General features: G+C 38.9%; 1 protein-coding gene across 11 annotated transcripts; it reads right to left on the bottom strand.

Annotated features, from left to right (window-relative positions):
• Positions 1 to 28017: 28017 nt before the first annotated feature.
• On the bottom strand, positions 28018 to 59050 carry tle3b (TLE family member 3, transcriptional corepressor b). Of its 11 annotated transcripts, none has more exons than XM_051114301.1 (22): positions 58644 to 59050; positions 57977 to 58264; positions 57195 to 57295; positions 56373 to 56436; positions 54550 to 54594; positions 48357 to 48419; positions 48159 to 48263; positions 43295 to 43327; positions 40699 to 40903; positions 40538 to 40554; positions 35710 to 35829; positions 34661 to 34711; positions 34420 to 34572; positions 33867 to 33999; positions 33565 to 33740; positions 33053 to 33129; positions 32456 to 32705; positions 31435 to 31682; positions 31174 to 31321; positions 30492 to 30642; positions 30056 to 30132; positions 28018 to 28497 (listed from the first exon to the last, which is right to left on the bottom strand). In XM_051114301.1, the coding sequence occupies exons 2-22, from the start codon at positions 57998 to 58000 to the stop codon at positions 28390 to 28392; spliced, it is 2349 nt and encodes a 782-aa protein (XP_050970258.1). In that variant the 5' UTR covers positions 58001 to 58264; positions 58644 to 59050; the 3' UTR covers positions 28018 to 28389. The 11 variants fall into 11 exon arrangements, with proteins under 11 accessions (XP_050970258.1, XP_050970256.1, XP_050970259.1 ...); XM_051114299.1 differs by having other exon boundaries at positions 33565 to 33743; positions 58644 to 59049; XM_051114302.1 differs by having other exon boundaries at positions 33565 to 33743; positions 48189 to 48263; positions 58644 to 59049.
• Between the last annotated feature and the right edge of the window lie 13039 nt (positions 59051 to 72089).

Raw genomic sequence — 72089 nt, 5'->3', positions numbered from 1 at the left:
AATTAAGCCAGCGGTAATGAGCAGGATTACAGCTAATTATGACAAGATTTGTTTTGGCGTTCCGTCTGGGAAGAAGCAGTGGAGTGTGTACATCTACCTGGGAGTTCATTACTGCCATCACCGTGCACCTGAGTGCACAGAGTACGCCGCTGGGGGAGGAGGGAGAGCTCTGTGTGGATTTATGTAAACGAGGACGAAGGAAAAGAAAGCATAAAGGCGTGAACGGTTAGGGCGGCGGTGTCCTGGTCTATGATATACAGTACACGACAAACAATACAGTTGTGGTGTTCAGTATTCAGTTACTCAACTTTTGAGCATTTGAGCCATCTTATTATCGAGAGACGCGACTCTTCACTAAACTCCGCCCCCTTGGTTACTGTTACTACGACAGACGAGTCTTCATGAACATTCCAATTGGAATGAAGCGGAGATTTGCGCAAACTATGAAACTGCAACACGCAGTGTGGCGGAATATTCGCGCCTTCTAAATAAAAGAACACATCGCAGCCTACTGAAACCGCGCTGAGGACACATGCGCATTGGCCTAAAATCTTTTCGCTAACGCTATTTCAACATGAGAAACAAACTTTATGAGACAGTTGCTGTCACAGTTCCTTGATGATTTCAAATGTGAAATTTAATTGTAAACTTGGTGAACATCTTTGGACTGTTCTGCCTGGAGACTTCAAAGGGGGCGGAGCCTTCAGAAGGGCGGTCACAAGTGTTTGTTAGGTCACGCCCTTCCGTCGAGCCTCGATTTTCAGGAAAATGTCATCCAATTTAATTGGATATTAATCTTACATGAGCTGGAATTAGTTTTGACATTAAATGAATAAACTTGCAACTTCTTAAAGAAATTTTTAAAGTCACCATAAAATCAAAATTGCCAAAACAATTCTGTGTTTATTCTAAATTATTTATCTGTGCACACAGTTGGCGCGGTCCAAACTGTCTGCTAGATCCCAGAAGGCAACAGTGTGCTGTATTACTACCGAAAAATCATTGTCCTAACAGTTATCTCCATACTGAAATCTCAGTTGGCCAGTGATTAATTCTTTCTGAATCTTAAAATATTAGTATGCAGGACACCGTGATCTGGAGACAGTACACTGTGAGCTTTTAAAAGCGTAAAATTAATTGTGTGCTATAAATAGTGATCATAAACAGCTGTTGAGAGTATTCTCCTCTGAAATATAGGAGGCTTGTTCCCAGAAACAGTATTTGATATGTCTTACTTAAAGGATTACTCCACTTCCAGAATACAATTTTCCTGATAATTTACTCACCCCCATGTCATCCAAGATTGTCTTTCTTTTTTCAGTCACAAAGAAATTTTTTGAGGAAAACATTCCAGGATTTTTCTCCATATAGTGGACTTCAATCCACAATCGGTCATTTTCTTTTAAAAAAATAATATTTATACACTTTTTAACCACAAATGCTCATCTTGTCTAGCTCTGCGATGTGCATTCGTATTCTGTGTATTCCGGTTCAATACAGTTTAGGGTAGGTCGAAAAACTCCTGTCTCATTTTTTCCTCCAACTTCAAAATCTTCCTACATCACAGTTTTACCTTTTTTGTAAAGGGTGTTTAACCTTCTTTGCACGTTCATTTTGTAAATACTGGGTCGGGACTTCTGCAGCGATGTAGGACGATTTGAAGTTGGAAGAGAAAATGAGATGGGAGTTTTTCAAAATACCCTAACTGTCTTTAACTGGGGTGCACAGAGTACGCATGCACATCGCAGAGCTAAACAAGACAAGCATTTGAGGTTAAAAAGTATATAAATGTTTTTTTTTTAGGAAATAACTGATCGTTTCGCTAGATAAGATCCTTATTCTTCAGCTATTTTGGAAGTGGAGTAATCCTTTAAGAAGCGTAGGGGAGAAAAGGTGATCACATTTTTTTTATTTCATGCCAACTTTAAACTTCAGCAAGTTGCTAAGGTAGAATTAGTCAGTATCATTTTTAGAGCGAGGCTTAGCGAATGGCCAATACATTTCTGCATTTATCAGTAAACTGAAACTTTTGTAAATGCAAACACCAATGCTACAGTTTCTGTTCAGTTGCTTTTTGGCAAAAGTGCAATAATCTGAGAAACCAAATCCACATTTTATGTTTCAAATATATTTAAAAGCTTTTAATCCAAATTTTTGTAATACCCCATGAAAATATGTGCCAGCTGATGTTACGTGACTTTCAACAGACATGTAAAAAGACAGAGATGACGGGTTTGAATTAAATGCTTACAAAAAAATACATAACCACACACACATACATTTCTGTAGCTCAGGATAAGAAAACTGAGATTGGGATTTACAGCTAAGCTTTATATTTTCACCCTCGTCTCTCTAAGAACAGTCAACACCAACACAAATCCCTGCATCTCACATGCACAGAGAGGAAGAGAGAGAGAAGGGGAAAACAGAAATAAATATACTTCTTGCAAAAGCTCCTTTTGAACAGGTGGATTTATTTGCCTGGATCAAACATTAGGTCACATGTAGAACCTCAGCACTAGAAATGATTGCTCACATTGTTCCTAGCATTTAGAAAACATAAATCACACAAGCACACATATTTAACAAGCTTTCTAAATAGAGACTTTCCATCAACCTCTATTGTTCTTAAGTCAAGCTAATTACAACTGCTATAGACCAGACTTAACCCAAACACGGACCATAAAAATATTCTAAAAATGATTTTCTGTATGAAGTGTCTTTATGAACTTTTTTATTATTATTTTCTTTTGAAGACATTCAGACTTTTTTTTTTTTTTTTAGAAATTATGTCTCTAAAAATATAGATAGGCCATAAATAGACCACAAATGTCTCGTATATTTTCCATTTTATTTAAAAACAAGAAAGGGCATTTGCTGCTAAATTTGAACAACAGTTTCCCCAAATAAAACAGCTTTTATTCTTCTCAACATGTGTTCACGAAGATTAGGCCACTGTAATCTTGCAGGGTTTAATAATACACACACACAAACACAGAAAGAGAGAGAGAGAGAAAGTTAAAACAGAGAAATGAAACAAGGCTACACTGCTTCAACAGATGACTTTAATCCTGTTTATTAAATTATAAAGAATCCACGAGGATCAGGAATAGAGAGTCAAGGATTTAAGCGATTTGTGGATTTTTTTGCAGAGTTATTTGATGAAATGGGATTGTAGTGAAGTAGGGGAGCTTTGTGAGCGTGTGACAGCAGACGTGAACTGGGATAAATCGCTTGAGAAACAGAGCACAACCAACAGGATTAGACGCAGACGTTTATTTGTTCCAAATGCATGAAGTATTAAAGGGAATAATTCACTCATTCTCACACAGAGGGAGGCAGATCCTAGAACAGCATGTGATTGATGGAGTACTGACAGCCTATAAAACAAACAGAACAAAAAATATCAATAATCAAATCAGAAATCTGCAGGCTGTATTCATAATCGCACACAACAAACAGGAATCTGAGACTGATTAATGAAAGTCTATGTAAATAAACTCAGATTTCAAAGTCGAAGCGCAGGGATGTGCTGAATTACAAAGACTCATTTAAATGGCTAATTTTCTTGCCGCTGATTATAAGAGCTTTATATCTCATTGACACGCATTTAGGAACAATAGCGGAGGCAATTTGTGACCTCAGCATAATCTTCAGAGTGCCTTTTTGTGATGTCTTTTAAGAGATACTTGGAGGTTGCGATTTGGGAAGATTAGAGCGAATGAAAATTAGCTGGCTGGTTTTGGTTGGGTGGATTCGCTCGGCTCTTGGGGACCCCTATGTCACTGATAACTTTCACTGAGCTGTTTGCTAAGAGGATAGAATGTGCTAAAAGACATACCATGTGAATTACATCCCCAAACAGATTATTCCTCACAGATTAGGATGAAAGCCATAAATCTTGTCATGTCGTTCTTGATGCTGCTATACACAGAAATCAGAACTAGCAGATGATCTTGAAATAAGTTAACATGTATTAAAGTCAACACTAAGCAAAGAGCCATGAGAAAATTCATCACAGGTGTAAAAATGTGATTAGTAATCTGAAGTGCAGTGTAATGCTAGAGCAGGCGTCTCCATGCCTTCTTGGGTCCACTCTTAAATATAGTTTTAAGCAAATATCAGCATTTATTTTGCTAGATTTGCTGTGTGGATTTTGTCTAGTCCACAATGTCTTTGCATTTATATTGTATTTAGAGTGTGTTTGTGCTCCAGTGGCCTAGAGAAAGCGCTGTAAGAGAAAATGTGTTACCAGCAGCGATGGGAAAACGCCCTTAGTAATGGCGTTATTTTTTTTTCAGTAACGAGTAATCAAACAAATTACTATTTCCCCCGTTACAACGCCGTTACCGTTACTGACAATACAATGCGGCGTTACTATAATTTATTAATAATATAATTTTATTTTTCAGTTCATCTGAATGAATGTGCAGCGTACCTCTATTCTGACGAACCGTTAATTCTAGTGTGAAAGCACTAGAATTAACGCAGACAACATGATTAATATTCATGAATCCAGCAGTTCATTAATCCTTAGTGCGTTTTATATTGTTATTAGTAGTAGAATTCGTAGTTGTTTTGTCATCTAAATTATCATAATGTCTTATTATAATGCTTGACTTACTGATGCCAAGTGTACTCTCAGATATTAAAAAAAATGTGCCATTAAGCTTTATTCAGCATTTAAAGTGGATCAAAACATTTCATTAAAGTTGTCCTAAAACCAAAACAATACCCATTTCTGTCTTAGGACGACTTAGATTATCTTTTTTGATCCTTCAAATGTTGACTACCATATAATAGTATATCAGATATTTAATATTAGTCTGGTGAGTAAACTAAAAATTTCATTAATTTTTATTTACATTTCATTCATTTAGCATATTTAATATTTGAACATGTTTTAAGCAACACAATGTTTACTTTCCCTGCTGATTAGTTACTTTATTAATGAAGTAACTCAGTTACTAACTCAGTTACTATCAGTGACAAGTAACTAGTAACTATACCTAATTACTTTATTAAAGTAACATGCCCAACACTGGTTACAAGTTAGTGACAAGTTGGAAGAAGAAGAACATCGCCCTTCTGTCATTATTTAATCACCCTCACATTGTTACAAACCTGTCTTTCTTCTGTTAAATGTAAAAAAAATACTTTATTACAGGGAGACAGGCCCAAAACAGTGGGCATAGACATGGGGCTGAGCAAATAATAATTTTCTCTCTTGTGTTGTTAACAAGCAGTACTGTAACCTTGGTTCAGAAAGACCAGACATGAGCCATTCAAGCGTGGCATATTTTTAATGGAGAGCAGTAGCGTCATTATCAAGAGAAATTTAGAGTCTAAATTGGGGTGGACTGTAATTATCTGTCGTCTCACACCTCCACTCCCCTTGCACCTAGAGGGTGTGTTCGAATGAAGTGAGAAAGAAGAAAAAGGCAGACAGGTGTGGGGTATTGTCTGTCTTGAGCGTTTGAAACAGTGGCACCCAGGGAGTTCCCAGTGCACACACTGGCATAGATGCACATAACACATACCCACAATGCATCTGGTCATCTAACACCCCACCCAAAAAAATAGCTTCACTATTAGATAAACATTCTTTTTTTCCCACCTGTGAATGCGAAGGAAGACAAAAGGGCACGAACAAAGAGAAGAGTAAGAGGAGGTGTCAGATAGGCATGCTATAGGTCATCGAGATTCTCAAAGGCATTACATCTGACTCACACCTGGGTCACACTCGCTGGCATTCTGGGACTGCGGGGAGCAGGTGTGTGCGTATGTGTGCTTTTATGCGTGTTTGTGCAACCACATCGAGCAGATGGCGAGAGCAATAACTGACAAACCCTGAGAGGGAACTGAAAGCACCTAATAATTATCCCTGTGTTTTCTGCCACAAACACGCCAATTAGAATCCCAGCAACACCTTGCCAACACACACGTTTGTATGTCTGACACTGAGACCATGTGTACAAGGATATACTAAAACAACACGCTATTCTGAACAAAGGGCCATTGTTTACGCTGAGAATGACTCATAATAACATGTTCTTGCTTTCTTTTCTCCTCGCTGTGTTTCGGTCTCAGTCTTGCAGGTCTCCAGGGGGTAAAAGCAGAGATGTAGCTGTGGATCCCAACAGATGGAACGCTTGTTAGAACAAGAAGTGCACTTACAGGACCTACTGGGCTCCCTAGAGGACCCTCCTCTCAGACTCGAGATACATTCAGATTCAGCTAACGGCAAAGTTCACATTGCTTTGTCAAATTTTAAGCTGTCAGTATGTTTACACACACGCTTGAAATCGGGTTTTGTGCAGTCGGGGTGCAGTCTTCATCAGCCTGTCCGACATGACAATGAATAAATTGAATATCTGTGGTATTAAGAACTCATCATGCATCACCTCTGTCTTTCAGAGCCATATCAAGGCCAACTGTAGTCTGATTAACATGTAGTATAATTTCATTCAGCATACCAATTGTTTAGCCCAGCTAGAATCAAACTTTTAAAGTGCATGTAAATGTAGTTAAAAAAAAAAAGTTCACTGAAAAATGAAAACTCTGTCATCGTTACTCATTACTCATTTTGCATACATTTAAATATGAAAGCTCTAAAACTGACACATCTGACGTTTTTTAAGACTCATTTCCCTTGAAATTAGGATGTTCCACTTTCTGTGTCAGCGTATTTAGTTTATGGCATTCAAAGTACAAAAAGTCCTGCCAATTATCACATGAGTCAGATCCCTTGACTTCATCCACTTAAGATCTGCATTCTAACAAGGCGAAAAGGCACTTCAAACCTCTTAGCAATGTCCATTTGATAATATCAGAGACTGAAGCACTCTGGTAATCCAAAATTAGGCTTGGTTATAAATGCAAACAACAACTGTAAGATAGATAGACAGATAGACAGATAGATAGACAGATAGATAGATAGATAGATAGATAGATAGATAGATAAGCAATTGACAGTCTGATCTAGAATCAAAAGAAGTGACAGCAGCACTTACTGACCTGGGATCAGTATAGAGATTGAGAAGGCTAGGATCAACCGGATACCCCCTACGGTTCATCCTGAAATAAAATCAGAGATAGACACAAGAAATGATATCATTTCCACTCCTGTCTGGGAAGTGTTGTTGTTCTGTGTGAAATTTGCTAAACTTACTAATCACGTTTGCTCACATTTAGGCTGTTTTAGACCATTTTGTGGTTACCAACTTATCTGAAAAGCACATTTAAAGATATTTAAATATATGCCTTTACATTCATGTGTTTCAAACAATGTAGTGACCACAGCATGGAGAGTGATGGGCTAGCATGTGCTATTCTGCATGCTTTGCTGTACTCAGCTATATTAGAAATATAATGCCTTGGACATTTTTACATAAGCCATCATATGTTCTTTTTCTTTCTGTCTCCACCCACTCTTCTTTCTCACAGCACTAAAAATTAATCCCCCGAAACTGTCTTAAGGTAAACAGCAAATGTAAATTCAGAAGAGAGAGAGCTGCAAGTCTTTTGACGATCCAGCTGAGCTTCTGAAAAGTACTGTAGACTATTTTGCAGTGAAAAAATAACACATTTAAATGTAAAAACCTTGAGATTATGAACTGCTTTCTTGAGGTAATTTTATAACAGACATTTCAATTATGTAGCAAGCAACTGATCAATACTCTGTCAATTGAGACATATGGCAGGAAAAGGGGAATTGGATAACAAGACCGGGAACACAGCAATATGAAAAAAAGAAACTAATGCCGGTCACAGTGGTTAAAGATCTCGACTGGTGACCTGGAGAGTGAAACAAAATGTGTGATATATGAACTGGAGAGCTAAAAATGTCTAAAACAATTCCACTTGCTATGAATAAAATAAAATAAAATTAATAAAATAAGATAAAATAAAATAAAATAAAATAAATAAAATTAATTGACAGATTGATAATAGAACGCGTTCACGATTTGGTCAGTTATGCGGATACGCAACCATACTGGTGATAATCGGATGTAAACAACAGCATGGATTGCACGATTATTGTACTACTGAATGCGTTGTTCTGCTAATTTATGCTGTCTAAACCTCAGAAAAAAAAACGTGGAAGCTGTTAAATCATATAGAGAAGGACTCCGTAAGCAGGAAAGGGCGTAATAATAATAATAATAAAAATAATAATAATTTTGACAAACTAAAGTTAATAGGTGGTAAGATACGTACGAGCAGTATTAAGATACTAGCCAAATATTTCACCTACACTTATAAACAAAGGTGCTACACGATGCTATAGAAGAACATTTGTTGTTTAAATAGTTCCATAAAGAACCTTTCTGTTTTACAAAATGTTCTTTGTGGTGAAAGAAGTTTTTTCAGATTATAAAAAAGTTGGTTCTTTAAAGAACCTTTGACTGAATGGTTCTTTTTGAACCCAAAAATGGTTCTTCTATGGCATCACTGTGAAGAACCTTTCAAAGCACCTTTATTTTTAAGAGTGTACCTGACTGGAAATTATAAGAACAAACTTGTTGTTGTCAAGATTCTTGTCCTGGAAATCGTGGTTCAGTTTGGTCAACCACAAACACCTTTTGTTCCTCAGACAGTTTTTTGCACCCTTCTCATTGATTTGTTATAACTTTTGGCAGTCTATAGTACTTTAAATGTTTTTCCCGGTTTGACCAATTAGTACAGCCCAAAACATGACAGTAGTTGACCATTTTCAGCAGCAATAATCAGCAAAATATGTGATTTCAGTGGCATTGTTTACGTTTAGTGCAGCCAATATAATGTAATATAGTAATACACTGCTGTTAAGAAGGTCACCTCTTTATTTTATGTCACACACAGTCTTCACAGGCTCCTTACCACAACTTCCTAATTCCCCTTAAATAATTACAGCTGCTCTCAGACATTCAGACACCCACTTAAACAGATACAATCAGATTAAACATCCTTTCAGTATATTGACTCCTCATCAAACTGAGGCAGTTTAATTGTATAATGAAGTAAAAAAATGACACCCTCACATCTTAAAAAACAGAAATTGTGGGAAACATTTCCACAATTAAAAATGACGAAGACAAAAAAGAAGAAAAGGAAATCATCTGTGCCCTAAAACCCTCCATTCTCAGTGGATTTCACATGTACATGTCTTCTGAGAGGGATTGTTAGAGATTTAAGCTAGCATTAGACAAAATACTACTTGAGTCTGATCTGTAAGAATAGCTTCCCAGCACCTAATCAACCCGAGGCCTGTGCTGTCTGTCCGCCTGGGTGCCTTGCCTTTGTTGCACCCTGAATAGACGCTAAATATCCTTCCAATCTCCTTCCTGGCTCTGGCTGAGCTCTCAGGACCCAGTCTATTCACATGCTAATACAGACAGGCTTGATTCCTTAATCACAATCCTGCTGAAATCCAGGAACAAGGAGATGTAATAGGGAGCCATTTCCTCATTGTTATTTCATTTTTTCCTTTCCGTAATTCTCTTACCTTCTCGGTTTTGTCATGAATTGCAAAGCAGGGCGACGAGAGCGGAAAAAGTTGGAGCCTAAGATGAGCCGTTCTTTATTGTAGCACTGGATGGTTAGTGGCAGCGACTCTCCGCATCAATTCAGTGGAGGATTTGATTTGTTTCTGTTGACGAGCTCTGTTAATTTCCTCTCCCGCCTCATTAAGCTCTAACTGCCAATTAATGTCTTTTGTTCTCGGTAATGGCTGCCGCCCAAACAGAGCTGCGCACACACACACACACGGACACAGGCTTACACAACAATAGGGGAAAAGTATCAGTAGTACACCCCTACAGACGGGAAAAGAGAGCGAGAGAGGGAGTCGTTGATTAATTGGGAGCTCAGTGGAACAGCAGGCAGACAGGATCTCTCATTAGCTCCTCTCCAAACTCCACCAGCACTCAGACACCACTCATAGACCCTCAGGACATGAGGTCATGATCTCCCATGGCAACAGTTGGACAGACTAACAACGCCCTAATTGCGAAGACCTAAACATTGACAACATAACTTTACAAGTTTGCACACATAAACACACTTGGGGCTTCTAAAGCTTTGAGAATCGACAGTATTTATGACGTAGTTTAAAGAAGACATCAAACAGTCAAAAATGAAGGTTTCAGGCACTGTAGTTTGTTTATCTCTGGAGAACGGTTGTGTGTCACAGCACTCATCTCCGCTTTCAGAAATCCTCAACTACGGTCCCATTATTAGCAAAGAGTGGCTTTTTTGAAACACGAGGCTCTTAGATTGTCGAGTGTCGGGGAGAACCACGCTTCACCCTTCGGTCCATTAAGAAAGAATGGCTGTTTTTGTTCCGGCCAGGCAATAGAGATAGATACTTTCTGCGAGCGCTCCTATAGGGGCTTTTACGGGAAAATATGATTATGCTGTGATTCGGTTTTCAAAGAGATCCATCTGAAAGGTTTTTGAACCTTACATTTTCAAGATGACCTTAATGAACTTTGGTCAGCCCAACTTCTGAAGTGCGGGGAACAGTCATCAACTTTTCATTTGAGTCTGAGAGAGAGTGGGGGAGAAAAAGAGAACGAGAGAGATCAAAAGAGAGAGAGAGGGTTCATACATTTTAGAGCATTTTTATGGTCCTCAAAAAATAAAGGCAGTGGTGTGTGTGTTTGTGCATGCAAGTAGAGTGCAGAAAACTCATTCGCAATCTTCTCTCATCTAACACAACATTCTCAAACCATGCTCTCAACACTGTAAGAATATTGCATGTAGTTTTGTCATTTGATAGCTATATTCGTAACATTGCATATAGTCGTGTCAGTCTTCGGCGGAGGAGCTGGCGTTCTAACGTAGAAGCCGGATGTGCTGCGCCTTGTTTGCAAGCAGAAAGTGCATTGAAGACTGACATGGAAGAGAAAAAATTGTTGAATAAAGTCATTATTTTTGTTTTCTTTGCACGCAAGAATTTTTTCTCGTAACTAAGGTTGAACCACTCATTTCACATTAACTTGGCCTGGGCCTTTTCTGGTAGTTGCATTGCCATCTACGTAGGGTCAGAAAGCTCTCGGATTTCATCAAAAATATCTTAATTTGTGTTCCGAAAATGAACGTTATAGGTTTGGAATGATATCAAGGTGAGTAATTAATGACACTATTTTCATTTTTGGGTGAACCATCCTATAAATTGTACATACATTAAATAAGCCAGCCTGAAAAATACAGTTACTTTGAGCTACATTCTTGAAAATAAAGGTTCCAAATGAGGGATTTTACAGTGATGCCAAAGGTGGGACCTTTCTGTGATTTTGCTTAGTGTGAAGAACATTTTAATAATCTAAAGAACCTTTTCCACTATAAAGAACTTTTTGTGCAATGGAAAGATGAAATGGATATAATTTTTTTTTTTAAATATTATAAAATATTTATGATTCATACAGGTGATTTAGCAACATATAAAACCATGCAAATCCATTTAGCTAAATATTAGCCTGAACTTGTAATCTAACTAGTTTTTTTTTCCCCCAAAATCCCAGCTATAGGGCAAAGTGAGCCAAATGCTGTAGAGTAAGTTGAGCCAACACTTTAACTTACCCCACCATAAGGCACTGAAGTTAAGTTAAATCTCTGACTTATATTATGTAACTGGTTTAGTTTAATATATATATATATATATATATATATATATATATAAAGATGAAATGGGGACAGTGTACAAGTGCACCAAATCCTTCTTTACCCTAGAATCGACTTTACCCTAACCTGGGGCAAACTGAGCCACAGGAACACTTTTTTATAAAAAGCTATAATTTTAGAGCCCTTTGTCATAAATACATTCTGATAATTTGATTTAAATGATAGGAAACATCCTGAAATTACTAGATACTTTCATTGTACTTCTGCCTCGTTTTCTCTTATCTTGAGGACCGAGAGGAAGTAAAAATAGCTCATCTTACCCCACTCTCCCCTATGTGGTTTCAGACGCACCCCTTCAAGTAGATACAAGTGGCCGAGTTTTTCTTCCCAAGATGGCTATCAGGTAGATTGGCGTGGCTTAAAAAGACTTTGTACAGGTACAGAGTAAAGTACAGGTATGAGTAAATATGATCTGACACCCCATGTATTAAGTACAGTGTCAATGTATCTCCTCACTGGCCTCATTTGATTGTATAGTAGATATTAACGAGGCAGAAGTGAGGCTTCAACTTCCTGTCACTAAGCAGCTGTTGCTGTGTTTACATATCAAACTGCTGTATCATTAAACCCCTCCAAAACACTCCACAGAGAGACTTAATGTGAAAGAGGAAGCTTAAAAACAGAAACAGAACACGCTTATGCCAGTACAGAAGCTTGCATTAGAAATTAAATAAAGAGTTGAAATATAGAATAAAGATGCAGATGTATGTGGAAAGATGTGTGTGAGAAAGCAATCTCTATGTCAAAGTCTATGTTTATGAGGAAACTATTCCTTAAAGAAGAGAATATATTCATGAACAGACAAACACATACTGTACCACATTTAAACCAGGAGTCGTATTTTACTTCTTCTAAAAGTTTCATGGATTCTTATGGATGATGTGAAAATAAAATGACGCTAGCTGCTGAAAGCAAACCAAACCCGATACTAAATCATCTCCAGATCCAGCACAAGCATTTTCACATCCAGACACCCTCCTCTCTGATTCTCTATCCCCACCACTGATCAGTGGATTACACTGATCAAATGAGACAGACAATATGCCCAACATGGTGGCAAAGCAGCCATCCTGCTGTGCCAGGGACTGACAGAACCCACTCACTCGCCTCTGCCAACCCATAGAGGACATGCAGACAGGGGCTGGCACGGGTCCTGAGCCCTGACCACTGCAGCTTCACGCTCATTATCTCTTCCTGGGATTTCCTGTTAGCACACATGCATGAAACAAAAAGCACACACTTACACGCTGCAAGCATTAGCAAGAAACAGTTTTGGCCTGCTAACAGAGTGACAGAAAAAGAACAGAGACAGAAATATCCATCCCTCACTTTTTGGAACACACATTTCAAACTTGTCCTACATGGAAAGTTCATTCAATTTGAAACTTTAACATTATAACTGAACATAAAAATTATTAATATTATACCATGAAATCATTAAACATGTAAAACTGGCAGTATTTAACTTGACATTTGGCTTGGTTTAAATTGCGCCAAAGTTATCAAAACAGTTCTTTTATTTTCCACAGTTCTGTTTATGGTGGGATTAACTGCTGTCATCAGAGCTAAAGAACTCTCTCCCATCTGTTTTCCATTTCTCTTCTGATTCTCCTTCTGTTTCTCATTATTCAATTTAATAAAGCAATTAAACAATGCAATTAAAAATAAAAATATGTGGTTAATGAGTCGTTTTGTGGTCCATTAGAAATCAGTGCTCTGTCTCACCACTTAAATTAGACAGGTAAAACCATGAAACATTTGAGAGAGCATATTATTTCTTTTGTATTTGTGTCATTATTCCAGACTGTGTTCCCTGGTTTTTGTGTTTTAGGACTCTTGTTTCTGTTACTGGGTCATTCCATGAAATTGTTGCCTTTTGCGTCCCTAAGAAATAATCATACACTCTAAGAAATGCTGGGTTCAGCCCATTGGGTCATTTTATTGGTGATTTTTAATATTTCTTACCCAGGTGCTGGGTAGATTTTCTGTAACTAAGTTGCTGGGTCATTTTTAACGCTGGGTTATTTTTTTTCTACCCAACTTCTGGGTTAAGCCTGTCGAAACAACCCAGCTGCTGAGTTACAGTCAGTCAGAGCGCGGGCTGTTTGAGTCCTCTACAGGAGACAGCTGAGCGCCACCGATTTGCACTTCTTTAGCGAAATAAAGGTTTGTATACATTTTATGTCATTTACAAAGTCTTTACTACTGTAAATTGTATTATTTTACACAACATAAGGACAAAACATGCGTCAACTGCGGCTGTTTCGCATGATGGAAACGCCTTTTGCCTTGCATAAAATAAATGGATTTTATTTGAGTTTAATTTGAGTTTAATCTTAAAATATGTTCTCTAATGTGAGTACTGTTTGTTTATGGGCAGTTTTTGGAGTCAGTCATGGCATCTTTCAGCTACGAGTGAAACACGAACCAACGGTCTGAAGTTCGCAGTTAACCTGGCGAACAGCAGCCCTTTACCGGCTCAGATTTGGAGACATGAGAATTAACACTATTTCGGTAAAAAACGATTACAGAGAACGACTGAATACACTAAAACTGAAATTCTTAAATACTTTTAAATGTTACATTTTTTGACTAAAATGCTTGCTAAAGTGTTTAAATGTATGTAATGTAAACTATGCTGTATTCACCCAAATAAATTCAATTTGTCTTGTATTTTGTCCATGTGTTCTTGCTTAATAATAAATGTCCATCTTTTGATTATTGCTGTTGCCTCTAGTAATTCTGTGTGTTTTTATAAGTTCCAGTCAATTTTAAACCAGCAATTTAATAATTTTTAAACAATAGTTTAAACAATAGTTGACTTAAACAAAATAACACAGCATGTTATTTTAACCCAACCAGCTTTGTCAAAATAACCCAGCATGTGTTCTGTCCAATATTTACTCAGCGCTGGGTTGCCAAATAACCCAAGTTGGATTGTTTTTAACCCAGAAATTTTTTAGAGTGTAGATTAAATATAACAACAAATAAATGTGAAATTTAATGTATGTGCAACAATACTATGTATGCTATGTAATACTATGTATATTATTTTAAATTATTTAAAGGTAAGGGAAAGGTTTTTGGTCTGTCCCTCACTATGATTTTTCTTTTTCAGCAGGACTTTTAATTTGCAAAAGGAAGGCAAAATGATGTAAAAATCACATTTGCATATAGTTCTAAATACAGTCTCGTTGTTAAGCAAGTATGTAAGTATTTTTTTTTTTTCTATAAAATATAAATCATTTTATTGGTGTCCCCTGATTTCATGTCAGCCCTGTTACCCTCATCAAAAAACCCTTGTAAAATAATGTACATTCAAGTGACATAATTTCTAAGAGGTTACATCATCTCTCAACAAGGATTCCAGCATAAGCATGTTTCTCTTACTCCTCTAATGTTCTAATTTTGATTTATGAGGCTCGACTGAGGAGCGGCCATCATGCAATGTCAATCCTGTTACCGTTTTTAAAATATACATTTAAACAATTACATTTTAGTTACTTTTTAGAGTTTTAGAGTAGACTTTTTGATTAGGTTTGACCCTTGACTAGTGTCTAGTAACGATTGTGCCAGTAATAGGGTTGACAAAAATACCAAAACATGAGGTAGACAAATAAATTAATAAGTGACATAGTCTGAGATGGCACAATACAGTTTCTCGTCATTTTAAGGTGTCTTCATTTCATGGATATTTAAAAAAATATATTGATTAAACATTTTATTTAAGTGGAAAAGGCACATTGTTCATTGTCCATTTCCTGTCCCTAGCTGCGTCTCATTTCAGAATCTTCTTAAAAATCGCTAACTTTCCAAAGGTTACTTTTTTTAAATAAGACATCCTTGATGACATTAGCCTGTACTGACTGTACACCTCCAGTATATGAGAATATTACTATTGCTATACATACTATACTGTGCATAAATCTAAAGTGCTTGAAACACAAAAACAATTCTTCCTTGCAGCCAAATTTCAGATGTAAAACAGTAGTACTGAAGATAAGCAATTATCCAAGCATCAATTCTCCATTTGCATCCTCACCTGAGAGAGCAAAAGTTCAACTTCTCCAGTCACCCAGAAAAGAAGAGCATTTATCCCAGCAGGTTGCCAGTGATGAGTATTTTCTCTTCTTTCTGCCTTGTTCACTCTTTCAACCTCTCCCTCTGCCTTCTCCTCCCTGGTGGTAATGCTGTTAGGTAGGAATGGAAAGATGTCATACTATGCAATAGGCACTTCAAGTCAAGCAATGGGATATTAAAGCAGGACATGTTGTATGATGTGCTGATTTGCTTCACTTGTCTTACTATATATTAGGTGTCAAAGGGAGGAATCTCCAAGACTATTAGCATTGAGCACACAGGCTTTATGGTGACAGGTTTCATCCTATCCATATAGTTCCATTTAAATTACAGTGCAGGGTCTATATTCTAGAAATGAGTATAATTACTTAATGTACCAGTGACCCTGTTGGCCATCAAGATGCTAGTCAAATCAGCAGAAGAGGGATGCACCTTTTTTCTCTTTTACAGCTTTAATAGAAAAAATGATTAAGCCAAACTCTTTGAGAGAAGGCGAATGATATGTTTGGGAATTCTCTTGTAAAGACAGCGTTCTTCCACCTCCACACCATTGCACTTCCCCGCCCAATTTTAAGCCTTAGGGCTTCCAGCATCATAAACAACAGCCTCTTTTATTCTCTGTCTTTCTAGTATCCTCTCCTTCTCTTCTGTGATCCAGGGGTTTTCAACCATTTTTGATACCAACGACCCCCATAAATGACCATCCCCTCGGGAAGAATGTTTAAACGCCATGATACACTGCCGTTCAAAAGTTTGGGATCAGTATGATTTTTAATATTTTTTAAAGAAGTCTCTTATGCTCGTCAAGGCTGCATTTATTTGGTCAAAAATATAGAAAAAAATTGTAATATTGTGAAATATTATTACAATTTAAAATAACGGTGTTAAATTTTAATACACTTTAACATATAGTTTATTCCTGTGATCAAAGCTGAATTTTCATCAGCTGTTACTCCAGTGTTCAGTGTCACATGATCCTTCAGAAATCATTCTAACACACTGATTTATTATCAGTGTTAAAAACAGTTTTTGCTGCTTAAAGAAGTCCACTTCCAAAACAAAATCACAAAATCAAAATCACTTCCAAATCACCCCCTTGTCATCCAAGATGTTCATGTCTTTCTTTCTTCAGTCGTAAAGAAATTATGTTTTTGAGGAAAACATTTCAGCATTTTTTCTCCATATAATGGACTGAACTTCCAAAATGCAGTTTAAATGCGGCTTCAAACGATCCCAAATGCGGTTGTAAATGATCCCAGCCGAGGAATTGTATTAAATATAATACAATTTATATACTTTTTAATGTCATATGCTTGTCTTGTCTTACTCTGCCTGAACTGTTTTTTTCTGGTTCATGACAGTTATGTTCGACAGGGTATGTCAAAATCTCCCATCTCATGTTCTCCCTCAACTTCAAAATCATCCTATATTGCTGTTTTACCTGAGGGTGTTTGATCTTCTTTGCATGTTAACTTTGCAAAGACTCGGTCGGTACTTCTGCAGTGAGGTAGGATGATTTTCAACTGGAATACAACTGTTTTTCGACATACCCTAACTGCCTTGAGCCAGAATACACAGAGTTCAGGGAGAGAAAGGCAAGATGAGTGTTAGAGATTAAAAAATATTTAAATTGTATTTTTTAATGAAAATAACCGATTGTTTCGCTAGATAAGACCCTTCTTGCTCGGCTGGGATCGTTTTCAGCCGCATTTGGGATCGTTTGAAGCTGCATTTAAACTGCATTTTGGAAGTTCAAACTCGGGCACCATATCAGTCCATTATATGGAGAAAAATCATGAAATGTTTTCCTTAAAAAAACATAATTTCTTTACGACTGAAGACAGAAAGACATGAACATCTTGGATGACAAGGGGGTGAGTACATTATATGTGAATCTTTGTTTTGGAAGTGGACTACTTTAATATTTTTTTTGGAACCTGTGATACTTTTTTCAGGATATTTTGATAAATAAAAGCCCAAATTAACAGCATTTATTAAAAATAGAAATCCTTTGTAGCAATATACACAACCATTCAAAAGTCTGAGGTAAGTACATTTAAAAAAAAATACTTTTATTCAGCAAGGATGAGTTAAATTGATTTAAAAAAGTGATAATAAAGGCTTATATTGCTAGAAAAGATTGCTATTTTGAATAAATGCTGTTCTTTTTAACTTCTTATAAATATTGAGAAGCACAACTGTTTCCAGCATTGATAATAACTGAGTATCAAATCAGCATGTTAAAATAATTTCTGAAGTATCATGTGACATTGAGGACTAAAGCAATGGCTGATGAAAATGTAGCTTTGCATGAAAAGAACAAATTATATTTTAAAGAGTATTAAATTAGAAAAATGTTATTTTAATTTGTAATAATATTTCACAATATTAAACTGTATTTTTGATCAAGTAAATGCAGCCTTGGAAAGCATAAGACACATCTTTAAAAAACATTAAAAATCTTACTGATCTTAAACTTTAACAGCAGTGTGTGTGTAAATGCAAAGAGACTTTTTCAAAAATCCTAAAAAAGATCTTAATTATTCCATATATATATCGAACCTATATCAATGTCTTATTAACTTTTTTTTGAAAGAAATCTCTTATGTTCACTAAGACTGCATTTATTTGATCAAAAATACAATTATTACATTTTACATTTTATTACAATTTTTTACAAAAACATTTTATATAAACATTTTAAGACCCAAGTTTGAAATACCCTGCTCTAATCTATGCAGCATCTCATAATTCTAAACAATTTGCTCAACTTACTTGCAATTTAGGCATGTCATTTTGCTGGTTTGCTGGTACAGTGTTGTTAGTGAAGCAGGGTAATCCATTACTAAATTGTTCACAACAAAACCAGCTTTGCATTATGTTAAACAAAACAAAAAGCACTCATCTGTATGGAAACCTGGGGAATAAAAAGTAAAACGCAGTCGAGCGTATGAATGGCGTGAAGGTGGAGAGTATTTACTGACAGAAGCAGTTGTGCACAAACCACCAACTGTGTCTCTCAAACACACACAAAAATCACCATCTGCTCCTGTGTGCGCCGTTAGGCCGACGTGAGAACATATTAGCATTGTGAAACGTGTGTGTAGGTGGGTCAGCTCAGTCACGGCAGCGATCAGGGACAGAGGCGGAAAAAAAGTATCTCATCAGATTAGGAAGAAAACGCTTATGGTGTCAAGAGGTATGAATTACAGCCCCATCTGTTCCCACCCTCTCAATGTCATTATCATCAACTCTCTAATTATTCTCATTACGACTATTTATTTAGAGTCACAGTAGTCATTCTCACACAGCAGCGTCATTCACAACATACTTCCAGAGCACAGACACTGGCGCCTCGTCACGAGACAAACAGGTCACGCTTTACTTAGACTTCTAAGGTCTTCAAGAACAACACGGCATTTGAAAAGAACGAAAAGAAGATGCTCATGAATGTAAAAACATCATCCTTTAAGGATTTAATGACATTTCTGAGGCAGCAAGTTGACAACCACCCTCAGTGCACCAGTAACCACAGGAAATCATTAGCAGTAAGAGCTCATTTGAGCCCTGCTCCGTCTGATTGAGGAGCTAAAAGAGAACTTCATAATCATGTTAAATTAAAGGTCCTTTAGATTTAATCTTACCCTTTCCAATCTCTTAATTACTTATTTGTCCCAATTATTTGCTTTACTGAGCCCATTAACGGCCCTTTTCACCTCAGAATTAACCAGTCGCAGCTGTAATCATGCCAGTGTGAAGCCCTCTTCATTAGAGCGCGCACGCACACACACGCTGAAGAACATGTCAGAGGAAGCTCACACTCTTCTGACGAAAACCAGCGTTAAAGTCACTTCAGGTGGCGTTTCAGAGAAGAAACCCAACTGTGCTGAGATGATCTGTAGCTGTCACACTTTCCTACACAACTCATCACAGAATATGAATCATCATCCAATACTCATGTCCCACTCTTTGTGTGATGTATCACTGCATATGTAATGTAATTTATGTGCAAATAAAATATTTCCTCAAACAGTCACCTTCTCAGCATGGTGCAAATCTTTCATATCTGCTGTGAATCATCCTGAAGATGCCTGCTCGGCTCGCTCTGCCAAAACAGGATATTAACAATTAAAGCAGCGCCAATACATCATCATTTCTCAACACCCTAAAATGTTGGAACATGATGGACATTTATCATTGTAAGAATGAAGATGTGAACTGCATGTGCAGCAATAATAAATCATTGGAGAAATGTGCGATGATTGTGTAAGCTCTGCTGTGTTAAAAACCCAAGGAAAGACGATTAATGTCATAGCGTTGCTCAAAAGAGCTTCGGAAACATTGTCCGAATAAGGATTAAGGTGAAAGCTTCCCAACTTTATCGGTCCATCTGTGCGGAACAGCGTGCACCCGGCTCCTGCGGTTATTACATCTGATTTTTGTCAGAGAGACGGGCCACAAAACTGTTCGGGGCAGGCCGTTCAAAAAATGGACGGTTTGTTGGCACTGCTGCTAAATGACCTGAGCGGAGAGATTGAGCTGTTACACTTTTAATGACCAGTGCAGGAAATGTTCCTTTAATCCTGTCTGATTGCTACAGTTATAAATTTCCACTTCCAACAGGTTTAAAGTTAATGACCATTATGGACATACCTAATGATTAACTTCATAATAATCACATCCTGCCGCTGTTTCCTCTTCCGCCCAGTCTGTCAGAGCACCATGATGGATGGAACTGTAAGGTACAATAGCATTTGTACACGTGATCAAAACAATCAAATGGGCAGAAACAACACATACACATTTAATGTGTATATTAACTTTAACATTGATTATACTGAGATGTGATTAACTTTGTCACCTCCTAAATCTGTGTACATAATGCACACTATTTAATGTTTTGATCAAAATACAGGACAATATTGTAAATATTATTGCCATTTAAAATAACTGTTTTAATTTTAATATATTTTAAAAAGTATTTTATTCCTTTCATAGCAAAGATGGATTTATCATCATTATTACTCCAGTCTCAATGTCAATAATTCTAATATACTGATTTGCTGCTCAAGAAAAAAAGAGATTTTTCAATACATTTCTCCATGCCCCTGGGATCACAAAAATATTATGGAGCACATTTTTCAGCATTAATAAAAATAACATTTCTTGAGCAGCAAATCAGCATATCAGAATTAGATTTCTGAAGGATCATATGACACTGAAGACTGAAGTAATGGCTGCTGAAAATTCAGCTTTGCCATCACAGGTATACATTACATTTTAAAATATATTAAAATAGGAAACAGTTCATTTAAATTGTAATATTTCACAATATTACTACTTTTACTTTTAATCAAATAAGCAGGCATTAGTATGGAAGCCCGTTTCCACCACTAGTTTAAAAAAAAAGGTAATTGAAACTTTTTACCTCACAATTCAGATTTTTTTCCCGCAATTGTTTACAAACTCATAATTCTGACTTTTTCTCACGAATGTGATTTTGTATCTCACAATTCTGACTTTCTCACAATTGCAAGTTCATATCTCACAATTCAGTTTTTTTGTAAAAACATAAATTCTCAGTTTTGAGTTATAAAGGACAATTATGAGGGGGAAAAGACTGATATGTTCTCAGCATTGCAACTTTTTATCTCAATTATGACTTAATATCTTGCAAATTGCGTGTTATGAAGTCAGAATTTATACAGTATCTGGCAATACTTTATTTCTCAGAATTGTGACTATTTTTCGCAACTGAGAGTTTATATCATGTTATTCTAAAATTAAGTATTGCAAGTTTATATCACGCAATTCTACAGGGAAAAAATGGAAGATACGTCAAAATTACCTTTTTTTTTTTTTTTTTTTTTAATTCAGTGGCAGAAATGGACTCCAATATTTCATATTATTAGATTTTTTTTTAGCCCCTTCTACACATACAGTGTTTACTGGTAAATGAAAGGTAAATTATCATTGAGAGATCATGCATGAACAAGACCTTTTCAGAAATACTGGTAAATTCATTCCGTCAATTTACTGGTATGAGAAGCTGTAACAATACCAGTAAACTGCCAGTAATATGCTCTGTGTGAACACAGAACAAGATTACCGGTAGGGTTGCAAAAAAGTGGAAAAATTTGGAAATTTTGGAAACTTTCTAGGATTTTTTAGAATCTTCCAGGGATTTTTGGAAAGTTTCTGGAAAATTACCAGAAATTTTTCACTCTTTGCAACACTTTACCAGTATGAGCATGTACAAGTTCAGAACGCGCTGACGCAAGACGTTTACTCTGGGCCAATATTATTAGAGATTTTCAAAAACACACACACAAAAACTTTTTCTGACAAATGTATTAGTGAACACAAAATGTGCAAAATGTACATCGCTGCAGAAGTACCGACCCAGTGTTTACAAAGTGAATGTGCAAAGAAGATCAAACGGCCCTTACAAAAAGAGGTAAAACAGCAATGTATTTTGAAATTGGAGAAGAAAATGAGATAGGAGTTTTTCGACATACCCTAACTGTCATGAACCAAAATACACAGAGTTCTTGCAGAGCTAGACAAGATGAGCCTTTGGGGTTAAAAAGTATATACATTGTAAAAAAAAAATATATATATATATATTTTTTGAAAATAACCAATAGTTTCGCCAGATAAGACCTTTATTCTTCAGCTGGGATCAATTAGAGCCCTTTGAAGCTGCATTTAAACTGCATTTTGGAAGTTTAAACTTGGGGCACCATAGAAGTCCACTACATGAAGAGAAATCCTGAAATGTTTTCCTCAAAAACATATTTTCTTTACGACTGAAGAAAGAAAGACATGAACATCTTGGATGACAAAGGGGTGAGTAATTTATCTGTACATTTTTGTTGTGGAAGTGAACTTCTTAACGCAAAAATGTTACCTCAGCCTCCACCTGCAGATGCTGCTAGAAACTCATGAACATTACATACACACCAAACTGCCCTCTCAGTGTCTAATCAGACGAATGAAACTAATCTTCTCACACCGACTTCTCCTCCAGTTCAGTAGGAGTCTCCTCAAGAGCCGCAGGAAAGATTCCTGAGCACGCTCGTCACGCAGGAGGAGAGAGACGGCAGCGGAGGATGAGTGAAGTTACTGTTTCATCTGGCTCAGTAAGCCTGGACTAATTTGAGGCCTGAGTGGAGAGGGCACTTGTGTGCAGGCCTGATGAAAGCTCTTCAGAGGAGAGAAAAGAGTGGAGGATTGTATCAAATCGCTGGTCGCTCTCATAGAGAAGCCCTTCTCTATCTCCCTCTCTCGACAGAGCCTCTTCTCTCTCTCTCTCTTCAGCGGTGCCACTCAACAGGATAGCCCTTTAATCTCCACCTATTCAGCTGCTCCCTTATTAAGAGTGAAACTAGGAAGAAACAAAAAGAAAAAGAGAAAATAAAAACACACCTTGTCTATGTACAGCTTTTTCACATCAGAGCAACAGAAATGAAAGCGATGAGAGCGAGCGAGAGCAGAACGAGAGCCTGCAGGAAAATCAGTATGTTGGGATTTGGAGTGTATCTCTCCCTCTCCTTCATCCTCTCGGCACTCTTCCTGAGGAGAACATCAAACTCAGGGCTGCCAGCTAAGAAAGGTAAGCTTCAGAGAAACTGAAAGAAAAAACAGAAAGCAACCAAAGGAGGAAAAAAAAAAAAAAAAAGAACTGGTTTCACAAATGCTAAAAGGCACTTCGTCAGTGGAGTTTAAACAGCATTTGCAGGAACTGAATCAGCTCTGGGTTTGAGATTCTAAAAGGGCTTCTGGACAGGGAGGATAATGCAGACGCTTGATTCGCTGAGCAGGGAAAAAGAGCAGGTCAGTTCGTCATCATCTGAGCGAGACAATCGAAATCTGCAGAGATTAGTGAAAATCAATAACTTTCATTTGATCTATCTACTGCCATAATGTACAAAGCCAGCGGCTCATTTAACAGGCTGGTACATCAGTCCAGAGCTGAATCATGAGATCTGCTGCTGACACTCCTTTGCCAACAGCGAGACCAACTTCATCATCCAGTCTAGTGTATTTAGACAGGAGTGCCCACATTACAGACTGGACTCATGCTAATGTTTAATGGAGTTCAGAAGCTTCCTGTGAGAGACCAATAGCTGTAAGATTAGGTGACCTCAGAAAGCACTACACATTTCCACAGAATTAGGGCAGTCTTTAAAGGATTAGTTCACTTCCAGAGCAAATATTTCCTGATAATTTACTCACCCCCATGTCATCCAAGATGTTCACATCTTTCTTTCTTCAGTTGAAAAGAAATGAAGGTTTTTGAGAAAAACATTCCACAATTTTTCTCTATTATAGTGGACTTAAATGGGAGCCAACGGATTGAAGGCCAAAAATGCAGTCTCAATGCAGCTTCAAAGGGCTCTACATGATCCCGGTTGAGGAACAAGGGTCTTATCTAGCAAAATAATCAGTCATTTTCACAAATGCAAGCCTTTGTGGTTAAAAAGTATATTATTTGATTTATTTATTTTTGGAAAATGACCAATAGTTTTGCTAGATAAGACGCTTATTCCTTGACCCGTTGATCCCTACTGAAGTCCACTATCTGGAGAAAAATCCTGGAATGTTTTCCTCAGAAACCTTAATTTCTTTTCAAATGAAGAGAGAAAGACATGAACATCTTGTATGGTATGGGGGTAAGTAAATGATCAGGAAATGTTTATTCTGGAAGTGAACTAATCCTTTAATACTTGCAAGTTAATTTAATAAATATTCTAACTAATTTTGGACATTTGTCTAGTTGGCAATAGGCATGCAAAGTTCGACACATTTTACCACATTTAAATCCAAAAAACTGCAAATAATCACCTAAAATCAGTCTAGACAATGCATTATAAAGCCTACAGATTTCATGTGGGCTTCTCAGTCTCCCAATACCAGTCCTTTTGTCAAAATCAAAATAGCAATATAGCTGCAAGCAGCGATTACCGGGGTTCAAGCGCTTAAAGCATTTAAGCATATAAGGAAAAATACATTACATATTATTTAGAAAGGCTGTACCCACCTAAATCAATGATCAAAAAAACATTTTTGGCAAATCCAGATAATTTACCGTAGAAATATGTTTTTTAATATAAGGTTTCGTGAAGTTTTGAGTTTTCCTTTAGGCTTTATAGGCTTTTGGGTAAATTTGGACAGGCTCCTTTTCTAAACGACCCCATTATAATTTCCGAAAGGGTAAATTTCAACATTGTTTCAACATCATTATTGGCCTAGAGAGTCCAGAGAATTGTACTGCAGTGATTTTTCCAGATTGAGTGAAAAACCTAGAACTAGTTCACAAAACAAGTTTTTTTACATCTCAATCATTTAACAAACAAATTGATTGACAGCAGTGATTCTAGAGGTACAGTTATCCAGAATGAGGAGTTCTATCATATGATACTAATATGACACGTATGTGTGAAAAAACGTGCAACATGCAATTGTTTATGCCCTTGAAAAATGCAATATCACCCCTCAGTGGCCAAATTCTTTGAAATTTCACTTTGACCTTTGAGGCCATGAGTCGAACAGGCCTACTGAGTTTCGTTCCAATCGGCCTCCATTAACCTTGTCTAACAGGTGCTCAAACTTCGTTGGCCAGTGGCCACCATGTTTTTAGAGATACGCAAATGTCCTTGTAGACATTTCTGGCACTTCAGACCAAGACTGTGCACCTATGCTGATAGGACAAATGATCGTGCAGTTATACAATAGCCCTTTTTATGTTTTTCCCACTTATAGTCCAAGCTCTGCGATTTTTTTTTCCTGTGACCTCAGATTGAGCTCTTACACAAGTGTTCTAAGCTTGGCAGAAATATCTCATTTCGTTCAGGATTTATAGGCATTTTACTAAATGGTGTCCCTACCCCTTTCGAACAATTTAGTGTCCCTTTGCGACGATGAGTTGAAAGTTCAACTTTTTTTATATTTATTGATATTCACTCTCCAGAGAATCTTTCTGAACTGGTTTTAGTCCGATCAGCTGAAAAACCTAAGACTAGTTCACAAAATTAGGTTTTTGAAAAAAAATGCGAAATACCCGAAAATTTCACCAAGGCTCACGATCAAATCTGAGGTATGTATTTTGTCCAGCATAAGCCAAGGATTCCAACAACATAAGACACTTGAGCCTGCGACTGACGGTTTAGGAGTTTATAGTGATTTTGTACTTTTGATTGCCCCCCCCGTAAGGCTGATTGGGGCAAGTCTGGGTCACGTTGTCAGTGGTGTGAATACTACCATCCTTCCAAGTTTCAAGTCTCTACGACTTACGGTTTGGTCTGCACAATCAGTTTAATGTGGAGAATGCTGATCCGTGACCATTCCAACAATTACAACAGGGTTTCAGCGCCATGTGCTTAAACCCTCTAATTAAGTTAAACACGTTTTCATGTTTTTTTTTTTTTTCTTCTTCAGTAGAACGAAGGTTCAAGGCTAAAAGCAAAGGCATCAGTTCACCCTCTAAGGGTCTCACGTTTATAAAAACACCCATCAGCGCCAACTAGAAACTCTTTTTAAAGGAGATGTTTTAAATAACACAACACATTCACTTTAGTGCTATTGTGGGCAGACATAGTCTAGCAAAGTTCATGGGCAGAGGAAGTGTGAAAAAGTTTCATTTCTTTAAGTGACAGTCATGTTACTTCTAGAGAATCAGAAAGCAAGAGAAGATGAGGGACAGACATTTCCTAAAATCACACTCTTAATGAAACCAGCTCAAACCACCAGAATAAATCAATTGACAAACACACTTCCTGGCCGATAATCCACTTGAGGTGAGCAAATCAAAAGGGCGTGTTGTGTGTGTCACCAGCTGCGGTTGGGGGACCGCAGGGCATATTTGAGTCAGCCGGGTCTGTGGTTACAACAGATAGCTGAGGCAGCAGAAACTATGTCTGTTTTACACAAACACACACACACACACACACACACACACACACAACTTCATGTCTGAACTCTTCAGTCAGCCTTTCAGCAGCTTGACACCATGTGGGAACATCCAGATAACATATCCAGCATTCCTGGACTCATTCCTGGTCATTAGTCTCGATTCTCAAGACATATGAGGTTAACAAGACACACAACCCAGCCTGTGATTCAAATCCTACAATTGTGCTCTCAATTAAACCAACATCATGACACATTTTACAAAAAAAAAAGTTTATTGAATTATTAACAACTGTACATAATCAGTGCTGACACAGTTTGCTACATACTTTGGTGTGAAGTTGAGAGGTTGTGAAAGGCAGGCGGGACAGGTTCTGTATTGTACTAAAGACGGAGTTTGCCGTGACCGGTTCTGCTGTGGCCCCGTGAAGCAGACTCCAGTTCCCACAGTTAAAACAGTCCACATTTACACAAAAAGGGTTAGCCAGGATCAGGTTTAAAAGAGCCATTCTCTCTTCTCTCTCTCTTTCATGCGTGCACACTTTCACACCGAGCTTCCACCAAAGTCAGTGCAGGCAATGAATATATTCATTAGAAAACTGGCTCAACTTGTACAGAAGCGAATCCCCAATTGACTCCAATCATTCACGTAGAAGGTGGTTTACATCAATCTGAGAGTGAAAACAGGGCTGCAGGCTCATTAAGGTGGGGCTCTACAGCAGAAGTAAGCTGTCAATCACTTGGGGTGAGTCATATCCCGTTTCAACTACAGAGAGGCCGCTTATGGGATCAGTTGGCAAGTTACTCATCGCAATGTGTGATCCACGCCGAGTCAGCATGTTACAATCACACTTCGCTATCCGAATTCCTCTTTCCAACAAGACGCCACACAATGCAAAGGGCACAGAAAAGTAGTACAGTTAGTCATTCTCCAAGTTTAATGTCGCTGTCAATTTACAAACATCTCCTCTGGGCTGTTTCCGTCATATTCCGACTTCTGCAGGATTCCAGTCTGATCCCATTTTCCATGAACAGCACATAGGCTCAAAAAGCAAAAAAGAATTACTAAGATTACTCTGGAACAGGAAGGGGTTTTCCACGTGAGCCTTTTAGCAAATGGCCAGCCCAGAGAGTGTGCTTACAAAATTGAAATTAAAAAGTGTGTCCTAATCTACATTCATCAAGCATTAAGGACATGAGGACAAAGAAACCCATCACAAGTATATCAGGACATGGAAATATATATAATTATATATATTTATAAAACGTCTTTATTACTCCATATATACACTTTTTAACAAATTGTCCAGGGAGCAGGAGGCTAAAATTGAAGCACTGCTTCATATAACATCACAGATCGTTCACTTTTCGTTAAAAGGAAGGAAAGAAGGCTGGGGGGGAGAGAAAATACTATGGAAGGAATAGGCACACACAATCCCATGAGCAGACCGATAGCAAAGGCAAGACAATATTTACTACATTAGTGCCGTCAGGAAGTCCTTGGGACAGTTTAACACGTTTCCGTTCGGATCCGCTCCGCTGCTGTAAGAATCCAGGTGTGCTAAAAATAAAAACATCTGGGAACCGATCCCAACGGACCGACCGGTTCCTAACCTGGGTTCCTACTATAAAAGGAGGAAAAGGTGGAGGAGTGATCCCTTGAATCCATTAAATATCAGGCCCAAAGAGATGCTCCAAACATAGGTCTCTAGATCTCACGAAGCAGTGAATTTAGTAGATCACTTCATACACAGTGGCCTTCTTGTCTCCAGACCCCGTCACAATGTACTTATCATCAGCCGAGATGTCACAGCTCAAGACAGAGGACGACTCCTTGGACTGTGGAGGGAGGAAAGCAGGAAACTGATTAGCTGACACACTCAAACACAGAGATGGTGACATCATAAACCACAGAGCAGAAATGTCAACATCACTCCCTGCTAAATATTAACTGAAGCATTAAAGCCACTCTGAGAAGCAAGTTGGTGTGTAGACAACTGACAGTACATGTGAGCAGTGCCTCAATTTAAAGGGTTAGTTCATCCAAAATTGAAAATTAGCCCATCATTTTGTCACACTCTGGACATCCTAGGTGTATATGACGTCCTTCTTTCAGACAAATCCAGTCGGAGTTATATATAAAAAAAAAAAAAAAAAATTATCCTGGCTTTTTCAAGCTTTATCATTACATGGGCAGGTGTTTCTATTCATCAGTCCAAAACAAGTCAAATAATCTCTTGGTTTGTATCAAAATCCTCCAACATTTTCCTTTACAAATCTTTGTTTAGAACTTCTTATTCGTGACCATTGTTATGTTTTGATCTCTCCACGCCGCATTCGCATTAGTCACTTCTGTGCGGCGCATGCGCAACACCGACATGTGTCATCCGCCTGGAGATGCTCCCGGGTACAACCAGCTGGCGCAGGCTAGATTAAAGTGATTCTTGCGTTTTAAATATGGATATTTTTCTTACTAAAAACGCATTGATTCGCTATAGGAGGCCTTTATTCACCCACCAGAGCCATATAAGGCAGTTTTTATTATGGATGGATGCACTTTATTGGACTTGTTTTGGATTGATGAGGAGAAACACCATACATGCAATGATAAAACTTGGAAATGCCAGGATGATTTTTAATACAACTCTGATTGGATTCATCTGAAAGAAAGAAGTCATATACATCTTAGAGTCCCAGCCTCAGAGGAGACAAGATAGCAGTGGATTAATTTATTTACTGTATATTACACTGCTGCCACACAGATCTAATATAAACTAAATATCTAAAAAAAAAGCCACTTTGTGCACGTGCTTTGGATATGCGCACTCGGGCAGCAGCAGCTCATTTGCATTTAAAGGACATGCACGAAAACAGCAATTCAAAATAAGCTTTTTCGAACTGATATAATAAATGATCTGTGGGATATTTTGAGCTGAGAGTTCAGACACATTCAGAAAACACCTGAGACTTATATGAAATATTGTAAAAGGGGCATAACAGGTGTCCTTTAAAACAGTTTTAAATGTTAGTTTAACAATAATAAACTGATTGAAAACTGTAGCTCCTCCACTGACACTACTGATTGTCTGTTTTATGTCTTATTTTGACAAGGAATTCAGAATGGTTATAAAATGGCAGTCTCGCTTCCTCAAAATTGCCCTAAATCATTACACTTTCAAAATGTTTGTCAACAAAGATCCCGTTTTAAACATGCTAACAACCCATTATCTGTACAGCTGCATCTCCACAGTAAAAATAAAAGCCATCCCTAAAAGACCCTATTACAACAGGGAAGAAAGCCTGAAGCAAAAGAATCTATGAATCTCACACTACAAATCACACAAACTGTATTACAGACTGTAGCAAGGGGGAGGGAATGAGGTATTGATTGACATACCTGGAAAATGCTGGCACCATAGGGAGTCCTCCAGGCATTCAAGAGATTGTCCTTCCCAGTGCTCACAAACCATTTACCTTTAGGAAATGGAACAAACACACATGCACTAATGGGTACAGAGTCAAGGTTGATCTAAATGACTTGATTCACTACAGCTTGACTTATTTGGAAGTAGAGTGGGCCATTAAGAGAAAGAGAGAGAGAGAGAGAGAGAAAGAGAGAGAGAGAGAGAGAACGCGCTGGGGGTGGTACAAAGTGCAACCTGGCCCTGCTAAAACGGAAAAACACCACTGAATACTAAAGTAAGGCTGAAGTACTCTGTGCAATTGTTTTCCCATGTCATATCTCAGACATATTTTACAGCAAGTCAAATGTTTTCCCCCCCCCATATATTTTCAGGTGCAAGATGTGCTACATGTAAGTAACAGTGTCTTACCACAGTAGGCAAATTTGAGGGAGAGGACACAGCTCTCGTGCAGGTGCAGCTGGTACTTGTCAGGCTTGGTGTGATGAAGCACCTCCACATTACTGCTCTCCATTCCAACAGCCAGCCACTCGCCCGTCGGACAGTAGCCCAGAGAGAAGATCTAAATCAGAGCACAAAGCAAAAAAGCCCATCACACACTGATCTAACATACAGACAATTTATGCACAAAGAATGACTTGGACTTTTTATATATTCTCAGAAATCATTAAAATAAGTCAAGAACTTTTAAATGTTGTGGTACAACGCATTGTATACACATGCATACACACAAAAACACTAGTGTTTAAACTTTTAATTTTTTTTCTCAAAAATAACACATTCAGCAAGGTTTAGCATAACTGTTTCTGCATTAACAATATATTATGAGAAGCAAATTAGCATATTAGAATGCCTTTTGAATGCGAGTATCAAGTGACTGGAGTAACGGCTGCTAAAATTAAGCTGGAATAAATTACATTTTAAAATAAATTAAATAGAAACCGCTTATTTTAAATTCTAATATTTCACAATATTACTGTTTTCACTATTTTTGATAACTGCAATCTTTGTAATCATAATAGACTATTATCATTTAAAAATCTGGGGTTGGTAAGATTTCACAATGTTTATATATGATGCATGTAACATTTACCTGTGAAGTAAAGTCGTGTTGCTGGAGCTGTCGTCCCTCTCTCAGGTCCCAGGACCGTACCGTGTTGTCCAGTCCACCTGTCCAGAGTTTGGTGCCATCATGGGAAATGTCTATACAGCTTGCACCATCTGTGTGGCCCTGGAACTGCCTATATACAAAGACAAGAATTATACACATTATCATTTAATCCATCAGAACAGCGTATACGTCTATCCATAAAGAGAAACTATTTCATGCAGGATCACCTGGCATGCTTCCTACCTGACAAGGGTTTGGTTATGAAGGTCCCATACAGCAATATTTCCATCACTGCAGCAGGAGAAGCAGACCTTGGCGTCAGGGCTGATCGCCAGCGCGTAGCAGGCCGGGGCAGAAGAGGTGAGCTCGGCTTTGATACGGGGAGTCTGAGAGGCCAAATCCCATATGGTCAGAGTGCTGGCTTCCCCTCCAACGATCAAAGTACGGCCATCCGGAAGCAGCTTACAGGAACGGATATAGTTATCCCTGTTCTGAAGAAAGAGACAGAAGCAGTGAACACATATTAAGAGACAGAGATTTTTGAAATTTTGCTTTAAAAGAGGATTTTAAAAGTGGGGGAAGTGACAAAAAAAAAAAAAAAAAAAAAAAAAAAGTACAAAATTTAGAACACATACAAATATCCCTTTCCAGCCCCTTAATAATCAAGCTGAAGAGGTGAACCAATCAAAATGTCAGGGCTAAAAAGCAGCCGTTCAGTTCCCTGTTATTTGCTCTGGCTCTCTAAATCCTGTCTAACCTGTGTTTATGAAGGTTAATCGAGGAGGAGAGGCGGCCGATAAGAGGGCACAGAATAGTAAGTGGGTAGGGAAAAGCTTTTAAGGGTTTTTAGTTGCAGCACCAGGATGAAGCACATTTTCAAATTAGCAGGAGAATTCTAGATCTGTTCCTGAGGGAGATCAATAAGTCCAGGCTTTCAGACAAATTAAATCACTTTATAATGGCCGAACAGCTCATCAAATACACCACTTTCTGCACTATGGAGCAAGCACAGGTACATGCACGCACACACACACACACAAACAAGTTACACAGATTGAGGGGGATAATGGAGAGCCATCATGGTATTTTCCTCTGGAATAACTACATATAGCCAAAAGATTGGTTCTTTATTTAGCAAGGGGGTTTAAGGGAGGATAAAGATTAAAAATAGAAATGCTCAAAAAATTAAAAAGAGTGGAATTGTACTTCAGAAAAGACAATTCTGGTAATTTGTGTGGATTGATTAGACAACATAAATTTTTACCAGACAGTCGAGTTGTGAGACGGGGCTCTTGCTGCCGGGCTGACTGATGTCCCAGATTTTCACACAGCCTTTGCCGCCGGTATAGACATGCCGCGTGGGGTTGCTGATGGTTACGGCACACACCACCTCACCATGGCTGAGTGTGTTTATCTGACGGGCGTGACGGGGAATGCCTGGTCCAATCAGAGCATCTGGAGGAAAAGGTACTGGTTGCATCTGGCCGTCTGCGCTAACGTGGAACGAGTAGGCCCTGTGTATCAAAACATAAAAAAGAAGAATGCTGAATAATCAATAAGAAATTCTCATACATGTCACATGATCCTTCAGAAACCAGTCCAGTATGTTTATATAGTGCTCAAGAAACATTGCTTATTATTAATATAAGTAATTAAAACTCATTGGGGCTGCTTGATATTTTATGGAAACCACGATTATCTGACCAACAGAAAGTTCAAAAGAACAGCATTTAGTTGTTTAGTTTCCAACACTGTCACTTTTGATCAATTTAATGCATCCTTGCTGAATTAAAGTATTAATTAAAAAACAGTATGTATAACAGTAGTTATACACAGTTCAAAGTTAAATAACACCACTTACGGTTTTCCTCCAGGTATGGAGGTCAGACCTCCTGGCAGACCAGGGGCACGCATGTGGGGATGAGGATCAAAGCCCGCCTGCAACACACATAAAAGAGTAAAATGTGAAAAACACATAAGCTGTAAAACAAAGCGACACTGATTTGATAGTCTAATTTTTTTCATATCAGCTCTATTGTCATACTGTAATATATTGTTAATATTCTAGTTAAGCACTTGCTTGTGCTTTCTCTCTCGCCTCAAGGCTTTAGTAGAGACCCCCCCAGACAACTGTGTTACTTCCCATGCCATCAGCACAAACACAGAGACGCAGAACAAACACAGTACAAACGCAAACGGTAATAACAGGAATGCAATTCTAACAGGGTATGCCATTCCGGAGGCCATTCCAGATTATTAGCGGAACAGGAGGTGTGTGTGTGTGTGAGAGAAAGGAAACTGTAGCAGGACAACAAGCTTCTGCAAACCTTAAGGAATGTACATGCAATCAAAGAAAAAGATGGGGAGTCTAACCATAGGTGAGCGTCCATAGGCGGCAGCGGCTGCGGCGCTCATCTGAGGGGAGATGTGAAGGCCAGGGTAAACACCTGGACTGGTCAATGAGCCGTTCATCTCTGGGTGGTGACCCATCATGGCGAACGGAGCCCCATATGGTGCCGCAATCGACAGTGGTGTACGTAGGGCAGGTGCTGCTGGGAATTATGAAGAGAAGAAAAGCCAAAGTTAATAAACACATACTCTCACTTACAGGATTGGCTGTAAATGTGAATGCTTGATGAACGGATAGCTATAAAACGTGCGCATTGGCTACTTACTCAGTGCTTCCATGCCAGGTGGTTTTCCGGGTATGGGCCTGAGCCCAGGGGTGTTGCTGGTTCCTGGTGTGGGAGCGTCGTTGCGTGGGGTGGGGGTGTTGGACTTTAAACCTGGGGTGGAGGACTTGTCGTTCTGCGAGATGAAGGAAGGGAGATGGAATTAACGGAGCTAAAGCTACATACCACAAATGCTCAAATCCAGAGAGCTCCCTTGCACTAATCCAGTCAAACACTGACAGCTCATTATAGCTGAGGAGGATAAAGCTAAACTTCAGACCGAACCCTTCCCCGAGACCTCATCCTCTCGCTCATCTTTAATCACTCTCTCTTCTCTCTTTTCTCCTCTTCCCCTCTGAGGCTAGCTAAGCGCATTGAGATATTAGCCAAGGCTAGCGGCTAAGCCGCTGTTTGTCTGACAGTAGCTGATGTATTCATGTTGTGCTTCAAACTGACATTTACGCTGCAGCTATAAAGCTGCAGAGAGGAAGAGGGTTTTGGAAATGTGCAGAGACTTGACACCATAAATGCCCATCCTCTATTCCCTAACGCTTACATGTGGGTGGTCCTTCACTTTAGAAGAAGGGGTGCTCCCAGAGGAGGCCACAGAAGCCGGGCTGTTGGGGGCATCTTTCTTCAGCGCTCTGGCCTTATCAAGTCCATTCTCAGGGGGAGAGTGAGACGGGCTGACCCTTGGAGTGGCTGGATCCTACAGCGGGAAAGAGAAACATCAGTCACATATGAAAGAGTAGTAGTTCTCAAAATCAAAAACGGGAAACAGATATACTAGTTTTTACCTCGTTGGACACATCCACAACCAGATCATCACTTTTGTCACCATCACTGTCCTGTAGTGAATAAACAACAGTTATGTAATCGAGTGATCCAAAAAAATAATGCATTTCTAAAAATAACATGAATATGAGAACTAACATTTGGCTAAAACACAGCTGGCTGTGAGCATTGGCAGTATAAACGCAATCATAAAATTACAGTATGGTACAGACAGTTTATATACACACTCACCATAATACACTACCATTCAAAAGTTTAAAAGCTTAAGAAACTTCTTTAAGTAGCACGGGTATGTTTGTAGCAATAGCCAACAATGCATTGTATGGGTCAAAATGATTAATTTTTCTTTTATGCCAAAAATCATTAGGATAATAAGTAAAGATCATTTTCCATAAAGATATTTTGTAAATTTCCTACCGTAAATATAATCAATTAGCAATTCAATTAGCAATTCTCTCAATATTTTGATTTTTTTTTTTTTTTTTTTTTTTTTTTTCACCCTCAGATTCTAGATTTTCAAATAGTTGCACCTCGGCCAAATATTGTCCTACACTAACAAACCATACATCAATGGAAAGCGTATTTATTCAGCCGCAGGTATAAATCTCCATAAGAAAACCACAATACTGTCAAATAATAACTTTCTAATTTTAAACTTGGATGGACAAAGTTCAAAACAACAGCATTTATTTGAAACAAAATAATGTGTAACAATGTAAAAGTATTTACTGGCACTTGATTAATTTGACAACCTTGCAGGATAAAACTTTTGAACAGTAGTACATGTTTTTAACAGCAAAATGAAAATGACTTAATTAGGGATGCACAATATATCAGTATCTTATCACTCTTGTTTACTACTATCTGTGAATATAAGATATTTAATAGTGCAAACTAATTTCCTCTATATTTACATTTAGATTACACTTGGCGTCATCTGATGCTCACTTAAAATTAGTCTTTAAAACACTAATTAAACAGCTAAACGAAATCTGTAGCAAAATGCACATCCATTTACAACGCCTGATTTCTGTATTATAGAAAATCTTACATATCGGCTCATGTTGTCCTTCTCCTCCACTCTGCGTTTCTTCGGGTCCAGACTGTATTCAGATGAGCCTCTGTGTTTCTCACTGGCCCTCAGGCTGTCTGACGGTGATACTGAATTATTCTGTTTAGAATGGAAAAATAAAATTGATCAGCACAAATAAAACTCATCAATGTGCACTTGCTGACAATACAAACACTGAAATGTTCTCTTGAAATAATGCTGCATTTATAGAACATGTACATTTTGCACTTGTGTCTAATTAATAATTCAGCACAATGTAACAGACACTTTAGGTTGAGCTCATTAGCTGCAGACAGTCAGCTATGCTCAGGATGGCCTGGGCTTTCAGCAGCACAAATACAAATATCAGAGGCGACATGGGGCCACCGGCGGCTTTGAGCGAGCCATGTGTGTAAATTCCTCGCTCGTACAAGGTAAACACGAAGAAGCGAGGAGGTTAAGCCCCAGGCCCTGTTAGATCACCCCGTACTCCCTGGCATGGAGAAAAGGAGAGAGCGTGGGGCCTGCCAAGCAAGCAAGCCCAGGCCCCATGAAGCAAAGCAGGCGGGACAGCTGAGCAAACTATCCCTGAAGAGTGAGGCCTCTAAACCAGCCTGACCACACCACACTTCAAACATTCTGGGCTAACCTTGCAGCCCTGGGCAACCTGCACCAAGCATTACGCCGCCAACGCGCCAAACTGGACAGCAGGGTCAAGCGAAAACCGATCCCTGCGGCACGGAGGGGGGAGAGAGAGAATAACACAGTGAAACGCAAACACCAGACCAGAATAAACGGCCCCTCACCCCGAGAGTTAACCAGCCAGACGACAGCTTGTTTTCCTACCCTCCTGCACATGCCCGCCCCAACTAAAACACAGCAAACAGCCACCCTTTCACCACAAATAGTGGGCCTTAAAAGGGAGAGCGAGTCCACGTAAGCCATCTTTACTCCCCGGCTCTCTGCCAAGACCACTTGTTGCATTTATTGTAGGGCTACACGATTAATTGAAATAAAAGTGAAATTGCAATACGGCTTAGGGCGATTATGAAATTGCACATGCTGTGATTGAATTAAAAATAAATATATGCGCAATGTGTTTCAGAGTGAAGCACTCTGTGTACAAAGTGGCTTGCTCACAGCAAATGCTGAACCTCACAAACTCTGCATAAGATTTGAGTTCGAATCACTTATAATGTGTATTTGAAAACAAAATACACACCAGTCATTAGGGCCCCATGATTTCCACGATGCGGAAAACGCAGACAGAATCGCTGAATCCAGTCATAAAAGTAGAATTTACTGTATAGCATGGAATGTCACGGAATTTGCTAGATTTGGGAGAAATTAATCAAAACTGAATCAGTACACATATCATAAGGCTATACAGACTACTGTCTGTGAATATTAACCTGCAAAAAGGCTAATTAAATATGAATCCTGCATGTTCTGCATGTTTCTGTATGAATGAATGGCACTGATGCAGTTTTTGTTTACTACACACATACTGAAGCGCTCAGTGTTTTCATCCTCTGCTGCCTCAATATGACTACATGAACATATAAACAATCTCTAGAACTGCTCTGAGTCACTTCATGGGCATTTTTCCATTTCCTTTGAAATAAACTATCGTCACACCATATACAAACAGAGGTCTTCACAGCAACCCGTTAAAATTAATATTCAGTTTAACTTTTATAAAAAAAAAATAAAAATACTTACTACTACTACTACAACACTTTTAAAGTTTATTAAAAAAATATATATATATTTCCACAAAAAAAATATAGTATTTCTTAAAAAAAAAAAAAAAAAAAATATATGTGTGTGTGTATATTATATATATATATATATATATATATATATATGTGTATATATATATATATATATATACATACACACACACACACACACACATACATACATACATATATACTTACAGATGCTTTTAATTATTAAAAGTTCATGAAACCATTTAAATGGAATTCAGAAAATTAATAAAACATACAATTTGGTAAAAATAAAACGAATCTGAAGAAAATGTATATAACACATTTTATAGGGCCTTAATGCTTTTTATTAATATTTTTTTCATTTAGCCATTAAAATAGACAAAAAAAAAATTAAAAGAAGGAAAATTATGTTATTCGTAATATTATCCATTTTTGTTTAAAATTGTAAATTGCAACAATCAAATTGAAAAAACTGTGGAACCCTCAAAAAAAAAAAAAAAAGATAAAAAATCTTTTTAAATAATTCTAATACTTAATAGTAATTACTACTACTACTTCTTTCACCAAATCGTACATCCTTACTTTATTGTGTTTGATGGTTTCAAAAAACAAGCAAGTATACTTTAACTGTGTGTAGGTACTGTAGGAGCAGAAAAGACAGGAAGAGAGGAAGGAAGAGCAGCTGGAGCCACATGGCCCAGAACACACAGAGTGGCAGCGGCTGAGTGGCGCTCCCTCTGTGAGCACGGCTGGGCAGGCGGGCACCATCTCTAGGCCAGAGAGTGTGGCACTGCCAGTGCATGATCTCAGTGCCAAGCCCACACTCTCGGTCTGACTGACAAACCTCTATTCATGCAGAGAGAGAAGGGGAGACAGATGAAAAGGAGGATGTGGCCAAGGCCAAAGGAAGTGATCTCCAGGCAGAAGGAACTCCATGCTCTCCTGGAGGCAGCACAAAGGAATCCCGGCAGCTTAAACCCCACTCACAAACACTCTACAACAATCTCAGTGTTGCTTTTGTCAGCACTAAGCAGCCCATTTCTTTCCCCACCCCCTTCTTCTGCTAATCCAAAAGTAATAAACAGACCTAGACTGCTCTCTCAGCCTGACAGGGGAGCGTGGATGTGTGCGCGTCTCAGCTGCGGGTTTAATAGGCTGACCTTTTAAGACAGGCTTAACGTGACTCAATAAGCAAAGTCAGAGCGGTGCTATCAGATGACCCGTGACAACAGGAAGTTCTGGCGGGCAGAGAGCAGGATGGCCGCTGCTGCACTAAGCGCTAATCAGCAGCAGAGTCTGATTTCTGCAGGCATGACTGCACCCATTCACACTGCTGCCCATTCAACACACACACAAAACGCTATTGCCAAGTCAAACCTTTCTGCATATCCAGTTTAAGAGGCGAAATGGGGCAATCCAGCATTTGGGAGATAGGGAGACTTTAAGTGGTTATATGAAAACCGCAAATAAACATGACAAGAGATATGCACAGAGGGACAGACCGAGAGCTGTGGAGACAAAGACCCAAAGGAACGAGTGAAAGAGCAGTTAACAAATGGAAGAAAAGAAGCACAAGGAGAAACAAAGGAGGAGGCAATGCGATATGCTTGAATGAGTCAGGAGCCACAGACATGAGGAGTGGGTGAGGACAAATCCTTTAAGATAGAGAGTCAAAGTCTTTTTTAATTGTGATGAAATTATAGCGCAGCTAATCCCTGGCCTGCGCCTTTGCGCATTTTTTACCTGGATTAAAAGTTGGATTATACAGCAGGCGCCTCTCTCTTTTTTTATTATTATTATTTTTTGAAAGGCTTAGTGTGCCCTAATGCTGGCTGCTCTGCTCTACTCACGCCGTTAACGTGCCGCTGACTTCCCTCTTCATTAAACGTCAGGACTTAAAGGAGCAGCTCACTTCCAGAACAAAAGTTTACAGATAATTTACTCACCCCCTTGTCATTCAAGATGTTCATGTCTTTCTTTCCTCAGTCGTAAAGAAATTGACAGTTAGGGTATGTTGTCCTACATCGCCGTTTTACCCTTTTTTGTAAAGGGTGTTTGACCCTCCTTGCAAGTTCACTTTGTAAACACTTGGTCGGTTCTTCTGCAGCGATGTTGATTTTGAAGTTGAAGGAGAAAATGAGATGGAAGCTGAGAGTTTTTCGACATACCCTAACTGTCTTGAACCTGAATGCACAGTTCACGCAGAGCTAGACAAGGTGAGCATTTGAGATTAAAAAGTATATAAATTGTCCTTTTTTTTTGTTTTTGTTTTGTTTCCTTAGTACGTTTCTGTGCCTCCACTGTGATAGAACCCTTGCTGTCTATGGAGGGTCAAAAAGATTTCTTATTTCATCTAAAATAAATTTGTGTTCTGAAGATGAACGAAGGTCTTACGGGTTTGAAACGACATGAGGGTGAGTAATTGATGACAATTTTGTGTGACGAGCGAAGTGAATGGTATACGTCCACAAGAGATAAAGACCGTACTCATGAAAAAAGGGCAGATCAACCCACTTAAATGTAATTCACCATGCTGACCCATGATATTTCACTAAACGTAGAAGAAAATTCTCACTCTCACATGGTGCCGGCTTTGTAAATACATTAGCAGTGTGGTGTTGTTTGATGATGCAAAGAGCAACAAAAAAGGAAAAGAAAAGAAAAAAAACAAAAAACAAAAACCACACAACAACATCACGGCCCAAGAGATTTACTGGCAGAGAAATGCAATGCTGAAGGCCGTTTTTTCTATTGGACAGGTAAGGGAATCGTGTTCTCTCTAAAACTCACTAAGATCAGTGTAATTTACATAAATGTAAGAGAATCATGCTGATCCACTTTGACAGATGGCAGTGCAGCATCTAACACCATTGCGGTATCTGTACTTAAAGTACACAAAGAAGAACAATGCAAACACTTGCTTTAAAAAAAAAAAAAAAAAACTGAATGCACCTTTACATTGGACATGAGTAACACTCTTCATAGTATAAAACCTGCACTACTGTCGTTTTGTGTAAGGAACAGACTAAAAGTATAGTTACACATAAAAAGCAAGTAGAGACAGATCTGAAAAATTGGAAAATGACAGAACTCACCGTGCTAGATTCCCGCTCTTTATCCAAGGGAGGATGACGGAGTCGTTAAAAGAAGCAGAGAAAGAAAAACACCAAGTGAGCATTTACATTTATTTTCTTACCAAAGCATGAGTGTATCGCTTCAGGACATTTGTTTTTACTTCAGTGCATACGTGCGTTACCTCTGTGCTCCAGGTCATGATGGTTCTTCTCATCTTTGACTGGCAGGTGCGCCTGGCTGCCCAGAGCTCCCAGCGCCAGCAGTCCTGACCCTGAGCCCGTAACTGGAGGAATGCCTGGGGGCTGCAGCCCCGAGGGGTGAGGGGGCAGCTGGACCGGGGGTCCGTGGGCAGCGTGAGAAAGGTGTTGAGCCTGGAGCTGCTGCTGCTGTCAACACACACACGTACATCAAGTGGGTCGGAGGGAAAAGACATATGGACAGCACGCACTGAATAAAGGTGACTGGTTAAGCCCCTCTCTCACAGGATGCACGGAGAGGAACATTGGCACCCTAACACTTCCATTAGTGGCTGGATCAAAGCAGGACACCCTTCACAAGGACATGCCCTCCTTGAGCTCAGCAGGAACGGCTCACTCCGACACATACTACAGATTTCTAAACATGCACTGCTCTTAAACTGCACTACTTGACATGCATCTTTTTGCAACAAACCAGAAATACACAAAAAGCTTGTCTAATTAAACGAGCTTCAAACAGGATTTACACACACTCCTATCCAATTTTAAAATGAGGGTGCGTTAGGTTCTGGTATTTGTTTTGAGTCAATATGTACACACTAATTCACATACTATATATATATATATACACACACACACACACACACATACACGCACAGTCAAATGACTTAAGCAAAATGTAGGTAAACATCAACTTAACGGCATCCGCTATAGTCACCTCACAGCCCATAATATTTCAGAGAGTTTACACATAGGTCTGTGGTTACCATCTCCTAGGCTACACCACTCCTCCATGCCTCCTTAACAACAGCCAATCAGACAAGCCATTCTCTGTTTGTGTTAATTTAATAGTAGTAACACGTGGTGTCAAAGCAGTGGCTGTTTACAGAGAGAGAGAAGGATGTGCAACTTATAAAATTCAAGTAAATGTGTGTTGCATTGCATGATTTTAATACCATCTGAATCAAATGTGTTGCTCATTGCTTTTCTGTAAAACAAATTATTTTTTTTTTTTTTTTTGTCTTCATCAAAACTGCAATTAAAGCTACATTTCTCATCATGCTGCCTTCATTTTGGATTTAGACCTTTTGGATAAAATATCTAAATCCCTTTTGATGTGAAAAGATTAATACAAGTCCAATCACATACTGCTCAGAACGGCCACTGTGGTGGGAGCATTAGGTATAATTTTCACTTTAATTCCCACAATTGTTCACAGTAATTATATAATTTATCACCAGACCAATTTTGCTGGATTAACTGTTTTGTGACACATACATCCAATGCCTTCCTGAATCTACAGTGGACAGACATGCCCACATTACTAATAACTGCAAAACCCCAAATCAGTATACATCAGTACTTTAATAATGCTCAAACTAATCTCAAACGAATCCAGTCCATATAGTGCTTAAAAATATATATACACTCAGTTTCAGATGAAAAGCTGACATACACTACGATTCAAACGTTTGCGATCAATGTTTTTTTTTTTTTTTCTCTGGAAAAATTATCAAAAGTGATAGTAAAGACATTTAAAAATGTTACAAAAAAAAAAAAATTAGCTTTTAAATGTGATAATAAATCAGCATATGTGATCCTGGACCACAAAACCAGTCTGAAGTAGCATGGAGTATATTGTACCAATAGCCAAAAATACATTGCGTGGGTCAAAAATATATATATTTTTTTAATGTCCAAAATCATTACGATATTAAGTAAAGATCATGTTCCATGAAGATATTTTGTACATTTCCTACCATAAAAAAAAAAAAAAAACATAATTTTTGATTAGTAATAGGCATTGCTAAGAACTTTAAAGGCGATTTTCTCAATATTTAGATTTTTGGCACCCTCAGATTCCAGATTTTTAAATAGTTGCATCCCAGCCAAATATTGTCCTATCCTAACAAACCATACATCAATGGAAACATTATTTATTCAGTTTTCAAAAAGTTGACACTTATGACTGGTTTTGTGGTCCAGGGTCACAGAATAACTGAAGTGAAGGCAATTCCAGCTTTGCCGTTACAGGAATAAACAGCATTTTAATATGTATTAAAAGTAAAAGCTATTATAAATGTATTTCGCAATATTTTTACTGCATTTTAATCAAATAAATGCAGTCTGGGTGAGCACAAGAGGTTTTTTTTAAACAAATATGAAGAACAGTAGTGCATGTGTGAGTTGTGAACATAATTGCCAATAATGTAAGATTTGGTAAGCAGATTTAGCTCTAAATGCATAAACATTTTCTCAAGTAAAATGTAGTGCATTTATCTTTAATGCATTCAGGTTTTTTGAAGGAATCAAAATACATCTCAGCAGTCCAGCAGTGGTCATCTCATTAATGTAAACAGTGCTCATAAAGATATAATATACATTTATAAACCTGCATGAACAACCGCTACTATTCTTCCTGTAAACAGGCCATTGCTTTGACAACAACGACTAAAGGAAGCACAATACAAAACAAACACACTGAGAAGCGTTAGGGTCTAAAGAATGCTGGGGTCTCAACTTCACTTCAAAACCCCAAATATAACACATACAGAATCTATCTTTAGCAGTAGCACTGACCATCAGAGCAGGGTAGACAGCATGAGGCTGCTGCTGATGAGAGAAAAGAGACGAGCATGTCATTACACGCTCACACCGCTCACTCATGAATAACACATCACTACTTCACAAAACCACCCAGGCACATGAACGCTGAGTTGCTGACCAACACTATTTCAGCAATGAAGTGTGCTTTTGTATTTAAATGTGCGTTTTTAACCTTTCCACAGTGCTGAACACCCTTAAAAGGGTCATCGGATGCCCATTTTCCACAAGTTGATATGATTCTTTAGGGTCTTAATGAAAAGTCTATAATACACTTTGGTTAAAAATTCTCAGTGGTTGTGTAAAACAACACCCTTTTTACCTTGTCAAAATGAGCTCTGCAAAAATCAACCCATTAAAATGGATTGTTCCTTTAAATGTAAATGAGCCCTTTTCACCCCACCCCTCTTTGGGTAAGCTGTGCTCTGAGAGATTGTTTACTTCAGGCGCATTTTAGGCGCGTTTAGCTGCAAAACTTGCTAACTAGCACATTATTAGGAAAGGTGATTGCAGAGATTCATAAAAATACCTTTATACTTATTTCTGCTGTAAGTGAAGCTGGATCACGAATGATTTGCGCGAACATAGACGCATTTATGTAGATCAGGAGTCGCATTCACTGCATCTTCAGCGGCTCAGATGTCAGATGTAAAATACGACCACCATGTTCAATATTATATCCAGCAACACAACACCTCAAATCGCTCAATTGGAAGTATTTCTTGTCTAACTTACATCCCTGCTCCGGCATCGAAACAATGGAGGTCGGACTGTTACAGCTGATCTGAAGTAAGACACTCATGTCAATCAACTATTGTGGGAGCGTCCTCTGTCGGTCTCTGTCGGGAGTGGCCACTAATGGACCCCACACCAACAGGAATCCGAGAATGGCTCGATTTAAAAAAAGGGATATTATTGTTACAGATTAATTAAAAACCACTGCATGGATTTTTATCATTATAGGGTAGATTTGTACATACACTGCAAACACACATTAATGTTCAAACAGCATGTAAAAGTGAACTTTGCATCTGATGACCCCTTTAACCATTCTAGAAAGACACGCTGATCCCGATTAGTCTTGCGCTAATAACATAATAGCGGCAAATAAAACTGGCTAAACATTCGCCTTTATTGTTACAAGTCATGTTTTGAGTCATACTGAGGCCATTTATGCAGCTAGTGTGAAATCTGAAATGCAAATGAACAGAAACAGTATGCAAAATGAATCTGGTGTCCTGTATCTAAACAAAGAGCAAACCAGAAGCAAACCTCTGCCGCTAAAGTTTTACATAAAACAAGAGCATTAAAAATTCACACTGACTTCTACATAAGGTTTTTATGAAATGAACGTCCGCATCTGTATTGGTATCCACCTAAAGTAGTGAGCTAAGACAGATTTTACTTGTTTATACCTAGTTTTTTTTTTCATATAAATGATAAAAGCGCTTTTAAATAATTTTTAAAAGCCATCAATTCACCTAAGATGGCATTTAATACCAGGTGTAAACGGGGCTTGAACTTTTCATAATCGTGTATTTTAGTGTGAGGTTAAATGAAATATTTAAAAAATATATACACGCATGTATGCTCTACTATTAATATTACTTGGTGATTAGATGAATCACAGCCCTAACATATATATGCAAGTTCATGCATTACTCATTCTGTTGCTTTTTTTGGCACAACTACAGCATCATTAACATAAAAAGCTTGTCAGCTGTAACTTATTAGCAAAGCCACAGACATGTACAGCACTGCCACTTTAACAGGTCAGTGGTACCGCAGACTAAAGCTTTCATGGGCGTCTCTCTTCTCTTGCTAACCCACTTATTTGCCTCTACCCCTCCCTGTGGATATCACTCCCTCTCACAATGTCTCTCTCTCCTTTCACAATCTTCCTTCTCCTCTCTCTCTCTGTGCCAAACGCTGCTGGCTCCTGATTAACAGTGAATCTTTAATGACCCCCCCTCCCCCTCTCTGTCAGGGCACACAGATTGATCTCCTGCCATCTCACCAGCCAACAAATAAAAGCTTGTTTTTTTTCCAAGCCTGAGAGGATGTGTGCGAGAGTGTGTGTTAATTCCTGCAACAGTGCGGCAAGTGTCTGCCTGACTACATCTATTTATCCACCATCATGATGACCATGTGACTTGCTAAGTGTGTGTATGTGTGAGCAGAAGCAACAAGCCCTGCCCCCATGCCTCCCCCACCTCTCGCCAAGCTGCTCTGCTGAATGGCTAGCTGTTAAATGATGGAGCCCCGTCGACAGTTGCATTCAGGCAGATTCGAGGAAGCAATTACCTTGAAAACAGGGGTCAGAGTCTTGGCTCATTTGCCTTAATTGAATTCCAATATCTGGCTCGGGCTGTCCTGACCCAGCTCAGGACCTCCTACCCACTAGCCCAGCCCGGGCTAATCAAAGTTGGATAGCCACACTCACCACAGGAGACACGCTAAGTACTTTTATATCCAATAAAAGTTTGATTTCAGTTTATAAGTGTTTCCGTGAAATGAAAACATTTAAGGCCCATTTACACCAAGAAAGTAATGTGAAAGCATGGTTTTCAGAACATCCGACTACTAGACCTAAATAATGCGAATGTAGCTTGTCTTTGTCAAGTATAGCATTGTGTGCTTGCTCTGAAAGACAGAGGTGACACAATGCAGATTTAATCCTTCAAATAATGCACATTGTGCATATATGGACAGAAAGATAATGTCTACACAAACGTGATTAAATCCACTTGTTAGAATACTTCTGTTCTTAGTCCACTGCATAATTTAGATTAAACGCTGCATAAAAGTATCTCTGGATTAGAATCAAACACACTGCCTGACGGGCCTTTCACACTTGAACCAGCTAACCGTGGGTCATTCTAAACGCCGGGTAAACAGAATCCTGGATTTTGATTCACGTTTCATACTCCTCATACTTTACCCTGTTTAGGCCCTGTTTACACAAGTGCGTTTTTGTTTTAAAATGGCGTTTTAAAATTAATAACGATCCTCGTCTACACTGGTGTTTTCACTGCATTTCAGAAACGATCTCAGTCCACATTACACAACCGAAAATGCATGTCACATGACCATGCATGCAGGTACGTTTTGGTTCATTTACATTGAAACGCAACCCCGAAGTTTTCAAACTAAAGCGGGGTCTGCAGCGCTTTCGAAAGTCTCAGTTTTCTAGGGTCAAAAATGTAGGAGTAGTGTAAACGACAAGATGTAACCGCATCAGTGTAAAAATGCAGCCTATGCAGGCAGTAGAATAGGAAAAACATGCAAGAAGATGGGAGTGAACTAATTTTAACTTGAGTGACACATTTGTATAATGCCGTGATGACATGCGTGAGACGTAAGTGCAACAGTCAAACACGTCCATGTTTACAATGAAAAAAATTGGAATGGCAGAGCAATTGAATAAAAACAAACAAAAAAAAAAAAACTACTACCATGTCTGATATTTCATATTTGCATCAGGGTGATAGGCTGAAAGCTGCTGTTCATAGTTTTTACATAACATTTATAGTTAATAGTCTACTGGTGTTATACCTTCAGTTATTTTGAATTTGAATTACCTTGACTTTTGAGTTTTTTTTTTAAAGCATTTTCCTCTTATTATTCCTTAACATATAACATGTATAAGACAAGTTTGCACAAGATGTAGTTCATGCATCTTTTCTGTAGATTTAACAAATGATTTGTTTTAACATTTACATCATGTTGAAATAGAATAAAATTCTTTAACTACAGTTTGTCACCATTTAACATTCTCCCACTTAAAGACTGTTTATACACAGTGCAGTGTTTCTGTAACTGTGCAAAGCATGATAGCATGATGCATGTGACTGGCGGTCTGTTGCTAACCATCTAGTCATGACATTCTAACACCGTATTGTTTTATACTGCACAAGATGGGCAGTGCTAACTCTGCTTCTAAATGAAAAAAGTGAAATATATATTTTACCCGGGGTTAAAAGCAGCATTTAGAATGATGATAACCAGGGGTTAGGCACAGTGTGAATAACCTAATACAGAAACCAGTTAAATTTTCCAGAAACTCAATGCAGTGATTCAAGTATTGTTTGTGTTGGCCAAATCAATAGGCAGCTTCTCAATGCTCCTTAACACAAGCTCTTTAAAGTATTTAACATGGCTAATCACAGACAACCCTGACAGAATTAGACTTCTCCCTTTGTGTGATCAAAACAAGAGCTTAACTACAAGCCTAAACATGTTTCTCTCCACATGCCTCTCAAACCCTGTGACAAACAGACACACGGAGAGAGAAGCACTACGCGCACAAATAAACTCAAATGATCCAAACGGCACACACTCATGAGACAAAAAAACAAAACAAAAAAAACAAAAAACACAACAACGATGGCATAAAAAAGCAAACATTGTGGTGTAAACACATGACATTACAAATTAAAACAAAGTAAAATCAGACCATGAAGGGCAGGGGCAAATCTGCAGCAAGAGACTGATGGGACTAAGACACACCAACAATCCTGATCTCCGCCCAGAACACAAGTATCAACGTCTCTAGCAATCACGGATTTGCCCTTGGACTGCTTAAGAGCTGTTGAGGTGATACGTGTTGGCTTAAAAGGTTTTACAGTGGAGGATTACAGCTGATGTGTCACCTTTGACCCAAACCCCACCTGTGGGAGTAGGCTAGTTTAGCTTCTTTAGAAGCAAATTTGATTTTTATTACTATGTACTATAAATCCAATTTAGGAGCCAGGCATGAATGCATTAGTACACTGAGCTGCATGTGTGCAGGTTTGTCCCTGGCCCTGGTCAAATGAAGGAGAAAGAGGGGTATACACACGGTGAGAGGCAGATTGGGAAGTCCACGTACCCCGATGATGGCATTCAACTCTGTCATTGTCACTTGCTTAGCACGTTCAACAGCCTGCGCAACCTGCTGTTGGTGCTGGAGGAAAGAGAAAAGACAGATCAATAAACATAAAGGTGGCACTAAGATGGCACCCAGCTCATTTTATGAATAGGAATGAAGAATAGTTACCTCTTGTGACAAAAAAGGCATGATTTGAGCAAGAATTGCATTTAGCCGTTTTGCAATCTCAGTCTGAAACAGAAAAACAGAGACATACAAACAGTGCGGTTATTAAATGTTGTCAGCTCTTCTCTAATCACTCAAATGTACTTAATTCACGACGGCACGTGCTCCGAAGCTCCCGCGTTACTTTCACATTGCTGAATGCTCTAATCAAGCCTCGGCGCATCTAAACGAGGCATGATGGGATACCTCCAGAAGTCCTGATTAATGAAGTAAAAACTTCAGAAACGTCTGTCTTCGCTGATGTTGCCATGTGTCTGATTCGGCGCATAATGAACACGAGGCTCTTCGAGCGCTAATATGGTGTGTGTGGCGCACAAAGCCAAACGGCGCTCCAGCACACTGCTACTGAAACAGATCTGGCCAAATTCGCAGCTCTGCCAGGCCAAGATGGGCAGAAGGCCTGCGGTGCCCATCTGGCCAAGAGATGGAGAGAGGGAAGGAGGGATAAAGGGGGGGGTCGTCTGGCCTCAACCATCCCCCACCCACCCCCTCATTACCCAGACAGATTATTTCATTAAGATGCTGAAATATGCTAATGCTGATTTGGTGCTGGGAGATTAACGATGGCAATACTGAGCAATTACCATTTTTCCCCATGCTCCCATTCCAGCAGCACAGGAGGCAAGGAACCGGAGCCCTACAGCAATATTCAAAATGACTTTTATTGATATGGAGAGACGGACAGGGTAATCAGCCAACATGCTCTGGTTCTCCTGCATTACTCACGGCTACCTGAAGCCCCCAAGAGCTATATTTCATCATGAGCTATGCTAACGCTTCAGGATGAAAAGGAGAGAAGGGAAAGGAGAGCGTGAGGGGGGGAGGAGAGGAAGTATGGGGCGGTGAACAAATTGATTATAGGTTGGAGCAGATGGCCCAGCAGGTGAGGGAGGAGAGAAATTTCTCTTTCTTTCACTGCAAGCCACATTCCGTTCATTTTTTGGCAGCGTGACCTCTGTGCCTGTGGGAGGGTGCTGACCCTGGCACTCTGATGGATTCGCTCTCTCTTTAGAGCGGGTGAGAGTGGATGTGTTCTGACCTGTGATGAACTGTCTCCAGGGATGCGAACAAAGGATCTAAGCCCTCTCCACACCCCTTCAGAGTCATTGAGCTATTAATGCTTTTTCAGCACAGCTTTGCTACACAAACACACACTCCTTCGCAAAACAAACAATAATCTGTTGGTGTCTAAGCAAAGCGAGGGAATATTCGAACATAAAAACGCCGCCTGCTCTCATAGACCGAGGCTCTCTTTCCTCACTCGCTCCATCAGTTCACCCCCCCTACTCCCTCCCTCCCCTTGGCTTCCATTCCTGTATGCCACTCTGAGGTTGCCACAGCAACCGGTCCGCCCCTATCTCTCCCTCAGATCATTATGTAAATTGGAGCTCTGCTTGACCATAACAGGCAGTAAAATCATATTATGCGCACAGGGGCAGGTCATTAAATTGAATTTTCGGCCTGTCGATCAGATCAACTCTGCAAATTAATGTGGGATGAAAGGGGGCAGACAGGGGAGGGGGCAGTAACGGCTTCTCTTTCATGGGTGGGGTAAAGTGTGTGCGTGTGTGTAGAGAGCGAAGATTGGGAAACACTACCCATCTGCCTGAGCCAAAAAACCCTGGTGACTGTCCAAAGGAGAAGATCTTCCACAGTAATTATCAGAAATGACTCTTGCACTGATATACGGCATATGACTTGTTAATACACAACACACCATGTAGCACAGTATCTAAATACAGAAAGCCGTAAGCACCTGCTATAGCAAAACAGCTTCCTGTTGTGATCTCGGCTTGAATCAAAATGCGGCTTGTGGTAAAAATATCTACATTTATATTCATAAAATATAAATAAATAAACACTTTAGGCAAAGCACTAGGGTGAATCTCATAAAAACAAAAATGTTTATGTATCATGATCGTACAAATACGCTTTTTTTTTTGCATTGCAATCACATTTTATCATCTAATGCCATTATCCTACAAAAAACAAAAAACAAAAAACAAAACAAAACACACACACACACACACACACGATCAATTTAGAGACTATTAAGGGAATTATCAAATAACCAAAAAATCTACAAAGTAATAAACTTAGGTAAAAAAACCTTGTTTTCGATTTGATTCATGTCAATTCTTGGGGTCATGATTCAATTAAAAATCAATTCACGATTTTTCAATTTTTAAACAGGACTTTTTAAATATTTGTGTGCACAAACAAAAGATCAATAATTAAATTTTTCCAAACATTTGCCCTCACTGAAAATGGGGCAGAATGTATTTGTTTTAACATCTCCATTGCTGTTGCTGTTTTCCGAAATATGTTATCAGTAATATATCAACTAGAAACACGATTTTTGAAATTTGTGAATCGATGCAAATCGCCAGAACAGGGGTTTTCAAATTGGGGTCCGGGAAGCCCTAGGGGACCAGAAGGAAGTGCTAGGTGGTCCTTGGAAAAGCTTGGAGGAAAAAAAAAAAAAAAAAAAAAAAAAAAAAAAAAAAAAAAAAATAAATAAAAGTAAAAATTATATTACTATTGTAATACATGCATAATTATATAATTATAATAATTACAAGAGAAATAATGAATTAAATATGAATTAAAAGAATTATCCAAAAGTTAAAATAATTTAATAAAAATTAAAACAAATAATTACAAATTATAGTAAAATGAATTACAGAATTGATTATGTAAATACTGTACTTTATTTTAAAATAAATAGTTAAAAAAAAATTAATAATAATAATAATAATAATAATAATAATAATAATTATTATTATTATTATTATTATTATTATTATTATTATTATTATATAATAATATATATATATATATATTATATCTCAAATTTAATAGAAACTAAATGTTTTCTAATCAATATATTAGACTTGCTTATTATATGAATTTTTCACAGTGTAAATTGGGTATTTATACATTTTAGAATTTAGTATGATGATCATATTTGGGGGTCTGTGGCATCTAAACACCGAATCGTGATTCATGGGAATCGATTCCCCCACCCCTAGTAAAAAAAACATTGTCAAGAAATTACCACAACGCAAATACGTTTTTTTTTTTCCTTTTCTTGTGACCCAGACGTGTTTTTGTGAGATTCACCCTTGATAGACTCTATAAAACAAGCCAAAAACTAACCTACAAACTACATTAACCTCAGCTTAAACCACTGCACCATGGGATGAGAACAGGAAGTGCGGTATTGCCGAGTTCCAGAGGCATGCCGTAAGCTACTAGAAGAGCTCCCACACAGGCTGATAAAAAATAGGGCACAGGGAGTGAAAACAAGGCCCTTCAGCAGAGAGAGGCTTTCTGCTCAGCTTCACAATCCCAGGTGCTCAGTGCTGTCAAGCAGCGTGTGAAGAGCTCTCACACACAACCCTGTCAATGGCACGCCAGAAGCCATTTACCTGTTGCTGTGGGTACGAACTGAGTGCAGGGAGACACTGATGAGGATTAAATATGCTGCAAAACAACTGCACACTGAAGGAGAGCCACTCACTGACAAATGAACACACACACAGACCGCTGCACTCTCTCTCTCTCTGTGACTCAATGAACAATTACACACAAGAGGGAGGGAAAGTAGGGAGTGAGTTTGTACAGTTGAACTTACATTTACATGCTCACTCAAACATAAAAAAGCCACATATAAACATTCTGATGACAGGTGAAGCCATCCTCGCAGATAAGAAACGTTAACAAATAAACCAAAGCACTCAGTGGCATTCACACACTCGAGTTCATTCCTCCCCGCCTGACACAGCCTCCTCTAACCCTCAGGCTGAAAGGCTGCATTGAGCAGCAGCCGTCTGTACAGGGTGTCTCTGTCTTGCCCTCGCTGCATATGCAGCACAAATCCTGTTGGAACTGTTTAGTGATGTTTGTGTCTCTCTGTGCATTCATCTGCTGAAGCCGGACACAAAGGACACAGACACGACCACCTGGTTCAGTGCACAGAGCTGAGAGACAGATGTGACCCTCACTTTATACAAACACACACATACACAAAACAATATTTATATTCAAAACTGAAGATGCAATGTGTCAAGCAGCTTAAAATGTCCAGTAGGCTTGCATTTCATTTTGTTTAGACAACACAGAATTTTAATATCAGGCATTGTGTAAATAAAAACGGATTATTGGTGCATCCATAAAACAAAGTAAACGTAACAAAACAAATAAATAAAAATACAAGCCACACACACTAACCCTGGTAATCTCAAACAAATTGTGGGTTTTAAACGGGATATAAACCGAACCTAACCCCGTCAGCATTCTGTTAGGAATTCACTGGCCTGCCATGATAATGCAGGCGCATTTTGTCACCACTAGACATCTCACTCACATGTACACAAACACTTCTGAAGAGAGACTGCAGTGTGCTCTGAGTCAGTTTGCTTTGGCTCAGAATCAAATCGACCATCATCACCTTGGCAAACAATTCCTGGAATCCTGAATAAATTATTCATCCGAACAAGTTCCCTCCCCGCTGCCAGCCTTAACCCCCCTCCTCGCTCTCTCTCACCCTCTAAGGCCACAGACTGAGCTTCACTTAATGAATCTGGCTTAGTGTGTGTGCGCGCACACAAAGAACTGACCAAATATGGCCACGCCAATGATAACACACACACACACACACACACTAGTTCTGCATTCATTCAGCAGCGAGCACTTCAGGACAAAATGAGGAAGAAAATGAAGACAGAGGGAACTGTGTTAAACACAGAGGGACAGCAGATCAGGGGCCTCTGAGGCTCAGTAATTAAAGGGCTACACTGACAAGCACAGCCGTCCACTTCCTGCCCCCACACGGCAAGCCCTCCCCCTCACGCCCCGAGGCTCTAACGTACCGCAAGATTAGCGCTGACCCTCGCACCATTTCAAACTCTCGAGCGTGTTTACATAAAACAGTTATTTAATAGTAACCTGAATCTGGTGGATCCTGAAAGCACATGACAAATCTGGCACCTAGATGCATTTTCCTCCCTTTCCTTTCTTTTCCAAAAGCACTACATGAAGGGCAGACTATGTGTTATCAGACTGCTGTCATCACTAACTCCAGAGAGAGCAGGGAGTCCATGCTCTCATGAATAATTCAGGCGTTTGAGTCCACTCAGTCAGAGCTCTATTGATAAACAAAAGAGAGGCTCTGGAAAAAAAAAAAAAAAAAAAAAGCCAGTCGATTAACCTGTTTGCGCAAAGCCCCTGCACCTTCCCTTCCCTCCCTTTTCATTTTCTCTCCGTCTCTCTCACAGCTGGAGATAAGTGCCTGACAGAACCTTTCAGAAAATGCAGTGTCTGTGAGAGAGAGACATGTGGCCCAGACACACACACACTCTCGGAGTAGCTGATGGATTGTGCATGCTGTTCCAATTCACCACCCTCACACTGATACCATTAACCTTGTGAGGCCTCAGGGTGAGAACCATAAAGGGCCTCTTCAAACCGAGCCCTCCTCATATGACTATACATCATATCACTACTAATGACATAGAGAGATAGAGAAGTAGAGGAAATGGGGGTGTTGGCTGGTCTCTCTTTTAAAATGCATCAATTTTAATAACCTCACTTGGTTACAAAACCCCAATTGATCAGTTGCAGGAAAAAAAACATGCAGGCTGACAACAATTAGGACAGCCTGTGATGCCAGCCATTCACATCAATTACTAAGAGGTTAAATAACATTTCCTGCTGGACGCAGCTGACCTAATGACCTTTTCCAGGCCTGGCCTTCATCTTTCTCTTCCTTATACTTTTATTTTTACATCTGTTGCGACTGCAACTTTTTGACACTTATTTATAAGGGGAGCACTGGAAACAAAGAGAAGGAAAGGGAACGGAATGGGAAAATGGATTCAGACTTGCACAAGCCAGATTCAAACATGCACTAACACTACGCGTCCAACTACTATAATCAATTTAATCATATGCATCACTACTTCAACTGCACGCTTACATGCTTGTGCACGCAACGCCTGCGAGATCCCTTCCATGTCATTATTATCTTTCTGACCGGAATAATTTGTCATGTCAGAAGACAATAAAAATAATCACAAATTAAACTACACAAAGCACAATAAAAAGAAATGTTGTGAATGAGTAGATCACATACCTGTTTATGCATTTCAATGTTCAGCCCATAGGACATCTCATAATACTGCAAGAAGAAAAAAATGAGAAATGCATTTAGTACACAATTGTAAAATGCTATTGACTGCAGTAGCGCAAGAGTATTGCTTCTATGTATTGTGCACCCAATTTATTTCCTAGTTTAACACACATACACACACACACAAAAAAAAGTGTATACAAAGCTAGGACTCAGATAATCGCCTGATTATAGGAGTCGTAGGAGTGGAGAGCAATGTTTATGGATCTCTCTGGCAACATTGTTTAGTGGGATTTACTCACTACTAGCATTCATGAAAGTACAGTTATATTATACCAGTTACTAAACAGTTTTTTTTTTGTTAAATCTCATTTACCATTATTTACACTCCCTTTCTACACTTCTTTTTTTCCCAAACATTTATTTTCATTGAGAATTTAATTCCAGTTTCAAAGGCATCTCTGTTCATTCAAGAGAAAAGCAGTTTTCTATACTCAAAATAGCTGTTCAGACTATGTTCATCCGAACAACTACTGCAAACATTTGTTTTCTCAGAGCAGTTGTGTATTTCGTTACATTTATCTGGTAGTGGCCTTTTTACCACTCTGCATTCCTCCGAAAAATAATATTTAACAAAGGTGCCGGCATGTTGAGTCAATATCTACTGCATGTTCAAATAAGATAAGAGAGAGTGGAGCTCGGTTACACTGCTCAACCTGTGCACTATTACATCACATCCTGATGGAATTCAGTTTCCACTCACTGGACTTCTAATAAGAGGCGTTCGGAAACACTAATATTAGTGTAATTCTTGAATTGCACACAAGGGTCAATATTGAGTGAGACTGCAATCATCCTGAAGGTTGATAATGTTTCATCTGTGTCAGGTCAGGTATGTAATTTAAGACAAAAACAATTCAACACACCTCCATTGAGCATACATTGTTTGATTTTTAATTGGTTAGCTAACAAGGTGGTTGCTGTTTACATTCACTGCATTGCACTGTCATCATAAAATTCTTATTAATTGCGACCCTGGACCAAAAAAACAGTCTTAAGTAGCACAGGTATATCTGTAGCAATAGGCAAAAATACATTGTATGGGTCAAAATTATCGATTTTTCTTTTATGCCAAAAAGATTCTTAGGATATTAAGTAAAGATCATGTGCCGTGAAGATTCTGTAAATTTCCTATCGTAAATATATCAAAACTTAATTGTTGCTAAGCACTTAGTTTGGACAACTTTAAAGGCGATTTTCTCAATATTTTGAATTGTTTGCAACCTCAGATTCCAGATTTTCAAATAGTCTCAACCAAATATTGTCCTATCATAACCAACCATACATCAATGGAAAGCACATTTATTCAGCTTTCAGATGATGTATAAATCTCAATTTAAAAAAAAATGACCCTTATGACTGGTTTTGTGGTCCAGGGTTACAATTCTTGTTTAATCCAAGACTCGCCTCTGAAATGCTTTTCGCTCCAAAAATCCGAATTTTATTTAACTGAGCATGCTTGCCTTTCTCTCAATCGAATCAAGAGACACTCTGCACCTCGGGTCAGAGTGGATGGAACAAGCTGTAACTCCCTGCCCAAAACAGCCTTCAGGCATTTTACAACAAATAAAAACACCCACACTCTTATAATCTCAACACTGATCCTTCGGTACAATCAATGCAAACGCTATCACACAATAAATAGGGGTAGTGGATACTAAACACCAGCTCAGATAGCTGGCTGCTGACCCTATTGATGTTTTCAAAAACAAAAGATCAACAGATACAAGACCTCGGATTAGAAACAAACCACATCTTGCTCTTACCATGACATAATGTCGCTGCATCTCTGTCTTCTCATTGGCCAGTTTGTCATACTCCACTTTAAGACTGTAAGGAGAGAGAAGGACACAGAATGAGTTCCTACCGTTCTTGGATGGCAAAGTACATAATAAAAAAAAAACCCACATGCATAAGTACATAATATGAAATTACAAATACAAACATGAAACATGAAACTATACATTTAACAGTTTGGGATACTATATGTAACCTTGGACCACAAAACCAGTCATAAGGGTCAATACATTGTCTGGAAAAAAATACGCTTTCCGTTGATGTATGGTTTGTTAGTATAGGACAATATTTGGCCTGAGATACAACTATTTGGAAATCTGGAATCTGAGGGTGCAAAAAAAATTATAATAATACAAAAATATAAATATAAATAAAAATATTGAGAAAAATCGCCTTCAAAGTTGTCTAAATGAAGTTCTTAGCAATGCAGATTACTAATCAAAAATTGAACATGATCTTTACTTAATATCCTAATGAATTCTGGCATAAAATAAAAATCAATAATTTTAACCCATACAATGTATTTTTGGCTACTGCTATAAATATACTCATGCTACTTAAGACTGGTTTTATGGTCCAGGGTCACACACACACACACATATATAAATACACATTGGTATATTACATACTATTATACTTTTACAATTACTATGCACTGTTATGACAACGGCAAAATTAAGGTTGCACTGATGCTGCACTTGATTTATGCAGCATCAGAGCCACCTCAGAGTTTCATAACAGGTGTGAAATGAATCACACACATACGTCAAACTATTAACCACAATATTTACCTGTGGTACTGAGCTTGAAGGAACTGGAATTCATCTTTAATCCTGTCACAAGATTCTGCTACAGTGAATTTGAAGCCTGGCTGACCAGGCTGGTGAGGTGCCTGAAAAATAATATCAATCATTTATGTGAACTGCTGCGAAGTATAAACTCCACCAATATAACCCAACCTAGTCACTGATGCAATATGCTATTACACCAACAGTGTTTCTGGCTTGTCATTGTACCTTTGACTTCCTACCAACCACCATTACCAAAACAACCTACGACCTTCTCCGTTACTCCTTTTACGGCAGTCCATAGGTCTCAGGTTTTACTTTCACTGTGTTTTTGAACAAGTCATGGGTATAACCACGGGTGTCAATAACATATTTCATGCTTCACGATTTTCGGGGAAATGATATTTCATCGGAGCTGAATTGCGGTTTGTGAGAAGTGCCCAGGCGCTCCCTTGAGTTCGGCCTGTCGGTGGTTTTGAGACTCTAGTGGGAACAGCCTCCAACACTCAGCAGCGGTCGGCGTGACACAGACGGGTCACTGCGTCTAAACAGCCCCGGAGAAAAACTAGCAGCTGATTCCCCCGTTTTCCACTTTAAAGTAAAATGAAAACGCGCTACTGTTCGGAAGCAAGTTAACGGACGTCCAGGGCAGTACATCCTTGTTTAGTTTGTGCAGAAATAAAGGACGCGCCGCGCGAGGGAAACGTCACGCGTCACAATAGTGCACGGCGGTCGAAAGGGTAGCTGCCTGAGCACAATGCATCAATAAAATTTATGTTACTCACCGGATGCCGGCCCTGCGGATACATCTTGAATGTATCCTTTCCGAGGTGAAGATCCAGGGGATGTGGCGCTCTTCAGTAATCCGAGTAGATGAGCGAGAGCCCGTCCGTCACCCCTCCCTGCACTCGCGGACACACAAAGCCCAGTCCGTCCACCCGATCCACGCGCGTCTCCCACTCCTTATACCCGCTTTAACCCCTTTATCCTTCACACAGCCGAGGAGCAAGACAAAAACACAGCGCGTTGGCTCATTATCTCCAATAAGAGTCAAGCATTCAGCTGCGCGTGTGCTGTAAACACAGAATAGTTGTGTAGAGCGAGTCAAACACACATTTGCTGCTTGTCATCTGCGCTGCGAGCTGCGACTAACAAGCTGCTTACGAGTCTTCTCGCAATAACAAGATTACCTGACTGCTGTTTGCTTGAATGTAACCCGACAAGATTACAGAACTATGTAAAACACGCTAGACAAAGCAACAGAAGCCCAATCAACTCGATAAACGGGTCAAAAATTATTCACTTATGTCGAGCCTCGAAGTAAATACGGCAACAGCAGCTTTGCAAATTACAAAACAGGAACGGAGGAAATAAAGCACGGAGAGCGTTCAATTGCTAAATAAACTGTTTAGATTACAAGTGGATTCTTTTGAAAGTTATCTTGCGCGTTACCTTTCGTCTCCATAAAATCCTTTTCCGCGAACGTAAATGCAGCAGTAATTCCTTGCACCGAGGAAACGTCGAAGTCCTCCACTCGTGACCTTATACGATCAGTATTAGGCGCTGGTTGGGAATCAATCCCAACCCTAGAAAAGCAGCGCCTACAATCGCTTCGAGAATGTTTTCCTCAGTTAAGACTCGGCTCTCGCTTGAGCGCAATTCGCAGTATTCCCGTTGTTGGTAAATTCTCCCAATCCCTATTTGCTTGTTTGTTTAAAAACGTCTGATTGTGAAAAGTTTGCCTCGTACGTGCCAGCCGCTCGCAATCGCTTTGCCTAGTTTCTCCAACACTCGCAGTACCACACACAGACTGCCCACTGACACGCGGGCTCAACTACCGCGAGAACAACCGAACGCGACCAATCAAATGTCGAATAGAACTCCACCGCGCCCGACCAATCAAACGCGGGATCCCCACGTGGGGCGCGTCTGTTGTGCGCGTGCTGATTGGCCAATAAAAACCTGACCTCATGTTCGCCATTTTGGCTCTAAATAGGTTGCTTTCCCCGTAGACAAACAACTTACATGAGCGACGATTGTTCGAAGTCTAGCCACCAACTGAAATCTCAAGAGATAGATTGTAGCCTAAGAAATGCATATTACAAGCGAAATTGTCTGTTGCGCTTCTCTTCACTGATTTATGAGCGTGACAGCTGCTGTTTCAGCTGAAAGATGCATCAAATCTGGTTATATTTGCTTTGACGTTTCATAAATAACGTGTTAATGCCATGTTTTCAATACAGTGCAAACTCGCCACTGGTGTCAAACAATATGCGAGCGAGTGCTCGACTGATATGAGCCAAAACATCCTTCAAATGTCCCGTTTCATCCTTCCCAAGGACGTCGGACAGCAGAGTGAAGCAAGAGAGCACCCTCATTGCCAATGTATAGTTATGCTACCGATTTTGAATGTAACTCAAATTAACAGCATAATCTGTGAAATCAGCCCTCATTACTTGATTCACGCTGTCTGCTCAGCAACACCCTCCATGCCCACGTCTGCGCCCGAAAAAAAAAAGCCCCAACCTATCATGTGTTGCTCAGACCCACGTGGGGCGCAGCTCCTTGTTCTGCGCGTACCGACCAATCAGAGCACTGGCGTGCATCTGATTGGCTTAGAGCGACACGGCTTGTCAGTTCGAGACCTAAGTTGTCAATCAAGCCCACGAGGGGTAGAGCGCTGACAAATGCCTGTGCCTCTCAGCCTCCCGCCTGCGAATAGTGCTTGGAATGGCTGCTTAATTAGCTTCGAATGGCTTTTCCTTCCAGCTCAAACAATCTGTCACTACCATGTGGTAAAAAGAGCCCTGCGTAAAACAAAAGAGGGAAAAGCTAGTAGGGGCTAAATATCAGTTTGATTTTTTTCCTATGTATGCAAGTCGCATTACCACAAAACAAAACATTTATTCCACTCAAAGGCTGGTTAGTCGTAGCCAACTGTTTTTGGCTTTATTTGTTTTCACCAAATAGGGGTGTAATCTGATATGCTTAATAATCCTCTGCGCTTATTTATTTATTTTTTGATCGTTTATAAAATAATATTACAGATTTGCTGTATAAAACACATAAGGTGGAACGTACTTTCAAACGGACTAATTGGACGCGTTTAAGATGTTTGCACTCAGGGACTTAAGGGTCATTTCAATACAAAAATCTGGGAAAAAGCCAACCATTGTTCGATTAAACTGTAAAAACTGTCGTCCATCCGTTTGGGAGGGAACAAATGTCTGGAGTGGAACCAAGGATGGAGCATGGAGTCATAATGAGAGCCATTATTGACATAGTACTCTGCTCTAACATTTAAGAGAACTCAATTTTGTCATTTTGTCAGTGCGTGCACGCAATATTGATCCTTTCTCCTGGAATTAGAAAAATGTTCAAAATGCTAAACTGGGTTAACGGCAGACATGCTTCTATGAACGGTAAGCTCTCTGCAAGCTACTTGTGTACCATTGGTGTGTGCAGAGATAATAGAGATTTCCTGCTTGCTTGGTGACCCCTCACAAAAACGTTCTGTATAATACAACAAAAGTGTGAGTCAATGAGTTTTCAACCCGCAGACAAGGGCTGCCACAGTCGTGTCAAGTCTATTTTGATGACCGTAGTAACAGCTGAAGATGACAGACTGCACTCAACCCCTCTTTTCAAATGACTGCCTGGGCTATAAAAGCAAGTATTTGTCGTATACCTGCAAGAGTTTAATTTCAGCGCAGATTTATGCGTTGCTATATAACCATTGCTGGAGGACGGAACTGATTTAGCCGTAATTACGGAGAGGAAACGCACAACAGTTTCATATCCGAGTGCCTGTTCATTCGCACCTTTGTTCTGACAAACACGCTTTGTATTTTCATGCTAATGCAGCTCCAAATGATAGCTGGCAGGATTATCCTCACTATGTGAGAAATGCCGCTTTCTCAGTCTCTGGCTGCCTGTTTTTTCATGCATGCAACCTTCCACTAGCTACCTCTCTCTTCTTTGCTTGATTTCCCTGGTAGTGGAGCAGAAAACTAGGTCCGACTCTGCGTGGCGTGCATGTATTGTGGGGCGCCTCTGTCTCTGGATTATTGACGTGCTTTCATACGTGGGATCGGGCCTGAAAAGAGACATTCCTGCTTACAATAGCTTCAGTGTGCAGCGCTAGGCTGAATGGGCCGTGGTGTATCAGAGCGACTTGTCAGGCTGTAATCAATGCAAACAGGATGAAAAGCCTTATCAAAAGAGACAAACGCAGACATGAGCACTGTCGCCAAATGAAAACAAGAGTAAGAAAGATGGAGGCTTTGGCAGTTGGCCCTGGCCTGCTGTATGCCGAGTATGTGTGTGTGAGAAATTGAGCCAATGAGCACTTAGAAATTCTCATTCTGTTCCAGTAAAAGTAATATCTTCAGTACAGGAGCCGCGGTGTAACCGTGCTGACTCACACACACACACGCAGAAATAGCATATATTAGATGTTAATGTGCAGGTAATGGATGATATATATCCATATAAAAGGACTCGGTGCTTGTGGATCTGTGAGCGCTAATCCAACACTTTGATTTGGGAGCTGCCAGAGATGATGGGTAAAGAAAAGCCTCTCTTTAGGGATTCTCCTCCCAATCCAATCTGCATCTGTACTGATGGATTCACTATAATCTCACCATAAAGAAGAAAGGGATTCCACACAGGAACCTGTGGCACATAAGCCTGTTGAGAACTCAGCTGGCTGTCACAGTGTGTGCGTGAGTGTGTATAAGCCTGTTTTGAGCACAGCCGAATGTGTGTGTGTGTTTGGAGAGGGTGTTATATGTTCATAAGCCTGTTTGGGACACAGCTGCCTATCACAGCTATTTGAAAAGCTCCGGGGGTAAGCCATAGGGGCATGAGAGCTCTCTTGAAAAAAACTTGGCAGCCATATACTTTACTGAGTTTTTCTCCATGTTGTCTAAGGAATCAATAGCTGTGTCCACTCTTAGGTTCAGAGGCAGGTTAAGTACACATTTAAAGAGAATCTGGATTATTTTCCAAGGGTAAAAACATTTATGGGGCCTCTTTGTGTATGTTAGACTTTCAGTAAAAAATTGAGTAACAGAGAACATTTTAGGATTCATCAGAGACTGACATTTCATTGGTTATTGGACAAGGAATGCTGTTTTTCCTTTCTAAATGTTCATACAAATTTTACATTAGTTACAGCCACTGGAAAATAAAAAGTATTAAACAAGAAGCACTATTGCTAGTAATTCAGATACTATTTGTTTTTAAAATATGTTTTCTATGTAAGTTTTAAAGTTTTAGTAATTTTGCTGTGTTTGTAAGGTAGTAAGGACATTCTTTGCACACAAAAAGTATTCTCGTAGCTTCATAAAATTAAGGTAGAACCGCTGATGTCACATGGACTATTTTAACAATGTGCTTACTATATTTCTAAGCATTTTCTGAGTCAGAAAGCTCTCATATTTCATTAAAAATATCTTGATTTGTGTTCTGAAGATGAACGAAGGTCTTACGGATTTGGAACGACATGAAGGTGAGTAATTAATGACATAATTTTCATTTTTGCATTAACTATACCTTTAACTATAATAACACTGATATAAAGCAATTTTAGATATAGTATTGCCAGTTATTTTGTTTTTGCTTCCCCAATGCAAAACGTTCCAAATGAATCTCTAAGCAACATTAGTAGCATTATTAAATGAACCTGTGTTTTAAGTCAAATCAGTTGAGTTACTAATTCAATGACTCACATGTAAAGACACTGACTCTTTTCATTCCTGAATGAAGTGCTTCAGAACAAATCAGTTGAATGAATGAACCAGTGACTCACTCATAAGGACAGTCATTTATCGCCCCCTACTGGCATATTGATGTAACGTGCCGAAAGAATGACGGTAAAATCACCACTAGTATTGCACCGACCTGGAACATACTATCTGGAACGTACAAACACTTATTAAACTTTTTATTTTAAATTATGATTATTATGTTGGCGCCGATAGCCTTGTGGGCAGCGTGCCGACATACAGCGGTGTTGCGCTCTGGGCGTCCCGTGTTTGAATCCCGACTCGAGGACTTTTCCCGATCCCGCCCCATCTCTCTCTCCCACTTCGCTCCCTGTCACTTCTGATCTGCCCTGTAATAATAAAGGCAAAAATGCCAAAAAATTAATTTTTACATTATGATTATTATTATTATATTATTATTATCTTTGATCATTTTTTAATATGTATCTATTGTATTATTTTTTCCCTTAAAAAAATACTATGCAGCAGACATTCTTAGATGCTTTTGCACTTTGGAAGAAACAGCAACAGAGAGACACCAAAAGAATTGAGAGAGTCCGGAGTTCTTCAGAGGGGTGCAGTTATTTTTGGTGATTGAGACACAAGTGGATAGGGCTTTAAAAGCAGGTCAACAAAGTGGCCAGGTGCTGCAGGCGGAGTGTGAAAGCTTGGGGGGACGAAAAGTCAAGCACCTCCTCAACACTGCCAGTATCTGTAGTGCCAACCAAGCTATCATCTGACAGAGAGAACAGTGGATGAGAGGAAATATAGCTGACTCTACACCTACACACACAAACACCCACAGATACACTTGTTCATGCTCACTAACTATTGAGTGGCTCTACTGAACACTCTCTCATAGGGTACCTCTCATCAAAAAGTAGCTTTTTACAACTGTTTAATGAGAAACTCATATTTTTTTCTAATAAAAGAAACACGATTCCATCCATAACTGATGAGAGTGTTAACGTGAAAGTTTTGTATGATGGAAACACCTATCTGTATCTTTTGTTCTCAGCCTCTTTCAGACACTGTGTGAACAATTCAACAAATCACAAGCACTCAAAATTTCCCTGGGGGACAGATTGTTCTCTGAGGAAGATTTCATGTAACTATTCCCCTATCGTGTGACACTCACACCTGTCTAAAATGCAGCATTGTAGGAGGCGCAGTGTAAAACAAAGGTTATCACCTCAGATCAGGTCTTATGGGAACCAAACAACAAAGAGCAGTAGTGCAGCCCAGCCCAGCCCTGAGGGTCTCATTAGCATGACACAGCTGTGATCAGGTTAGCACACCCAATCTGTCCGTGCTATCAGACCCCAGCACAACAACATTAGTGGAAGTAAATTGGAAGTGAGCCTGGATTAAAGATGCCAGTGTTATTCTCTTCAAACATTGTAGTTAAAAATATTTTTCATAGTTAGAGTTGTTATAGTCAATTATAGGGTCAGAAGCAAGGTATGGGATACCTCTTGTGATAGGAATGACACAAACACAAAACATCCTGATAATAATTATAATATCCGTTATTTTTCATCTTTTTTTTATTATTATTTTTCCCAATAAGAGTCTATGAACCATTAGTAGGAAAATTATGAAATTTGACACACTTGTAGTGATGGCCTTGAGTAGTGAACTGACCAACTTTGGGGCACCTAGGTCCAACTCGATAGCACCACCACCAGCTCAAAAATTCACTTTTCATACAGATACAGTTGAGGTCAAAAGTTTACATACACCTTGCAGAATCTGCAAAATGTTAATTATTTTATCAAAATAAGAGGAATCATACAAAATAAAAGGAATCATACTGACCTGAATAAGATATTTCACATAAAAGACATTTACATATAGTTCACAAGAGAAAATAATAGTTGAATTTATAAAAATGACCCATATGCTTGATTCTTAAGACTGTGTTGTTACCTGTTAACACTGTGTTAATAAGGGGGGTGAAAACTTTTTGAATATGAAGATCAGGGTAAATTTAACTTATTTTGTCTTAGGCAGTTTAACTGTTCAGGACAAACAAGGGACTCAAAAATGAACAACTAAACAAACAAACAAAGCAAAACAAAACAAAAATAAAACACAGCTGTGGATCATTCAGGTAACAACACAGTAAGAATCAAGCGTATGTAAACTTTTGAACGGGGTCATTTGTATAAATTAAACTATTATTTTCTCTTGTGGAATATCTTTTTCAGGTCAGTACTACATAAAAAATAACATGCATTTTGTATGATCCTTCTTATTTTGGTCAAATAATTAACATTTTGCAGATTCTGCAAGGTGTATGTAAACTTATGACCTCAACTGTATAACTTTTGAACTTTTAGTTACTTAAAACTTAGTACAGCTGATTACTCAGATTGCTGCTTGCAGCTATATTAATTATTATTAGTTTACAAATTATTAAACATAACTTACTTTTTATGACAGTTCAGATCAAAAGTCCTTCACATTAATAATTTCACAACGTTTTTTTGCGAAACAATTTACTTTTTTAGTTCTTCTACCCAGTGACCAGAGGTCTGTATAGAAGTTTTAGTTTAAGACCGAAAACGAAACTACGCTTTATTCTCAAATAATCTTAGCAGTAATTGTTTTGTTGAAAGGGCTTTTATCTACTTTTCCCAGCTGTCATTCTTGCGAACAGGCTTCGGATTTTTGTCCTTGTCTATTGTCCTTTATTCAGAATTTCCTATCATTCAGCAGCTGCTTTCTCCATTATATCGTTCTTATTGCTCATTATCTTGTTGATCAAAGATAAATCCCTAATAAACATGGCAAACACACACAGCACTGTATGTTTATCTCTATGGACTTGAGCTGAAATATGGACCAGACAAAACCTGTTGTGTATACACAGACGTACACCGGACGCTATCAAACACATCACACAAACAGGTTTTCCTTGTGCCGACTTCTCATGTACTGTATAACATCTCTTTCTCCCATTTACACAAACACAAGCGGAGATATTCTTGTCACATCCTTCATCTGAAACTCCTGTGGACCTCTATCAGGCTTTTAACATCTCCAATCCCCCGCTCTCTCTTTCTGTTGACTTCACAGAGAGCTGCTACCTTGTTATCAGCGTCTCCCTGTAGTCCACTTAGCGAAAGGCTAGGGAGCTGCCCAAGGTCCATCTAAGTCGCGAGAGACTGCTGACTATTCTGCCACTGCAATTCTCTCTCTCTTTCGTTATCTGTCTCTAAGATAGTAACACATTTCAGAAACTCTTGGACAAACTCCATCGGTGTGTAGCCAATCATATTGTGCAACTCAGATAAGGTTAAGTACTCTTTGGTGATATTATAGAGTGAGTTTGACACTAGTGCAGAAGGAGAGAGCTCACTGTCACGCCCCACAACCCACCGTCAGGCCCACATTTCTGCAGGCATTTTTCATAATGATATTCATAACCTCAGAAGGACTCAGAGGATGGGTGCATAAGTGAAAAATGGATCGATATTTCTTGCTGTTTACTGTTTTTTTAGCCTTGGATTATGGCATGCTACTCTAAAATGTTTTCAGAGTAAAACTAAATCAATGATGTATTCAAATCATGATTTACTAAATACCCTATTTACAAAATCTATTCTGACAATGATAACCTTAGTTACTGAGTTGATGAAGGTAAACGTATTAGGCTTTCTGTCCATGATGAAGGACTCAAACACAAAACTCCCCTCAAGCCTCTGGATCCACCACCCCTAGACTAATTAATTAATGTTTATATAATTTTTAATACATAATAAAACAGGAGTTGGGTTGGCGGAGGGATGCCGGAGGACATGTGGTGAGTGTTTACTTCCTTTTGAACTTTGTTTAGTGTTCCATTAATTGTAACCAAAATACCTTCCTTGAAGCAATATTGAATATTTGTTTGCAAGCTGATCCAAAAATGAGCTATTTTAATTTAGCAATTACTTCAATTGTATACATGCAGATAATTTCATAATATCCTTCATTTTCAATTCAAAATTATACTTTTATGAATGCATTTAAATTCAGATTCTTATTCTATACATTATTCAAAAAATTACTAAATAATTAAAAAATGTTCTTTTATTTCCTTTAGTGTTTACATAATATTGCATGCATTTGCATTTATTTGAAATAAATAAGATTCAAAGTAATAACACAATTCTCTTTTCACAACAGGTTAACCTTTTTTTTTTTGTAAGTCATGTCCTCTGTGATATGACGCATTGGGTCCTGCTGGTGTGTGTTGGGATCTGTTATTATTATAACAAGAGATTTTCCTCAGGGATGGCTGGAGTTCTAGCGTATCCTGTTCTAATTATGCTACAGAGAATAAACAAGCTCTTTGCGGTGAGAAACATGATTATGTAAAGATTAAAACAAGGTTATGGGATTGCAACAAAATGGATTAAAACTGAAAAACTATTCAGTCTCGTTGTTCCTTTATTTCTTAAACTCTTCAGTTGGTTAAAACATGGTTGTGTTCTCTTTTTTTTTTCTAACCTCCACTGCCTGCTTCGTAAATGACCATGAACTCTGCTTGAGTGCTTTAAGAAAGCCCAAGCCTTCGTCTTGACCTAATGAACGCTGCTGGAATAAAGCAGCCATGCTGTATCTAATGCTCAGGTCTTAAGAGGTTTGTCCCCTTCTGTGAGGTGACGGTGTTTCTGGGAATACAAAACGCTGTCTCTGTACTTCTCTATCAATTCTACTGCTTTATTCGACTCACGTAAAGCACTGCATTTTCCTCCTTCTTTCTTTCTCTCACAGCAGAAAGCTTTTAAGTCTGTGTACAGTTTGCCGCCGGCACTGAAAGTGATGAGTGTGCCATAACCTGTTGCTTTTAGTGATTACCTTCCATTTGCATTATTTATACAGTAAAATCCTTTCGGTTGCTTTTTAAAGCATTATGTTAACAAGAGGAAAGAGTCACAGGAGCCACAGTTCACTACCACAATAAAGAATTGATCTGAGCAGGATGGGCTGCTTTTAACCTTCCTCCATTAATGCACTCACAGAGAAGAGTGGCACTCCCAGCATGCACTAGTGTTAATGGCGCTGTGACAGAGGCCTGGGCGGACAGTCTGGAATGTGCGTCACTGACAGCCTACAACCTACAGGGTGTGAAATTTCTCTCTCTTGCTCTCTCACACAAAACTGACTACACACACACTCACACACCTACAAACACAAATAACTCGACAGCGTGAGGTGGAGCGACTGTTGCCATCGCAAGCAGAGAGAATAGGAAATGGTTTCAAAGGTGAATTCAGGCAACCAGATCCTGCAAACAGTCGTAACAAGTCAAGGTAAACATCACAGGCAATTTATGTAAACCACAATTGATGGATTGGAATTGTATACTTCCTTTCATTATAAAGAAGGGCGATGAATATAGCATTAGGGCGTAGCCGGTGTCATCACACAACGGTTATTTGTTAAAGTCAGCCACAAATATCTGAGGACGTACAAACAAAGAACGAGATCAAGAGGCATAAAATGTGATTCTTATTTACACTGCTGATGTAAGTATCGAGGCAGACTGACGTCTGAGAGAAATGTTTGTATAGATATGAGTAATGTCAGTTAAACTGTGGAGGTAATCTGTAGATCAGAAATGTCTTTGACCATGAAATGCAAAATTCCCACCAGGGTTATGCGTCAACTGAAAATGTCTCATATTCCAGTTTAATTTTATAATGAATCATTTGAACTGAAATAAAAAAAATAAATAAATAAATTTGAAACTGATTTAAATAGAAAAACATTACTTTGGGGGGAAAAAAACATTTATCAAGATTTTACGTTGCTGGATTCATTTTTGAATGAACAGACAGAGATAGATAGATAGATAGATAGACAGATAGATAGATAGATAGATAGATAGATAGATAGATAGATAGATAGATAGATAGATAGATAGATAGATAGATAGATGCTGACCCTGATCAAGACATAATGTGTTAAGAGTCGTGGGTGAAAACTTTTGGAATTTAAATATCAGTGTAAAGTGAACTTATTTTGTCTTCTGGGAAACATGTACGTATCTTCTGTAGCTTCTGAAGGGCAGTACTAAATGAAAACAATTATTATATTTAGGCAAAATAAGAAAAATGTACACATCTTCATTCTTTTCAAAAGTTTACACCCTTGGCTCTTAATGCATCGTTTTTCCTTCTGGAGCATCAGTCAGCATTTGAACCTTCTGTAATAGTTGCATATGAGTCCCTCAGTTGAGACAGACAGTTAAGATGATATCTGAACACAAAAGTTGAACAAGCACTTATATGCTTAGCACATCGTCTTTCAAGGCAGAGGGTGTTGAGCTTATGCAGAGAGGCGCAGAGCAATCAGACAGCCTGTGTCTGCGAATGTGAAAACTAGAGTATCCGTAGGGATGGAGGATAACAATTAAAGAGCGTCTGTCAGAGTCAAGCACCCCCTCTCAGCCTTTTTTCCCATTAATTGGGATGTAGGGAGGCTGAGGGCGGGCAGGTTCAAGAGGCTCCATGTGAATGACAGAGCCACTCAGGGGCCTCTTCAGAAACCATCCAGAGCAGATGAGTTTCTGACAAAACGTGATCAACAGCATACGGTAACAGCTGAGTGGTCCCACCCTTCCTCCCCAATGCCCATACAAATACACTTTCTCATTCACGGGTACAGCAGTCTGCCATCAGTGTTCATTTGGAGAGCGATGAGAATGTAATATACTTTTGATAATAATAGAATTTCCCAAAGGTTGCTTCTTAGGTGTTTAGCTGTTTTATATAAGTATTGTTTATCTTAAATAAATTCTGATGGATGACTGGATGGATAGATGGAATTTAAACAGAATGAATATGATGTGAAATGTTTGAGTTCCTACAAAAACTCTACCCTCTTTTTTTATTCTTACGGATGTCTATAAACATTTAAAAGGCTAAAAATTAAAATTCTGTCCTTTTTTTTACTTAACCTCATGTTTCTCATGTCACACCAGCATGACTTTCTCTTGTCTATGGAACAACAAAATATATTTTTTAATATAGTTTATCTATACACTTAAAGTTAATATGGTCCGCTGTGGTTTGGGGCCACACTAACTTTCATTGCATGGACAAAAACAGTTTTTCAAAATATCTTTTGTTCTACATAAGAAAGAAAGTCACACAAGTTTTGAATGACATGAGTGTGACATGAATTTATTCTCCTACAAACCGTATGTATGTCACTAGGCAAAAACGTTTAAAGTCTAGTCTTGCATATGCAAAATGTGAACTGCTCGTGCATGTGGAAAAAGCAAAACAAACACTTGAGTTTATTTTGCAACCCTGCTGTAGACAATGAGCAAAAGCAAGGGTGAGAAAGGAAGTTAAGAGCACTTGTAAAGAGGCCAAGAGTGTGAGCAGTGGGGATGTGACTTATCAGTTTAGTGCTAAATGGGTTCAGTGTCCACTATCACCTCTTAAGACCTTGGAGCAAATGCTTGAGGATACAAAAGCTGAAGACTGCAGTCTATTAAAGTCTGTTTAACAAAAAATCTCTTATTCGAAATCCAATGAAATCTTCAATGAATCAATATGATTTAGACTTGTAAATCCTGCCGGTTTCCTTTGACACGTATACATAGAGTCTCAATGTTCTGGTCATTATGTACTTCACACACTTTCTGGAAGGAGCGGCGAGGAGACGGGAGAAGGCGGGCATGCCGCAACAATACACACCACTGTGTTTTCCTGTTGCACACAAAGGCTATCTGTCACTGCAGGCCCCTTCTGACTCACTCCTCCTAGATGCTAATTTCATGACCTTCCCACAAAAAATGAAAGGAGGAAAAAAAAAAAAAGCTTCCCCTCTGGTCCTCACTGCAACTTAAATCCCCCCTCCAGGCGAAATTGACTTCACACAAGTACTGCCATGCTCACTGAATGACACAGTCTCTCTAAAAATATCCCCTTCACTGGCAATGGATTGCTGTTGAGCTCTATTTCCTGTCAGAACACACTCGACTAGACGATGAGATGGAGGGAAGGAGAGAGATGAAGGCAAAGAGCGAGAGCGAAGGCACAGAAGCGCTTCAAACATGGAGTTATCAAAAAGCACCGAGCAGGGGTTGCGATTCACATCAAATGCGCCTCAGGCTCCCTCTTATCATGCATACATTAACACCCACAGTCCCTCTTACACATCCTAATAAACAGAAACACACACACCTCACAAAGGCATCCTGTTGGTTTAACAATCATGAAAGCTTAACACACACACACACAAAGGTGTGTGCAAGCTCAGAGCAGTCAGTTACTCTGATTAGCACTGATTAACCTCCTCACGGATCATGAAGTCTGCCGGGGCCTGATACGAGATTCATCGATCGTAACACTCAGCTGTTTCTTCCGGACCGAAAATGTCTCCGAACCCAAAACCTCATAATCATCTTTTTATGATCTTACACACAAGAGAGAGAAAGCGATTAGCCAAATCAACAGAGATTAATGCACTAACCATGTGTGTGTGTGTGTGTGTGTGTGTGTGTGTGTGTGTAATCCATTAGTCTTCTTTTCCAAAGAAGATTAAAAATGGACTTTCTTTTAATTCTCTAATTATCAGACCGCTCCATGTTAATGTATCTCCAACAAGGCTGCAGCTCTCAAGCAATTATTATGAGTATAGCTGATGGCAAGCGAAAAACAAATAGCATTTTCAACTAGCGCTAATAGCTTAAATTACTATACAATTTGGTGCCAGTGAACTTATTTCGTATTTATCCACTTCAGACTAAAACAATCACAGACAAAGTATTTTCAGGTCAGGCTTGTTAAATTGCAACCCTTTAAAAAGACAGTGTCTATTACACCTGCATGTCCAGTTCGCATTTCTCTCATGTGGTTAGTCAGGAAACAGTTGGATGTGTTTTTTTTTTCCATTTAAGACGTTTTTGCCAAGTGGCTCTGTGAGTCACACACCATAATGACATGAGGCTTGCACATCGCCGTGTGAGTTTCTTTCCTGATGGTGTGAATCCGGACCTCTGTGTGAATTAGGGCAAAACTCCCCAGGAAGACCTGTGTGGACTAAATGACTAACATGTGGTGTTACCCTAGCCTTTTCACTCCTGTCTTCAACCATCTGTCCTTCCCATCCAATGAGTGATCCT

The sequence above is a fragment of the Labeo rohita genome, chromosome 7 (assembly GCF_022985175.1).
Source record: "Labeo rohita strain BAU-BD-2019 chromosome 7, IGBB_LRoh.1.0, whole genome shotgun sequence".
NCBI classification, from domain to species: Eukaryota; Metazoa; Chordata; class Actinopteri; order Cypriniformes; family Cyprinidae; genus Labeo; species Labeo rohita.
The sequence above is the reverse complement of the archived record's forward strand: the minus strand, read 5'-3'. Positions and strand labels throughout refer to the sequence as shown.

Excerpts from the sequence above, each read along its gene's own strand:
- tle3b (XM_051114299.1), bottom strand. The coding sequence starts at position 58,000 with ATGTATCCGCAGGGCCGGCATCCG. Across the intron at positions 54,595-56,372 it reads TGCAGCGACATTATGTCATG|TATTATGAGATGTCCTATGG; the intron begins GTAAGAGCAAGA and ends TTCTTCTTGCAG. Across the intron at positions 48,420-54,549 it reads ACATTGAAATGCATAAACAG|ACTGAGATTGCAAAACGGCT; the intron begins GTATGTGATCTA and ends TTTCTGTTTCAG.